This window comes from Helianthus annuus, chromosome 17 (assembly GCF_002127325.2).
Source record: "Helianthus annuus cultivar XRQ/B chromosome 17, HanXRQr2.0-SUNRISE, whole genome shotgun sequence".
NCBI classification, from domain to species: Eukaryota; Viridiplantae; Streptophyta; class Magnoliopsida; order Asterales; family Asteraceae; genus Helianthus; species Helianthus annuus.
In genome coordinates, this window is record NC_035449.2 from 16,068,446 (window position 1) to 16,129,393 (window position 60,948).

The following is a 60,948-nucleotide window of genomic DNA, read 5'->3' on the forward strand; positions in this document are numbered from 1 at the left end:
TAATATATATCACCTCCAACACTAGCATACTCTTAATACTAGTGTTTTAAAACCCGACTAGACCCGTAGGTCCGGACATCTAAACCAGCCACTGGCTTGATTGCAACCTAAGAAAAGAACACAAACGAACCAACATGTTTTGAATGAACTAGACAAACATACGGAATCGGTGATGGAAAACCACTATTTTATTGTCAACTTTTGAATTGCTAAGTGTTGAACCAGTAAGGGTTCTAAACAATTAAAAGCCAATATAATGCTAAACCGTTCAAAGACAAATGTCTAACCAATTTAGATTAGAGGTCTTAACCATTCAGACTCAGTATAATGTTTAACCATTCAGAGGCAAATGTGAAATGTCTGAACCATTTAAACATCTACTAGCGAAACAAATTAAGTGCTGAATCTGAACCATTAAGAAATAAACAGCCACTTAAACTAGTGAACCACTGGAGTTATTCGTTCGTGGTTTTTATCACTAATTAATATCTGTATGTTTTATATGAATTTCACGTACTATATATTTCTATTTTTCTGTTAAAGTATGCAATATTTATTTAATCATGTATATATTTTTTATTTATAAGGAAAAGTTTGGTTCACATATATTGGCGAATAATTGAACTCAGTCTGGTAGAGAAAATTAGGAATGATTTGGCAACGCCATATGTGTGATGCTCTTTTCATTATAGAGTCAACACTATCTTGACATTCCCCAAAATTTTCTAATTCACATATTTTTATACTTAAGTAGTTTTTTTTTTTTTTATCAACATATAAAACTTATAATTGAGATATAGTTGTTTCTTTCATAGACTTATTGTTGACGTACTTTTGTTTTGTACATATACTTTTATGACTTTCCCATAAAACGAGTATATTGACGTTATTTGAAGTTTTAACGTCTTATATGGTAATTGAGTTTAACATAAAACAATTGATAGATAGAAACATACGTTTTACGTTGTTTTTTTTTTTCAAAATATGAACTTCATTAACCAAAAAGCTGTGACAACCCGAAATCTTAAGGTCTTTCCTCTACGCATCACTGGTTTCACAATCCTGTTTTTACAAATTGTTTTACGTGATGTCATGTTATAACAACCCTCCTGAAATTTTTCTGGTACCCTAAAATATATTAAAATATCCCAATATGTCCTAAAATACACCCCCTATGTGAAAACCGAACCCAAAATACGATATAGCATTGAAAATAAAATAAAAATCAAATTTTTATTGTCGCTCGCGGGCCGCGTAGACCCCTTAGAGATCTTACGCGGGGCGCGACAGCTAAGAGATCAGGCGATCTCTGGTGCTGCCACGTGTCATCATCGTGGCGAGTCTAGGGGTGATGACCAATCAGAGCTAAGGCCTACACCCCTACTACGCGGGCCGCGTAGACCTTAGTCTCACCTTACGCAGGCCGCGAGGAAACCAAAATCAGGCCCTATATAAGGAGGACATCGGGCCTTCAGTCAGCTCGTTCATTTCTCAACTTTCTCTCTCAAATTTCTTATAGTAGGCACTATACTCGGGTATAATATCCCCCTAAATAACAAAGTTCTGCTCCGTTGTAAGTATCATAACCCCTGGATACGTATTAGATACGCTGCCCGATTGATTTAGGGTTCTGTAACGGCTGTCGTGGTTCTGCCCGACGTAGTCATTGGAATGCCGTCTCGGGGAGGGTATTACTAATGTTAAAATGGGTTATTATACTAACACGTGTGCATTTGTGTAATTTCTAGATAATCACCAGGAAACTCTTACAGAAAATCTAAGACAACAATGTGAGTAATCTCCTTTTTGCAAATTGTTTTTACAAAACCTCACACGATTAATTATATATTAAACAGTTATTGAGTATTTGTAAGGATACAATTACCGTCAGTATGTTGGGGTTTTGTATACAAAATTTGTTACTGCCTTGCGAGGAGTAACATTTCCACAAGTCGGGTTGACAGTACCGTGGGTGGTAATTGGTATGACTTGGAAACAAATGTAATTGCGTGAACGCCCTCAATACTGTACAATGGTCTTTATTAAACTTGATTAAACTGGGATTCACTCAACAGTATTTCCCACTGACAAAATGTTTTTAAATGCGTTTCAGGTAACAAAATGTGAAAGCCAAATAGAAAACCAGCTGCACAGCACTGAAGGCTTGGAAAAGTGGCAATAAAGTTACCTAAAATAAATAGATGTTTTATTAAATAAAATAGGATTTATTCCTATGAAAATGTGTGTATTTAAAAAACTTAGGTTTTAGCCCATGTGTTTAATATTATGAAAGTGTGGTATTTTACTCTGATAAAATATTTCATAACTACGGTCCTGATGTGAATTCCGCTGCCAAATTGGATAAAATAACGGATACCACCTAAACTGGCCGCGGCCGCCCGTTCCCGGGTTTGTTAGGGGACAGGGGTTGCGACACATGTGTAGTTTATTTGAATGATTAAAGTATCCTGATGCTTGCTTGTTAAATGTGACATGTTTAATGGTTAATGTGTAGTGGAAACCCAAGATGGCGAAGAAGAATGATTCTTCGCCACAACCTTTGCTAGACGAAGAATGACTCTTCGTCACCATCAACCTCGACGAAGAATGACTCTTCACCAAACAGGTCCTTCGCCGGAGAGGGCTCTCGGCCCAGATTGTTCTTCGGCCCAAACTCTACTAAGCCCAACTGAACCCAACCCTAACTATATACACGTGAGATATGTGCTAAACATAAAAACACAAAAACCCTAGCACTCTCCTTCTTTCCCCTTGGAGTCGACGGCAACCCTTCCCCCACGATCGGAGCTTTCTTCTCATCTCTAACACCCTTCTTATCGATCCATAATCAGGTTAGTACACATACTTTGTGATGATCGAATCCCTGTCAATCTTGTGTGAATATATTTCTGTTTGTAGTATTACTCTGTATGAACAAAAGTGAATATGTTTATGCATTGATGTGAATGGGTGAGTGTAGATTAAAACATGATTCTAAGTTTGGAACGTAAAACGAGTTGGAATGGATCGAGTATTGTAATGATGACAACCATTAGTAGGGATTAGGGAAGCCGTAGTGTGTGACCAACGATCTGTAATAACATATTGATAGTTATGAGTCTGATTATGCGTGTTATGTGATGTGGTACAGTGGTGTAATCTGTTGGGAATCAAGCTTAGTTGATTGTGATCAGGATCAGATTTAGCAGGGTTGTATATGGCGATTCTATTCGATGAACTGTTAGTTGTTTCAGAAACTTTCATGCATCTTAATCAGTGTTTTGATAATAATTGTTGTTGTATGCAATGGAAATAATTGATTGATTCGAATGGAAAGTGAAACTGTTGATGAATTGTGGTTGCGAGAAACTAGGGAGTAAAGGATAGAAACTTGTAACTGAATGAACAATTTAACTGTTTTGGAAACTGATGAAAGTAATGACATATGTGAGGGTACAGCGACGAAGGATCCCCGACGAAGAACCCAAGTCGACGAACTTGATCCTTCGTTGACTGATCCTTGACGAACCTTGTGGTTCTTCGCCAAACCCCAATCTCGACGAAGAAAAGGTACTTCGCCACACCTCATCTCGACGAAGGATAGACCTTCGCCATGAGAATATCCGTCGAAACCAATCTCGACGAAGGATAGTCCTTCGTCGCTAGGTTCTTCGCCGTGTAAATGGACTGAATAGTTTAACAGTAAGATGCATAAGATGATGAATGGTTCTGTTTAGACAACTACGTGTGTTGCATGTTAACAATATTTACTAGAAAAGAGGAACTTGACTTGACTCGTGTGGGTAATCAATTTGCCTGTTGAATGTTATTTATGAGATATTCACATGGGATGTGGACTAGTATGCGATGAAGTACTTGCTATGTGTGATGTGGTGATCTGTGAGATGAATGCAAACTGTGAAAACACGTGAATTACTTGATTACGAAACTGATTTCATTGGTAACTACGGTAGGGTTTGGGTTGACCAACGTGGACGGGTAACGTAACATACCGAGCAAAACTAAGGTGAGTTCACTTCTCTTGAGCATGCGTCCCGGTGGGTGGGACAATCAATTGGGTATTCCTGAGAGGAATAAGTTTTTTTTAGGTAAAACTGGGATGTTGGATAATACACTCATTTCCTATCACCTTAAGTCCCATCTTCTACCGAATACTTACCTGAGAGGTAACGGGGTATTAGTTGATTGCACTATTAGGCTTGGCAACCTCACACCGTACTTGAGAGGACGGACGTGAACTAATGATCTTAATCATGACCAATGCTTAGATAGGGGGCATTGGGGACGGGCAAAATAATCTGGAAGCCATCTTGTACGGTACTCGAGTTATTATCAACATTACTTTCGGAATTGTTATTAAACTGGATAAAACACTTGGTAACCAAACGTTTTCATAAAATTGTGAACTCACCAGCGTTGTCTGATACACTTGTGTGCATGCTCGCAGGTTATAGATATGTGGAACGTGGAACTTGCTGTCTGGGAAGCTGGAGTGGTCATGGGTCGAGACACATGGAAACACGAGACGAGTTTGATAACTTTCATGCGATTGAATTACGAAATACATGACTTATGTTTTATGCTTCCGCTGAAAACGTTGAGTTATACTTTATGTAATGTAACACTTTATCTTAATGAATGAAAGTTTTTATTTAAAATCTCGTATGAGTTCAATGTGATTGGTGGCTAGATCCTGGTACGTCACACGTCTTGCGGGGGTTTCCGCTTGGGGTATTTTTGGGGGTGTGAAAAAAGCCCCCCCCCCCTAACAACAGCTAGGGGTGGGAAAAAAAACAAACCCAACAAAATATTATGACATCTCCAATACAACAGCTACACAATTACATATATTGAATTGACACCAATCTGACCACTGAAGACTCTTGTGCTTAGATATGCTATTTAGCCACAAATATCCAAGTGGTTTGATAGCCTCTACTATATGCTCAATGCTTGCTTTCTTTTTCGAAAACATTGCTTCATTCTTTGCTTTCCATATGTTCCAACATCCAATTATGATGATACCATATATTACCTCCCTTTGATTGTCACTCTTTTAAATTATGCTATGTAACTCCAACAGCCACTTAGGCTATAGCCTAGTGGTTAAGAGGATTTATCTCTTGTGGGGAGACCAAGGTTCAACCCTTAGGAGATGTAAGTATTTAAGGGGAAAAATTAGGCGTTCAAAAAAAATGTAACTCCAACAAATATCTTACCGGAAAGGCGTATGATGACGGGGGTAGCTCAAGACCAAAAATAAATGACTTCAATACATAAATGCCCGAAAGGCAAAATGGTTCGAAGGTTAAAAACCTGGGGAATTGAGATAACGTAACACGAAACAGTAAAAAGTCATGTCTCTGGATTACTTCACCAACTCACCAGCCGCAAAAGCAATGCAGGTCCACAGAGCACACTTTTTTATCCGCGGGTCCACATTCAACACACACATTCCTTTTGCTCATTCATCCGAATCTGAACACACTTCAGAGGAGGATCTTTAGCAAACAATAAAAAATAAACTAGTGAACCTCTCTCCAACAGCCACTTAGGCTATAGCCTAGTGGTTAAGAGGATTTATCTCTTGTGGGGAGACCAAGGTTCAACCCTTAGGAGATGTAAGTATTTAAGGGGAAAAATTAGGCGTTCAAAAAAAAATGTAACTCCAACAAATATCTTACCGGAAAGGCGTATGATGACGGGGGTAGCTCAAGACCAAAAATAAATGACTTCAATACATAAATGCCCGAAAGGCAAAATGGTTCGAAGGTTAAAAACCTGGGGAATTGAGATAACGTAACACGAAACAGTAAAAAGTCATGTCTCTGGATTACTTCACCAACTCAAGCAATGCAGGTCCACAGAGCACACTTTTTTATCCGCGGGTCCACATTCAACACACACATTCCTTTTGCTCATTCATCCGAATCTGAACACACTTCAGAGGAGGATCTTTAGCAAACAATAAAAAATAAACTAGTGAACCTCTCTCCACGTCTTGCAAACGTGGGGGGACCCCACGACCTGCGTTAGGCAAAGTTGAACCCTTCAACCCTTTTGCCTAAGCAGCTCAGATACTATCCTTGGTCTATTATTTGTTGCATCAACAAGTTGGCGCCCACCGTGGGGCTACGTCACTATTTTCCTTCAACAGACCTAGTAGTGTAGCTCCATCCTCTTGAAATTACCATGTCAGAAAGTGGATCCCCTGGAGAAGTGAATCAGGTTCTTAACACTTCCACCCCGGGTACTAGCCAAGCTCGTGTGGCTATACCAACTTCCTTCTCTACACCAGTAGGCACTCCTGAGTTTCTAACTTTCAGCACGCTTACTTCATCCAGATCAGGGGCCCCTTCCCCTAATGTTGGTGTCTCTAGCACCCCATCACATGTCGAGCTTACCCCGGAGGGGGTCACCAACAACTTCCTCGAGTTGAGGTCTCTCCTCAACCAATATGTGAGTAGGGAAAGGGACAAGGGAATGAGGATTCGTTTAGATTATGATGAGCCTAAGCCGACATTATCTCCTGGACCTCCTATCCCTCCTTTTGCATCTAGGGATGAGTTTGGTCCCAGTAATCCTCCAAACCCCAACCCGTATCTGTCCGCAAGGCCAAATCCTACAGCATACCCTCTCTTCTCGTCCCAACCGGCTACAAGTGGCGTTCCACTAGGCCATGAGCTGACCCTTGACCAGCTCCTACAGTCCCCAGTGACAAGCATTCCACCCTCAACAACAACTTCATGGGAGCAGGCCTTGTCAGTGCTCCCCCTGGCACGAAGTGCCGTTATGAGCACTCTCTTGGGAATTAACTGCTCAGTTGCACCTGGAAGCCTTCAGGGCTTCAACCTTATGCTCCAGATGATAACCCAGATAATGGCCAGCTTCCCGTGGCAGCACTTCATTAATCAGGTGCTAGCCACTCAAGGGAATAACAACAACACAGGTGCAAGAGTTGAAGAAGATTTGGCCAAACCTTATGATTTTCAAACGAAGATTAAGATGCCATCCCACATCAAAACATATGATGGGACTGAAGACCCTGAAGACCATCTTTAGATCTTTACTGGTGCCGCAAGAATTGAGAAATGGGCAAATGCTGAATGTTGTTTAATGTTCATGCAAACCCTTGTCGGATCAGCCAGAATCTGGTTCAATGATTTACCTGCTCGAAGCGTTCGAAGCTTCGATGACCTCAGCAAAGGATTCCTGGCCAATTTCTCTCAACAGAGGCGATATGTTAAAGATGCTACAGTGATCTTTCAGATCAAACAAAGAGATGATGAAAGCCTTCGAGAATTCATAGAAAGATACAAGAAGGAAGGTCTAACTTATGTGGGGGCAGACGTAAAGATGAGGGTGGCCGATTTTATGAATGCCATTACATCCAAATACCTTACAAGAGATTTCAACAAATCCCTCCCCAAGACGTTGGAAGAAGCTCTCGAAAGGGCTGAGGCCCACATCCGGGGGGAGGAGGCAGTAGACATTAAAGAACAAAGGAAAAGAGAATCCAGCTGGCGAGGTAACAGCCCAGCTAGAAAAAGGGGAAACTTTAACTCCTATGACAGACGTCAAAAGGGTCCAGACCATCGAAGGTCTGAAGGTCGTAACCCTTCCAGCAGAGAGAAAGGCATAAGTTTCACACCCCTCACTAAAACTCCTAAAGAAATTCTCGCAACAGAAGAAGTTAAGCAAAACTTTCGGCCTCCTAGGCCTCTCCTCAAAAGCAGAAAGAACGAGAACTCCACACAATATTGTGAATTTCATGAAGAAAAGGATCACCATACCAATGATTGCTTCCAGCTTAAGAAAAGGATTGAAGAAGCTGTTAAGTTCGGAGAACTTGCTCACTTGGTGAAAGGAGTAAGGGACAAAATGGCTGAAGGAAAGGGTAAGGAAGTCAATATGGTGGATTTTGATGGAAGGGTCCCGTACAAGAGGCAACGGTTGGAAGCTTAGGAGCTTCAGTGTGTTTGCTTTCCTCCAACAGAGAAAGACCATCTTTCAAACCCTCTTGTGGTAGAAGCAACTGTGGGAACATTACAAACAAGCAGAGCGTACATAGACACTGGTGCCGCCACTGAAATCATGTTCGAAAAGTTCTTTAACCGTTTGAGCAATGAAGAACGTTCAAAGCTTCAACCCTCTGGGACCTCCATAAAAGGTATTGCCGACATACCCCTCAAGCCTTTGGGGCAACTGACACTTAATGTTCGTTTCAGTGAAGGTCAGAAGGAAAGAATCCAACCACTCACCTTTGTGGTTATCAACATACCTTCAAACTATGATGTGATCATTGGAAGGTCGGGGCAGTGTGCATTCTATATGGTCGTGTCTGTTGGCCATGGCACTGTCAAATTTCCCACCGAAAGAGTAATAGCAACCGTTCAACCTTTTCAGGAGGCCTACTTGGTTGAAGGTGAAAGTCCCAGAAGTGAAGAAGACAAGCAAAGGCTAATCATAAATCCTAAGTACCCTGAATAAAGGATAAGGGTCAACCCAAGCCTTTCACAAGAAACCCTCTCGTATCTTGAAAAGTTGCTAACACATTACAGTGATGTCTTCGCTTGGTGTCCGGAAGATATGACAGGGATCCCTCGAAGCATTGCTGAACATGAGTTGAGAATAGCACCTGATGTCAAGCCTGTTGTCCAAAAGAAACGAAGTCTAGCCCTGAAAGAAGCTTGACTGCATGCCAAGAGGTTGAGAAGCTTGTGTCAGCCGGCATTCTCCGAGAAGTCAAGTATCAATACTGGGTTGCAAACCCGGTCATAGTACGAAAGCCAGACAATTCTTGGAGAATGTGTATAGACTTCAAGGATCTCAACAAGGCTTGTCTCAAGGATTGCTACCCATTACCAGAAATTGATCTCAAGGTTGACTCTCTCTCCGGTTACCCTTTCAAATGTTTTCTTGATGCTTACAAGGGTTACCATCAAATCCTCATAAAGGAAGAAGATGAAGAAAAGACCGCATTCCACACCAACAAAGGGATCTTTTGTTATCAAAAGATGCCTTTTGGTCTCAAAAACGCTAGACCAACCTACCAACGTCTTGTCGACAAAGCCTTTGCAACTCAAATTGGTAGAAACATGGAGGCATATGTCGACGACTTGGTGATCAAAAGCAAGACGGAATATCAAATGCTCGATGATATCCAAGAAACCTTCAAGAACCTAAGGAAGGTCAACATGAAACTCAACCCTGAGAAATGCTCATTCGGGTTTGAGTAAGGAAAGTTCCTAAGGCACATCGTGGGAAAACAAAGCATTAAAGCTAATCCAAACAAGGTAAAGGATGTTCTGGAAACCAAACCACCAAGAAGCAAGAAGGAGGTGGAAAGTTAAACGGGAAGCTCGCAGCCTTGAAGCGTTTTACCTCAAAATTGGCTGAAAGGTCTTTACCCTTTTTCAAAACGCTCAAAGGTTGCTCCGATAAAAAAAGGACTTCAAATGGACTGAGTAGGCAGAGGAAGCCTTCAACCAGATGAAGCAACACCTAGCTTCCCTACCTGACATTGCAGCCTCAGAAACAGGAGAATTAATCTCAGTATATCTTTCAGTCGCTGAAGAAGCAATACGTGCGGTGCTCACCACTGAACGAGACAAGGTTCAGGTACCCGTTTATTTCTTCAGCAAAACTCTAAAATTGGCTGAAATCAAATATCCTCCTCTGGAAAAACTTGCCCTAGCCCTAGTTCAAACAGCTAGAAGGCTTCGAAGGTATTTCCAAGCACACCCTATACAAGTGGTCATCGACCAACCCATTAAGAGTGTGCTTGAAAAACCTAAAAACTCGGGACGATTAGCCAAATGGGCAGTGGAACTAGGTGAACATAACATCACCTATGTCCCAAGAAAAGCCATCAAAGTTCAGGTCTTGGCTGACTTCATTGTAGAAGTCCCAAAGCAAACAATCACTGAGGTGAACACAACTGCCACTGAACCCTCAAACCTTGAAGCCTGAAAGCTTTTTACCGATGGGGCTTCAAGCGTTGAAGGATCAGGAGCTGGACTCATTTTAATCAACGCAGAAGGGTTGGAATTCACGTATGCTCTCCGTTTTGATTTTCAGACCACCAACAACGAGGCTGAATACGAGGCAATGATCGCCGACTTAAGACTGGCTAAAGAAAAGAAGGTCCAAAAGCTTGAAGTGTTCACAGATTCGTTGCTGGTCTCAAGTCAAGTGAATGATAGCTACATTGCAAAAAAGCCCAACATGAAAAGATACAAAGAAAAATCCAAAGAGCTGATGAACACCTTCCAAACATGTAGTATCAAGCAAATTCTCAGGTCTCAAAACAAGAAGGCAGATGCCTTAAGCAAGCTCGCATCTCTCACTTTCGCTCACCTTACAAAGAAGGTATTGGTAGAAGTGTTAAAGGCTCCATCAATTGATGAGTTGAAAGTTCAGGATGTAATCACCGAAGAAGATCCAAATTGGATGACTACAATCAAGAAATTCCTTAAAAACGGTGAATTGCCTAGTGACCAAACAGAGGCTGAAAGGGTGAAGATCAAGGCAAGGCAGTATGTACTACAAGGAGAAACCCTCTACAAAAAGGGTTACCTGGTACCCTTGCTAAGATGTGTTGGTCCTGAGCAAAGTCAGTATTTGGTCAAAGAGGTTCATGAAGGAATATGCGGAGCTCATTTTGGAGCTAGATCGGTGGTTGCCAAACTCATGAACCTTGGGTATTTTTGGCCCTCAATGCACCGAGATGCCACTGAGCAGCTAAGGAAGTGTGATGCCTGCCAGATTCATGCACCTGTCCCAAAATGGTCTTATAGACGGGTTTGAACAGCCTACACCAAAACGTTCCTTAAGTCTTAGAAAAATAACCAACAAACAGGCTTACGAAATCAAAATAAAAGAAAATGATGAATATGATAGGTGATATGTCTTCTTGTTAAAAATACCAAGGTTAAGAGACTGCAGCACTAAACCCTTTAAGGTATAAAAACATAAAGACAACACAAACTTGACAAAGACAAACTATAAGAAAAAAGAAGTAACTTAAGGAACAATGCAACCACTTGAACAAAAAGTTATAAAAACCCAAAGATACAAACCAAGCAAAGTCACAAATCCAAGAAGCCTTGAAGGCTTCAAGCCACATACGCGACAACTCAAAACCTTAAAGGCTTAAACCCACAAACGGGATTGGCAAAAGCTTAAAGGCTTAAAGCCAACCAAGCTGCCTTAACAAAATAAGCACAGGTATAAAAAACACAACACAAGAAAATAGTTGAACATAGTAACATAGCAAAGAAAGCCTTGAAAGACTTTCAACCATCCAAACATAAGTTAAAACAAGTCCTAGTAACTTGTAAATTCAGAATTGTTCAAACGACCTTACAGGCCTAAAACACAACCACATAACAGGAACCTTAAGGGTTCCTGCAAAACCTAATATTGTTTAAAGTTAATATTACAAACCACAGATTGTTTTAAAAAGCGCTAAGAAAGCTACGAATATCATGCATCAGTAGAAGGCTTAGAAGCACCAGAGCTGTTACCTTAGGCATTCTTAGTCTTCTTGATCTTCTTAGCCTTCGAGCCCTCACCACCAACAGCTGAACCCTCCAAGCTGGCATCCTTAGGAGCATCAAGTTCTCCAGAAAATGTATCTTCGCTATCTCCTGAGTAGGAACGTTTCCTTGAAAGAGAGCTAAGCACTTCGACACATACCTTCTCATTAAGACCATCTGGCTTTAGTCCCTGCAAGACAGAGAGCGGCTTACCATAGCAAGAAGCAACCTGGCTCACATACGGGTATGTTAACCTCTCCATTTGCTCAACGGAACCCTTGAAGATATCGGAAGCCTCAGGACGATACAAATGAGATTTTTCCAAAGGATGGCCAGACTCATGAAGCTTATAACCTACAATGAGACCTTGATGTTTACCCAGATTGAGCAGCTTAGTGTAAACTTCACCAAGAGCATAATTGAACTCTTTAGAGTGAAGAAGATAGGTAACAACTTGATGAAAACTCTGCTCAATAAGCCACTATTTATCCCCAGTGGCTTGGGCAACCAAAGCCTTCAAGCCATCTTTTTCCTCATCAAAAGCCTTTTGTTGAACAACTAAGGCCCCCCTGTCAGATTTTAGCTTCAATCGATCGGTTTCAAAACTCTTTTTGAGATCACTCATCTCAATTTCATGTCTTCTTGTCAGCTCACCCACCTTCTTGACCCAAGCCAGCTCTTTTTCAGAAAAACTATCAATCTCCTTCTTCATAGCGACAATCGAAGCTTTCATCTTTTCCTTCTTCTTGGAGGCTTCCTCATATTCCTGCATGCCTTTGGCAAAACGAGTAACACCTTCAGCCAACAGGGCCGAAAGGTTGCAGGAACTCAGCATTATCCTAGAAATAAGATGATCAGCCTCCATCTCAGATATAGCGCTTCGAATACCAGGAGGAGCGAAATGAGCTAAGGCCTCAGCACAAACAGTCGGGTCTTTGAAACTATCACCAACTTTAACTCCCCAGTTAGGCACATAAACATCCTGACCCTCCGAACCTTCGAAGCTCTCAACGCTCTTGACTAACGAACCTTGAATAGTAGGAGTGCTACCTTTCTTAATTAACTTCTTCTTTTTGCTTGAAACAATTAACTTCTTCTCCTTACCCTTGCTGACATCCATAGCTTGATCTGCTGACGCTTCAATATCATCACTAACATCGACAGGCTCCGAACCAGAGAGCTGATCAACACCTTTCAGATGGCGTTGTGAACGACGAGTGGAACCCTTAGGAGCAGTAGCCTTGGTAAAACCTCTGACATTAGGAATATTTACATACCTAGAACCCTCGAACCTATAATCAGAACCCCTAACAACTGCATCCTCACCAAGAGTAGCAGCAACATCATCAAAGGCAACGTCGGAGGTATCATCACTTTTGATAAAGTCAAGTGCAGACATAACTGCAAAACAAACATAACAACACATAAGCAAACAAAGAAATAGGAACAAAAGAACACGAGAAGAATAAATGCATACCCTTCCCATCTCTAATGAGCACTGGATCCCGATTGGCCTTTTCCCATACTTTACTAAGACCCAATAACAACAACAAATGCTCAGGGAAGGGACGAAGCCTTGAAGGACACTCCCTAAGAGTTTCTAAAAAACGGGTATTTATATCAGAAGCAGAAGGCTTAGGTTCGTTCAAAACGGCATCCGGGTGTCTCCAAACAAGTTTAAAAGGAACAATCTCCTCTGACACCCAGAAAAAACGGTCTTTCCAGACCCCAAGTGTAGAAACCATGGACGAAATCAAACAGGTATCAACTTGAGTGGTCTCGAAGGTAAACCAATCATCATTCTTAGCAAGCCGGAAAAAACGGCGGAATGACAACAGAGATGGGTCATACCCGGAGGCCCGACACAAAATTTCAAAATGTAAAACCCTAGCCATTCCAAGGGGGTGAACTTGACCAAAAGATATGCGATAATATTCCAAGATATTCAAAACAAAGTTTGAAAACGGATGACGAAGATTTGAAAATTCAAAATGTCGACAATACAAAGCGATCGAACCAGGAGGACATTGATCGATAGACTTATCACAAGCCGGTGCAACCGGTTTAAACTTCGTCCCTATTCCCCACTCCATACAAAACAAATCGACTTCCTCTTGAGTCATTCGAGAAAACGATTTTACCAAGTCCTTACGAGCACCCATGATATGAGAAATTAAACAGAAAATAAGCAAAGGGAAACTAACCTGTTTTGAAAAAGGGGAAACTTGAGAAAAAAAGGAGCAAGTAATGTTCTTCTGATTAAATATATGAATTAATGAGATAACAAAGAAATATAATTAGGCAATGGAATTAAAACCGCCGCCTGACAAACTGCCACAAGTCATGTCAACTGTCTTGTCAAAATTCAAAATTAAAAAACCTCAACCGTTTCCAACCCTTCAAGCTTTGAACCCTTGAAGCCTCTAGACAGTAAAATACATGTATAAAAGTCAGAAGTCTTTGAGCTCATGTACCAAAAACCTCTGACTTGGGGGGCTGAGGACGGGGGTAGCCCAAGACCAAAAATAAATGACTTCAATACATAAATGCCCGAAAGGCAAAATGGTTCGAAGGTTAAAAACCTGGGTAACTGAGATAAAGTAACACGGAACAGTAAAAAGTCATGTCTCTGGATTACTTCACCAAATCACCAGCCGCAAAAGCAATGCAGGTCCACAGAGCACACTCTTTTATCCGCGGGTCAAAAGGCTTCAACCCCCGAAAGGGTAAGTCCCCCACTGCAAGCATGGTCACTAGTCAAATGCATTCCTCTTTGAGTGATGTCTTCTCCTATATATTAGACACTTCATTTACTAAGCAGGACATTCCTGGCCAGCCCTGATTCCCGAGATCTCTTGTCACACCCCAACCAATGGCGGAAACATCGGGATGAGACGAAGTGTGAAGATTGCTCGAGACATCATAACGCTATTTGTGACAATAATTTAATAATCCAAATTTCATTTCCATAGTAAATTGTCAACAATACAAGAAATACAAATAACAACATGTTCGAAGAAATACATAACAACATAATCAAAATTGATACAACATTTAAACCTAAACGTCTATATGTGTATCTAGGCATCAAGCCTACTTCATTTCATGGTCTCATCATCCTCAACCTGTAACATGTTTAAAATACAATTCAATGCAAAAGCAAAGGCGAGTATACAAGTTTGGTACATACATAGCATAAGATAAAAGTGTGAACAATTCCTCATAGCAAGCATGCGATTCAAGATAAACATTAAATATGGCATGTGTCTAACATATCAAACCAAGAAAACGCAACTTGCTCATGACATAACCAAAGTTTCAGTAGAGGCGGGTCGTTAATCCTATAGCGCTACATATGTCAAGGTTTGGCTCGTACGAAGTTAATGATAAGTTCAACACATAAGTTTCACCCAAGTTTAAAGTATCAAGCCATCACGTATACAAGCATGTCATAGGAATGTTCATGTGTTTAAGCAAAATGTTCATGTGTAAGTTTTGATAAGTAAACATGTTACACCCCAAAAGTGGTAAAAGTAAAAAGGGGGAAAATACGAGTATACTCACACTGGTTGCGTTTGGAGATTCCTCGTGAAATAACGTACGAGTAAAGATTGAGAATAAAAATCCAAGAGAACGAACGAGAGAGGTTATCCTAGATATTTAAAATAACACGTCACAAACTCGTTAAAAGTTGTAGGTTAAATATTATTCCTAACATTTAGAGTTTACAAATTAATAAATTTTATTTCATTCAAAAGTTCAAATAAATTGGTTGGTTATTTTTGTTATTATCAAATTATGAGTTTTTTTTTTTTTTTTTTTTTTTTGTCATGAAGGAGATAAAATCACTAAATAACTAATCATAAATAAAATATAAATAGAAACTTTTAAGGTTTCGTTTATGTAAAAAATAAAAGAAAACTCAAGGAATGATTGGATTTATTAGTAATTATATTATTTTTAAGGGGGTTTAATGATTTCATAAAAAGAATTGACCTTAAAAATAATACTCAAAATTCCAAACCATGTATTAAAATTCAAGGCATTTGACTCTAATTAACAAAATGTATACTTATCTACTGTGAAAATAATACATGCTAACAACCATTACGATGGACTTTTAGTAATATATTATAGAAAATAATAAAAAGCCATGTTCTTTTTTCACCCCCCTCCTCTCACATACTTACAGGTGGGGCCTGTGTGGGACCGACAGTTCTCCTCTCACAAAGGGGGGTGTAATCAGGAAGAGGGGGGGTGCGTATAGAATGAGCCTTTTAAAAATAAGAACATGGCTTTTTATTATTTTCTATAATATATTACTAAAAGGTAATGTGCAGCGAGTATGTCGGAATCGAGTATTTAACCCGTGACCCTTCGTTCAACAACAACCTCAGCCATTCTTCTTTGTTCTTTAAACCAAAACAGTGACCAACATCATACATATATATTTTTCTTTCTTTTTTAACTAACAGTTTAGTGTAAAAGATTGTTAACATCGGAAATTAATGTTATTGCAAGGGATTAAACAAACGGGTTGGATTTAAAACGAACAGAAAGTATACCGAATGAAATGAGAGGATTCCCGTGGTGATCTCCGTACGGCTCCGGTGACATCTCACCGGGTTGGCCCGACTCGTTGTCCGTCTCTATCCGAACCGAATATGAACCCAAACCGGAAGACATACTCCGTTGAACCGAACCTGACAAAACCCGAACCACTGCGAATCTGATGTCGTTGACCATAACCAACCGAGTCGTGACCATCTTTGACCCGAACGGAAAACTGAACCGAGACACGAATTAAGACCCGAACATTCTCACTCGAATCAAACAAACCCGAATAGAGACTCGAACCGGAACCGGACTGAAACAACATCGACTGGAGCTCGAACCAACTCTGAATCGCCGGAAAATGACGTCGTTCATCACCACCTCCGCTTGTTCCACGTCGCCGCCGCCAGCGACGGCGCTGCCTTCACCGTCGACCGCCAGTGTTCAGCGGAGAAGAACAGGGGGGTTGTATGTTGCCGGTGGGTGTCGTCGGAAAAGACAGGGGCGCCGGAGATCTTGATCGGAGCAGGAGCGAGAGAGAGATGAGGGACATGGGGGGATGTTTGTCTAGGGTTTGTAGAAGATGAATCAGTGCAATGTTGATATGCGGCTGCTTTATAATAAGGTATTAGGGCAAGAACTATTTATTATGTTGTAACAGATCTAATAGTTTAGAAATTGGCACAAACAGCCCCTGTGGTTTAATTAATCCAAGTTTATGTTATAATTTCAAAGAACCAACTTCATCGTTAAACTAACTAGGTTAGTTTACTAATTTTAAAATTTTAACGAGACTAGCTTAGTTTATTAAGAAAAATAAATAAACTTTTTGAATTGTAAAATTGTTTAATTTAATAATTAATTAAACAATGAAAAGTTAACCATGTTTATAACGAATTAAAAATAGAGATCAAAGATTTCCGACGATACGACGGATTATAATTTTGCAAGAGGCAAGCTTCTAAAATAGATTTTTTTTAAGACTCGATTTCTAAATTAGGAAAGTAATGAAAACGCGGAGCGTTACATCTCTGGTCATTCACTTCGAGTACTTGCTTCATGCGAGTTACTTTCTTTCACATTCAACACACACATTCCTTTTGCTCATTCATCCGAATCTGAACACACTTCAGAGAAGGATCTTTATCAAACAAAAAAAAATAAACTAGTGAACCTCTCTCCACGTCTTGCAAACGTGGGGGACCCCACGACCTGCGTTAGGCAAAGTTAACCCCTTCAACCCTTTTGACTAAGCAGCTCAGCTACTATCCTTGGTCTATTATTTGTTGCATCAACAGCGTATATGTTTGGGATTTTGCACCAACTGCTAATGGCTTGCCACCGTGGAAATATAGCATGATGTGAAAATGTGTTCAGTGGAATCCACCACGTCTTCACAAAGGGCACATACTTGATTGTGTACCTGGAAAACATCCATTTAACGTGAATGATCCAATAATAATAATGTTTTAGTTAACATGTAAATTGTATATTAACTAGAAAGGTACCCCGCCGCGATGCGGCGGGGGCTTGAAAATATTTCAACCATTGCATTAGGGTGTTAAAATATATTAACGGATCCTTTTTTCTGGCAAGTTAGATTAGGGTAATCTATAAAGTATATTTACTAATAACAAACACCAAATTTAGGGCTGGGCAAAGTCAAGAGACCGGAACGAACCGGGTAGAAAACAAATAAGTTAACAAAGAGACTCAGATCTAAGCGATCATCATTGTCTTAACGACTCAGTGCCACCACGGCTGCAACCAGAGTTGCTATGTCAAGAAGCAGGACACCATCAACGCCGGAATCAATAAACCTTCCAAAAATATAGAACAACAAACCGAAAGAAATTGCAAATTTGTTTATTAATTTTTCAGCAAACTAATTTTTTTATATAAATTAAATAGCTAAATACTATAAAAAAAATATATGTAACTCAACTTGATTTTGTATGGACTGGACATATGATCCAAGGCCTTTCCAGTTACCTACATATCAATCAATCCCACATGAAAATGTGAGATCATATATAGTTAATAGACTATTTTGATCATAGGTTGTTCGAATAAGTCGATATATTTTTTTAAATAGATAACAAAGACAGAAAGAAAGAAAACCAACTGACCTTGTCAAAACCTGGTACAATGGCTTGTAACAGCTTCATCCTTTCACTTATTTTCTCTCTTATCGCCTCGCCCATTTTACAACCTATCATCCAATGACCATCCGTTGTTAGCTAAAAGTATGATACACCATATTTTAAACAATGGGGTTCCAAACAGCTATACAACTGCTTGCTAAGATTCTTTCGCATTCCTAAATTTTCTGTTCTTGACTGAGAACAACTCCCAAGTCTGAAAATAAAACATACATGAGAATATAGATGTTGAAAAGATATATAGACAATATAAAAGCTTAGAATGCTAATTTCAAACTCCAAATACACAATTATACCGTATAAAAAAATAAACGTAAGGAAGAGAAGTGGGTAGTGTTTTCTAGCAGCTTTAATGATCCAGCATATAAAACTTATAGAACCCAACAGGACATGATATCAAATTACATGATGAAAGGAAGAACTTTCATGTGTACATATCGGCTTGTATTTTGAAAAGGGGATTCACACACTTTATAAATTCAAATTGTAAATTATTTTAGGTTTTATGAGATGACAATTTGCATGTTAAGTCATCAATAACATTTTTTGTAATGGGTCGTGTTCAGGTCAATCCACTAACAATTGTGTCGTGTTCGAGTCAACCCGCTAACATTTGTGTCGTGTTCGGTTCATGTGTCTTACATAGTTACACGACTTTTGGGATGGGTCGTGTAAAAATTTCAAAGGTTTGGGTTAGACCCACCAACCTGTGAACATCACCCATTTAGCACCCCTATATAAGTCGAGATATAAACCCATTTGTCTACCATTCCAATCTCTACTGCCCCTTCAAACCCCCAAAACAAATTAGTTAAGTTAATACTCCTACACTAATTTTGCAGATAAATCGCTAATTTGAGCATATCTCTAAAAGCAAAATAGGACATGGATATTATTATCCTTATTTGAGTACACATATTTTAACTCATCTTTATAAAGTATACAATAATTGATGTGTGTAAAATACAACATATAAATCACATCAATTAAGGCATAAAACTAACCCTTTTTTAAGTACTAATGTTGGAAAAAGAGTGTTTTTGTCTTTCTTTTGTATTTTCAGGATGAAATGAGCTCAAATTCACAAAAGAAGCAAAAAGACAACTAATTCTAGCATAAATACAAGAAAAGGAATAAAAGTAGACTGCCCGGACCCTCAACGGCATCCTCCAAGGCAAAGAAGAGAAAGCAGAAGTCTGAACACGCCCCGTGCTCAGCCAGCACGGGGTCGTGCCCAAGAAGCAGCATAAAAGACAAACTTATAGAAGCTTCCATTGCCCACCACGGGGCCGTGTCCAGCGGGCACGGGGGCGTGGTGAAAGTACACCAGGCGCATTAATTGTAATTGCGAATTACAATTAATGAGGAGAGAGAGTGTCAGACGGGCACGGGGGCGTGTCCAGCGGACACGGGGCCGTGCCCAGCCTTCTGTTCAGCCTATAAATAGGAGTGCTTGGTTTCATTCCATCTCATCCCTTGGCACACCACCTCTCTCATACTTCATCCACCACCCACCACCACCATAACACCATCATCCACCACCATCATCCATTGTCCATCGTAGAGTGTGTGAGTCGTCGCGGGATCCAAGATTGATCGTAAGAGTTCTTGACAATCAAGGCCATGTTTGCCTAAGTCTCTTACATCACTTGGTGAAGACAAGTGTTTAGTATAATACTTTTTATTTTTAATCTTTTGCACTTTTTATTTGGTTTTGTATTAATGACTTTAATAACTAGTTGCTTATGTTGAAGGTGATCTTTCCTTATCGTTTGTCCGTGGTGTCTTGGCATTATTTTACTGTCTATATAAAATAAAAGATTTTCACCATTCATATCTCCACGGTCTATATGGAGGTATGTTGGCTACCTGGTCGGGGGTTAAGGGAACAGTTTGGTAAGGGTCTTGCCCTTGTTCAGCGTATAGAGGTCCTGCAAGGGACCTGGGTCAAATTTAGTAGGATCTCCTTCAATGCCCATAGGTATTGGATGGCGGGGATCCAAACTCTTTGACCCCCTCATAAGTTAACTACTATTAATACTATAACCCGGCTATTTAGGACTGTATCCCTGCTGACTCAGACTACTTAGCCGAGGGTAACGTCACCGCCGAAAGCGGGGCCTACCACAATTTGCATTAATAACTTAATTCATTATCTTTCAATAATCCGACCCTTTAGGATTGTATCCTTGCTGACTCAAACTACTGGGTTGAGGGTAACGTCGCCTTCAAAGAGGGGCCTACTACAATAACTAAGATAATCTCTTAAACAAGTGCAAAAGTGCGAAAATAATCAAAGGTTATACTAATACACGTGTCGGATCCAAGTGATTCATCTTGTCTATCTGTTTTTATTTTATTTTTATTTTTCAGCATTTAGTTAGTTTTTATTTTCTTAGCTTAAAAAACATTTTTCTCACTTTTTGATTTGATTAGACGTTGAGGATAAACCGGTATTAAAAGCTCTTGTGTCCTTGGACGACCTCGGTATCTTACCAACACTATACTACGTCAACGATGGGTGCACTTGCCCATATGTGTGTTTAGTGTTAGTGAATATCGTGTTTTATAAATTTAAAACTTGGCTAAAAGTGTAAAAAGGGCTTAAATATATATTAAAAATATAACACACTTCACGCACATCAATAATCATAACACAAGAAAGCAATAATAAATAACTGACACTACAAGAAAAACTTACAGCTCTATTTTTGCTAAGCATGAGTCCCTTTGTAATACTAAAAAACTAAAACTTGGATGCTGAAAAAAACAAAAGCAAAAAAGCAAGGAAAGGAGACGAAATACACCCGGGTATGACCAATCACCGTTGTCAACACCCGCCGGATGGACGAATAAGCCACCGGAAAAGGCTGATTTTGCCTTGTCCATCTCATCTGACGTCCACACCACGCGGTTCGAAGAACCACTTTTGTGGAAGGAGAAAGAGGTGGGAGGCATTGGTGGTCACGACAATCTACTATACCCTAGGCCGCCGGGATAAATTCCCAGCCCTAAGCCGCCGCCGCCTAAGGACCACCGTGACGCCTGCCCATCTCTCCTTTGTCTCTCTCTTCACTCTCGGCCGATATATTTTTCGAGTTGGGATCAGCTAGGGTGGAGTTATCTAGAGAGAGAAAGAAGAGAGTAGAGAGAAGGAGGAGAGTGCAGATGATTGATAGAGAAAGAGGAGAGTACCACTTTGTAAGCGATGGTTCAAGTAACAAAAGCACATAACACAATTTAAGCATAAGTTACAACCATTATATGCACAGTTATGTTGTAAATTAGAGTATTATATAAAGCCATCCGTAGTCATAAAGTCCTTTGTGGGGCGTTATGCGACACGTGTCGTGCCACGTCACACGGAGGCTTTATGGGGCGTTATGTCACTAGAGCCCGTAGTCATAAAGCCCCTAACTCATCATTACTCAATTAATTAATTTTCAATTTTTTTAATTAATTTCTGACTTTTTTAAATTAAAATTAAATAAAAAATTGCCAGATTTTTAATGTTAAAAATAAGAGAAAAACAAGTTTAAAACCAATTTTAAATATTTGAGAAAATGCAGGGACCAAATGTGTAAAACATTAAAACTAAAATAGGCGCCTCTTCTTCTTCTTTGTCTTCTTCTCCGGCTGAAATTCCGGCTTCTTCACGGTCTTCTTCTCCGATTTGCAGGCCCAATACTGCTTCCTCTCCGATTTTGTAGGGACCAAACATGTATTAACCAAAAACTTTAACAATCACAACGCCGCTAAATTAATCGTGCCACACCCCCTTTTTCATTTGATAGCGCCCATCGTTATGGTGTGCCGGACGTTTTTCCGACGCCATGACCGGGCATACCGCCCCACTACGCAATTCCTAATGATAGGCTTAGCTGCTAGTTTAATATCTAGATCGAGTGCCTTTTTATTTGTTAATATAATCGCAAAACACTAAACTTATTAGGGGTAACATAATAACAAAATTGTTATGTGAGAAATATTAAATCTAATCTATAACTTAGAAAAAAATATTAACAAAAAATAAAGATTACGAGATAAACAAAATTTATCATAAATATAATTTCACTAACTTCAGTTTGAGTTTACTCTTGTTGAATGTATGTCACGTCTAAAATAATTACAACGGTGCGTCTAAGTTGTCATATTGTGAAAGTCCATTTAAACTAGCTACAAATACATTAAATCAATTACAATAATATGCCTAACGTACAACGATACGCCCAACTTGTTAAGATTCAACACATGAGAACTTTATGAATATAATGATGTGTCCAAACCATTTAAAAACGCGTGCAACATAACTTGTAAATTAACAAACATATGTCTCACTCTAAATACATTATTTCATACCTAATATTATGTATACGCACACACACCGGGCACATTATAGTAGGGGCGGGAGGGGCGGCCAATCCCTGATCTTTTCGCTCGGTAGTGGAGAGTATGTAGTTTTTGTATAGAAATTTTTGGGTATATTCGTTTTCAACCCCCCAGTCGGAAATCTCAAGCTTCGCCACTGCGCGAAAAAAAAATGAACACTTTTTAGAGTATCCCTTTTAACTTATTATATTATTATAGATTTGAACGTAATATTTTTGTTACGTTCACCATTTTGTTTATTGTTATCACATTTTAAAAATAAATTATAACCACAAATTTTATTATACATGGGCTCCTTCTAGTTTTACTAAATGACAGAATCCTACCATTATTATTCGCATTACATGCATTTCAATTTTCAACTATAACCACAAATATTTAGATATACACTTCCCCACATAAGATTCCTACCTATACACATCAGTTGGTTCTAGTTTTATATACCAAATACAATAGTTTTATGCATATTTTCTAGATCTATTCTAAAGCCGTAAGATCATATTATTATTCAAAACTAAAGATAAGTCTTCACTCTTTAAAATCTTCGTCTAATTGAGAAGTTCGACGCATAACACATTGCTGCCATTCCTTGGTCTCAGTATCGTGTTGCAACACACACCTCCAACTCCACCCCAAGTTATCGGTTGGCGGTTGCTAGACCCATTTACCATATTGGTTGTTTGCGTATGAACTTTCTTACTCTTGTTTCATGCATGTATTCTCTCTATTAACCATTTATCGTTGTTTTCCCGCAAGTTGAATGAAATACATTCCCTAAAACGCCATATAAACATTAGTAACAAGATATACACGCGTTAATCTAACAATATACTATATTCTTTTTAACAAATACAAGTTTTCAACTCTCAAAACAAGAATATGTTGTGGTTCCAACCGAGAATCGATTGGCCTAAGAAAATAGAAAGAATCAAGAAAGCAATTTAGAGAGAGTTTTTAGAATAATTCTTTTCAAAAGTGGAATAAAAAATGGAAGACATGGGAATGATGAAATTATGGAAAACATGCATAAACAATAGAGTTAAACTGCTAAACTAAATTTAGATCGTGGCCTTCAAAAGTGCATTTAATCGGTACATAACATTCCACCCCGCTCAAATTCACCTTGTCCTCAAGGTGAAATCGAAAAAGCACTTGGAGTTGTCCACGACGGTTGCCACTTGCTTTGTACCGTAGCATCTGGAGAAGTAGTAACGAGTCCCCACGGTGGACGCCACTCGCGTTTTGAGGCTGCCTCTTTATATATAGCATGGAAATCATTACCAGGAATAACCTCATGCCTATTAGCAACCTTAGCAAGAACCCAGGGGTAGATTGTTCCAAATGTGTTGTAATATTTTTTCAACAACTCCATCACTTCCCACATGGTGGGTACTTGGAGATTTTGGGAAGTGAGCACACCCACATGATCAGAGTATAACTCCGAAGACACATCATGTGCTTTTGAGAAACTGATCATGAGTTTAACTTCTTGACATGACTCCATAGAAACATGAGCTGGGGTTAGTATGGGTTTTAGGGCAGTGGAAGGAGGTGTAGGGGTTGGTGGAGACGGTGTTGTAGTTGTTGGCGGTGTGGCTGCGGGCACCCGTTTTAGGGCTGATACGTTTTCTGGGGATGGTTTCACGGCTGTTGTCGCGGAAGGTTGGACGGAATGGGTGGATTTTGCAACTGTTGATGCAGGTAATGGTTCGGAAATGAAAGAGGTTGGTGATTGGATATGGGTTTGGGGGGCTTCCCATGTGGTTCGAATCGATCGGAACTCGTTGAGAAGGGTTTGCAACTGAGACTCGAGCTTCGCAAGGGATTCGTTCATCCATTGGTAGAACTCGGTTTCGGATAGAGTGTGAGCAACCATGGTCGGGGGGATCACGACGGCTCTGATACCACTGTTGTGGTTCCAACAATTTAATTGTTGGCCAAAGAAATTAAGAAGGAAGCCAGATAGCAATTTAGAGAGAAACCAGACAATTTAATTCATAATCTTCATGACTTCATTCTCAAACAAACGTCCTTTTTAAAGGGATACAAAGAAATCAAATAACTAACAAATTGCAACCATTATCTCCTAAACTTACTGCACACTTGGGAACATGGGCCTCCCATTAAACACAAACTAATAAGAATATAACAAACTATTTCCAACTGTGAGGAACATATCAATCCACCCCACTTGAATTCACCTTGTCCTCAAGGTGAAATCGGAATAGACTTGGTCATGCGCCATGGCGGTTGCCGCTCGAACTCCTGGTCGCATTTAGAGAAGTATTAACTAATCGCCACGGTGGACGCCACTCGCGTTTCCCGATTACACGGATAATATTAAACAAGTCATCCCTTGATGGATCTTGTAAATCTGCTTCTTTAGAGGACATCAAATAGAAAGTTGAACATTGAATAGAAGGTTGATCATAAACAAAATTATTCAACACCCTTGATAAGATACATTGTCTTGTTGGCCTTAACAGATCATACTTCGCTGAGAATAACCCAAAAGAAGTTCCTAAACTATTTTTAGGATCATATTTTGTAGAACTTTTACAGATCATAGAGCTTGCAAGTGTAGAACTTCTAACCACGTATTTTGTTGATGGAGTGGGTGTGAGTTTTGGTGCCGACTTGGCGGTTAAGGGGACTTTTTTTGGTGGTGCTTGTTGTGGGGGTGATTTCAGCGCCGACACGGGTGACGGAATAGGTGGTGTGGTGGTTGGGTTTGGTGGTGCGTTGGCGGAAGCTAGTGGAAGAGATGATACCGTAACGGAAGTGGATGGTGGAGATGTATTGGTTTGGGGGGCTTCCCACGCAGTTCGAATTGATCGGAACTCGTTGCAAAGGGTTTGCAGCTGAGATTCGAGTCTCACAAGGGATTCATTCATCCATTGATACAACTCGATTTCGGATAGAGTTTGAGCAGCCATTGGTCCAGGGGGATCACGACAGCTCTGATACCACTGTTGTGGTTCCAACCGAGAATCGATTGGCCTAAGAAAATAGAAAGAATCAAGAAAGCAATTTAGAGAGAGTTTTTAGAATAATTCTTTTCATTCATATCTTTGTTAATTCAAAACAACGTACAAATACTGGATGAAGATAACTACTTGCTAAAAACTAGGAATAAAAAATGGAAGACATGGGAATGATGAAATTATGGAAAACATGCATAAACAATAGAGTTAAACTGCTAAACTAAATTTAGATCGTGGCCTTCAAAAGTGCATTTAATCGGTACATAACAGAATATACTATATCCGTTTAACGAATCAAAGTAAAGAGTGGGATATTGTAATATGTGGATGATTTGAATACACTTCCCAATAATCATTGTGTATTTATCTACTTCCCTCTTGAGTCTTGACTAACTCATAATAATCCAAAAAGGTTGACCTCTTAAAAACCAAGAGGTTGACTTTAAATCATTCCATGATTGTTAAAGGGGAATTTTTGTAGTTCTTTCAAACATAGAGGACCAGTGGTGGATAACGCATATAACACCGTTACGTGGGCGAAATTCTACACGCACAGGTCATATCTATGCCCGGTCAAATGGTCAATCAATCTCAATCCTCAAAACAACGCGTTTGCTAAACTTGGTTTTTAGTTTCCACATTTTTTTTTGTGTGACCTTTCTACCCATCACAAGGGTCTGTTTGGTATGGGGTAATGGAATGGACGAAGGAATGGAATGGACGAGGTAATGGAATGGACGGGGGAATGCAATGGATCATTACCATTCCATGTCTTGTTTGGTTACCATGTGAATGGAATGAATTATTATTGTGTATTGTTCGGTAGGAAGAAAAAACGGAGTAATAAAATTAGCGGTGAGTGGTGGTGGTGGTCGGTGGTAGTGATCGTGGGTGGTTATAGGTGGCGGTGGTGGGTGTCGGCGGCGGCGATGGGTGGTGGTGGCGGCGGCGAGTGGCGGTGCGGCGGTGACGACGAGTGGTGGTGGCGACAAGGTGGCCGTTGGTGGTGGGTGGCAGCAAAGGTGGTGGTTGGTGGCGGCGGCAGCGGTTGGTGGTGGCGGCGGTTGTTGCGTCGACGATGGTGGTGGGCAGCGACGGCGAGTGGCGTTGGCGGTTGGTCGTAGCTGTGGGTGATAACGGTGGCGAGTGGGTGGCGGCGGCGGCGGTGGCTGTCGGGGTGAAGTGGTGGCGGGTGGCGGCGATGACGTCGGTGGTGGGTGGTGGTGGTGGTGGGTTGTGGCGAAGGTCGTGGGTTGTGGTGTTGTTGATGAATGGAGTAAGAGGGGATGGAATGGAAAAAAAACATGGGGGGTGGAAGGAATGATTTTGAGGGAATGGAATGCCTTTTGGAATGGGTGATTCCATTCCATTGACCAACCAAACACTCTTTTCTTCATTCCCTCGTAATCACTCATTCCATTCCACCTCTCATTTCTGCATACCAAACACTATAGTCTCTCATATGTTTTCTTAATGAATTATTACACGTTCTAAGTCAAATATTAATTTTTTTGCAACTTGCTTAGCAATTAGCATGTAGTTGAAGGAGTATGTAATGCAAGGATTCTTTGATTACTTGTGTCATCATAAGTCTTTGTCTTCGTCTTCGACTGAATCAATAAAGGATGTATGATATTTTAAAGATAAATAGACGTAGTTTTGATGTAAATTTAAAAACCAAATGACGAGTCTGTATTCAAAGCTCGTTCAACTTGTTTCTACACGTGTTGTCATATTGATATGTGTGTAAGAAACATATATTGATTATAAATTATTATATGTAAATATTAGCTGATACACAAATGGGGTGGTGGTCCGTTATCAAAGACAAAACCTTTAAACACCTTGAGAGGGAGAGGTTTTAGGTTCAAGTCCTACAGATAGCAGAGAATAAAACAAATTTGCCATTCAAAAAATAAATAAAAAAATTAGCTGATACTAAATATATTATAAAAATTTCAATTAAACCAATAATAAACTAGGTAAATAAATGTAAATTAAGAAAACCATCAATACTAATCAACTCGTTTACAACTAAATACCATAAAAATCACCAAACTTGTGATGTGTGCTTTTAAACAAACCCACGAAATCCATGCAAGTTTCAACCACTTACACGTTTTCTTCTTTATTTGCAATTGCTATATTATATTATTTATGTTATTTCCATTTAGTTAGGTTAGTGGGTTAGTGGGTTAGTGATGACTCCATCTGTTAGTTTATTTTGGTTTATTCCACTTTGTTTTGTAAGCCTATAAAAGGCTATGTTATTTCAACATGAAAGGTATGAATGAAAATCTAGAGTTTATCTCAAGTCTTGCATCTTACTACTTTCTTTTGAGTTTGATCCACTCAACGGATTATCTATCAACCGATTGGTACATATCAATTGGTATCAGAGCCATCGTGATCCACCCGTGAATCATGGACGCTTGTGAATGGAATGCTTCGTTGGAACGAATCGAGGCAATGCTTGTTGAGATTATTGATTTTCTCAAGAACCGAACTCGGTTACCACCACCAGTTTCCGCCACCGCACTGCCAACCCCATCACCCGCCGCCACCACAACATCACCATCAGCCACTACCGCATCACCACCATCAACCATTGTCACCAAATCAAATACATCAACCGTTGCCGAACCACCGCCAAAATCTGCCACACCTCTACCGGAACAAGTCCTTTCAACAACCCTACTAGCACCAAAAACGGCAACAAAAACTAGCCCAAAATCTACACCATACTCGCACCTTAACTTTGAATCACCGATGAAACCGATTCCATTCGTCGCTAGAGTAATTGAATCACCATTCAAAGGTACCGACCGGATTTCGCCAGCAAACAACGGGACACTAGTAAGGGATGTAACTTTGGGGTACGCTTGGCGTCCACCGTCGCGTTTCGCTACAAATCGTTCGTATGCCATCCGAAGAACCGAGTGGCGTCCTCCATGGAATTTCACACATGTCGTGTCCAGAATTTCAACCTTGCGGACAAGGTTTATTCAAGCCGAGGGGATTGATGTGTGCTTTTAAACAAACCCACGAAATCCATGCAAGTTTCAACCACTTACACGTTTTCTTCTTTATTTGCAATTGCTATATTATATTATTTATGTTATTTCCATTTAGTTAGGTTAGTGGGTTAGTGGGTTAGTGGTGACTCCATCTGTTAGTTTATTTTGGTTTATTCCACTTTGTTTTGTAAGCCTATAAAAGGCTATGTTATTTCAACATGAAAGGTATGAATGAAAATCTAGAGTTTATCTCAAGTCTTGCATCTTACTACTTTCTTTTGAGTTTGATCCACTCAACGGATTATCTATCAACCGATTGGTACATATCAACTTGATTATTATATAACAAAATCTTTCACATATTAAAATCTTTGAACTTGTATCTACACGTATCTATGTAATCAACGATATAATGCGTTAGTTGCATTATAGCTTAGTGCATTTTAGGGATAAGATAAAGATTAGGGACCATTAGATTCTGGTTCGTTTCCCATAGGGGTGGAAATTTATCAAGTTTACTCATGAATTGGAATATAGGTGTTATTGTCTAATGAAGATGATCAGATGATTCCACTTATGACATGATGATAATTCAGTGGTATGTCAGTGATCCAAATTTGTCGTTCAAAAAAAATATGTTAGTTGCAAAATCATTACCTATATATAGAGACTACATATACAAGGTTTTGACATCATGTAGGTTTTTTGGTGATGTGAAACGTAATTTTATCAATCATGATACTTTAATTATAAACTCATATCAGATTATCATCTTATATCACAAGTGTATATCTTAAACATGTTCAAAGCGTTTATTACATTAAAATCATGTTTAGTGACTTTTTATGTAAAGTAAATTATTTTTAACAATAATTCCTAGATCTTATAGAATATATCTATACTTGTAATCTGCATGATTTGAACTCCTAGAGGGTCTCATTCGAGAAGTGTAGATTAGGGATAGAATTGGTACAGTACTTGTACCGATACTAGAAATACCGGTATTGAATTTGAACAAAACTGAGTACCAAATACCGTACCGAATATATCGGTACGAGTATTTCAGTACAATACACGTTTTCTTTCCATTTTGTTTTTTATTTTATTTTTTGAGTACTCGTACGGGTTCTAAATAGGTAAAATCGGCACGAATACCAACACAATACGAGTACCAATACGATACGGGTATCAAATAGGTAAAATCGATACGAGTACCATAAATACCATAATATGAAATAAAATGTAAGATAAAAAAATTTTAAAGTTCTATATAAATTTTGGTACAAGTATCCGTACCGATACCGAATACCAAAATCAATAAAATTGGGTACCAATACATGTACCAAATACATAAAATTGGTATGGATACAGATTCAGATACGATACAAGTATAGACATAATTTTTTTAATGACAACGCTTACTCCTACTTTATTAGACCAATAATTCTATATTATTTACCTTTGCCCAGGATTGAACCTGATTTTCTTTAAAAGGCATAAGTCTCTACTAATTGGCTAGCCCCAGTATAGGTATTTGAAAAAAAAAGGATCATCCCTAGTTGTAGATAGTTAATGGTAAGGCTGTAAATGAACCGAACGAACACAAACAAGACCTTGTTCATGTTCGTCCGTTAAGGAAATAAATGTGTTCGCGAACGGTTCATGAACACTTACCGAACGAGATTTTATGTTCGTGTTCGTTCATTAAGGAAATGAGCGTGTTCACGAACACAAACGAACGCAAATATATTTGGCGAACGCGACGAATGATAAAGGTGGATAGCCCAGAGAGTAGCATTGGAACATAAATCCCTTATTGTGGAATTGAGGTCGATCGCATTCGTAGATGTAAATAATGAGAAAGAAAAGAGAAATGATGCATAAACAATGTGAAATAGGGTTTCTTAATTTAATTGTTTGGATAATAAAATAAATAAAGTCTAATAATATAAAAAGTATAGATAAAATATATGAAAGTACAAAAATCTTTAATTAAAACCCAAACATACGAACATAAACGAACGCAACTGAACGAATGTTCCTGAACACGTTCACGAACACCTTACCGAACGTTCACGAACACAATTGAACGAACGAGACCTCTGTTCATGTTCGTTCATTTAACTAATCGAACGAAATTTTTTGTTCATGTTCGTTCGTTTGTTAAACGAACGAACATAAACGAACTTCTCGCAGAACGGTTCACGAACTGTTCGCTGAATGTTCAGTTTGTTTGCAGCCCTAGTTAATGGCATTACTTTTCTATAATTACGAGTAAGATACATAGACATTAACTTATGCCTAATTTAAATCCGCGTATATAAAACAAATAGTTTGTGACCAAGTCTTCTACTCATGCTAGGCTACTTATGCCAATTCAAAACTAGTTTATCATCTAATAAACCAAAAATATATAAACCCAAGAGTGTTTAACAAAATAGACAACCAAAACGGCTTCTTGTACAACTGCCACCCGTTGTTACCCAAAGAAGAAACTTACACACACACACACACACAGAGGGTTTTCTAGAGAGAGAAACCCATTCCTAGAGAGAGAAACAACACCTCACCACAGCTTTTTCCACATCCCCTATGCTCCTCTATCTCTAATCTCTCTCCCCCCATTTGGGTTTTTTTGTTTGTATCTAAAAACCAAATCTTTTTCATTTTATTTCTTTTGCGGCCAACGATCTAGGGTTATCATCTTTGAGATCTTGAGGTCAACAAGTTCCTTCATTTTTTCATTCATTCATTTGGGTGATCTGTTTGGTTATTAGATTGGGTGTTCAAGATTCGAATGACGTCTGCTTTGTTAAAAATTTCTGATAAAGTTTGTGCCATGGCTGAAGGGGGATCTCGTTATTGTTCTAAAAAGTCAGATGATATTTGTGGTGATATTTGCAATGAGGTAATTTTGATTCATTTGTTTTAGCTTAGTTTAATTTCTGGGTTTGATGAATGCATTGTGGGTTTTGATTTATTGATTTAGGTTTATTGTTATCCTTTTTTTTCCCTTTTTTTTAGGGATTTAATATCATATTTAAAGCCTTGATCTTTAGTTTCAAATTTTGCTTGCTTAAGGCTTGACTTTTTCAGCTTGATTGTGTCCCCTTTTTAATTGTTTATGATCAGGGGTTTTAGTTTTCATCACAAGTTTTGATCTTGTGCGTCATAGTTTCCTAATTAGTGCACTAATTTTCTTAAAAATTGGGTCTTTTTTAATTTTTATTTGGCTATTTGCATCTGTTTTTGTTGAAGAATCCCTTGACCAAAATACCCACCAAAAAATGTTATTTTTTTTCATCCAAACAGGACTTTAGATTTAAAAAAAAAACAAAGGCTTCCTAAAAAAGATGAAGCTAGTTTTCAATCAAAGGAATCCTTTAAATGTTATTTGGGGATTTTATAAAAAAAGGGGTTACTTTTGCTTGCAACTTCAAGTGATACATGTTCATGCTTTTGAATTACTCTTACCCATTTGTTGTTTATGTAAAGAAAAACTAAATGAAAAGATTTTTTTTTTTATTTGTAGGATTCAGGAAAACCATCCACTATGGCAAGAATACGGTGCATTCTACGCGGGCTAGAGTTAAAAACCATCATCTTTCTTCTAGTAATGGTTCCAACAATCGTACTTGGATTATACGTTCACGGTCAAAAAGTCTCCTACTTTTTACGACCGTTATGGGAAAAACCACCAAAACCGTTCAACGAAATCCCACATTATTACCACGAAAACGTGTCGATGGAAAATCTCTGCAAGCTTCACGGTTGGAGGACGCGTGAGTTCCCAAGACGCGTGTTTGACGCAGTTCTGTTCAGTAACGAAGTTGACCTTTTAACGATTAGATGGCACGAGTTGTACCCGTATGTTAACGAGTTTGTACTCCTTGAGTCAAACTCGACATTCACAGGGATACCGAAGCCCCTGGTGTTCGCTAGCCACCAAGATGAGTTCAAATTTGTCGAGCCCAGATTAACATACGGTCAAATTCCGGGTCGGTTTCGTAAAGGGGAAAACCCGTTTGTCGAAGAAGCTTATCAAAGACTTGCATTGGATTATTTATTAAAAAAAGCCGGAATTCAAGATGATGATTTGTTGATCATGTCGGATGTCGATGAGATACCAAGTAGACACACGATCAATCTATTAAGATGGTGTGACGACATACCGCCGGTTCTTCATCTCCGTTTAAAAAACTACTTATACTCTTTCGAATTTCTTTTGGATAACAACAGTTGGCGGGCTTCAGTACACCGATACCAGTCAGGAAAAACAACATACGCTCATTACCGACAGTCCGACACGATCTTGGCAGACGCAGGGTGGCATTGTAGCTTTTGTTTTCGCCACATCAGCGAGTTCATTTTCAAGATGAAAGCTTACAGCCATGTCGATAGAGTGCGGTTCAACAAATTTCTGAACCCTAACCGGGTTCAGAAAGTAATCTGCAAAGGAGCTGATCTTTTCGATATGTTACCAGAAGAATACACTTTCAAAGAAATCATCGGGAAAATGGGACCCATCCCGCATTCCTATTCAGCCGTTCATCTCCCTGCACATCTTATCGAAAACGCTGACAAATACAGATTTCTGTTACCCGGGAATTGCATAAGAGAGAGTGGGTAATCATTGTAATCTGCTAATCTTGTTTTCGCTGTAAAGATTGAAGCTTTAATGTTGAAAGATGAAATCCCGCAAGTTTGACCGAATATAATCGACTCTGGTATGTTTTCGTGATGGATTTTGTGGGGGGTGATAGTGTATATAGTCTTGGTTTTTTTCGCGTGTTCTTGGTAGAGGTGGCTTTCGTTCAGAATCTTGGTACATGGTCGTTTGCTGAGGTGGCGGGGGAAGCTGTGCTTCCATGGAGATGCGATTCATGGGTTTACGGCGGTTTATTACTCGGCCGGCATCATCATGACAGGCATTTTGAGGTCCCCCTGAGAGATGATCCGGACAGTTTCAGGCTTTTCTTTTACACTAGGAAATTTTGAATGTGAGACTGATCTGTTATAAATAATTTTATTCAAAATTCTCTTCATTTATTTTTATATAGTTTGTATCATGTCATGTTTGATCATCTCTTTATAGCTTGGTTGATCTTAAATAATATTTTTTTTTATTTTCTTTATGGCTTTAGATCTTGGGTGTGATATAGTTTCTAAACATTACATCTTAGTATTCACTTTGGATGATGAATAATTTGAACAAGAATAATTAGTTTTGAAATTCAATATCGAAAAAAGGGAAATAAGGTTGATGGTCTTTTCTTGAATTTGGATGATGAAAGGTAAACATGGACCATGTGTAATAGGGCATTATAGGGAAAAAAAAGCCCTCTTTCCCATTACATAGGGCATTATAATTGAAAAAAATTGGTGGGGCATTATATATAAAACGCCTAACATGGTTTGTGGAATGGTTGACTGGGTTTGACCCACCAATGAGAAAATAGTTTGCTTTTTTTTGTTTGTTTAATGATTGGAAGGGGCATTATCAGGCATTATTCCCACTACGTCACTTTTGCAATACCGCTCCATGCTGACTGGACTGCCACGTGTCAAATAATGCCCCATGGTGGGGGTATTATTTTGTTTAACCACTACACATAGTCTAAAGAAGAAAAAAAGGGTCACGTTAAAAACTATATAATGTTTATGCTTGTAAACGATTCGAACTGTTCAATATATGTGTATGACGCATACTCATGTGGCTTCTTTATAAGATCTAGAAAAGCCTAGAGTCCATTAATGTGAGCTAGCTAGCTTTTGGGCATTCTTGAATTTTATTTGTTTCAAAACTTTGGTGCTGGTCCATTGATCTTTCTCAACTTTCTTTCTATTTTCACCTGGTGGCTGGGGTGAAAAAGTCATGTGGGTGTATTTTAGTCATTTCCATATAAATAATAATATCTTTGTGTATTGCTCAGTGGCGGAACCAGTCTAAAAAGTTAGGGGTATCCTAATTTTTTTTTTTTAGGATCAGAGGTATCCTTTATATAACAGAAACGGAGTTGAGAGGTATTTTTACACTACGGAAATGGAGTTAAGGGGTATTTTTACACTACGAAGACGGGGTTGAGGGGTAGCCCGTGCTACCCCTATTTGTACTATAAGTCCGCCACTGGTATTGCTTCCTCCATCTTCAACATGTGCTGTGAATCAAACACGTATTTTATCGGGTAGGTACAACTTAACAACCCAAGGTACTGATAGCTAAGTTACTACTCATCATAGTTGCTACCGATAATCAGTTATACCTGCTATGTTATACGGTACAGATTGATACAAGCGGGTAAGCTGAAGGTAGCAAAGATGAGGATGCTAAAGTGGATGTGTAGGCGGACACACTGGGTTGGATATGATAAGAAATGAGGTTTTTAGGGATGGGAGATTGAGATGGTTTGGGCATATAAGTAGGAGGCAAGTGACAGCTACGATTAGATCAGTAGAAACTCACTGTGAGGGGAGTAGAGGCCGACCGAAACTAACTTGGGAAGAGCGAGTTAGAAATGATTTATTAGACTTACATCTCTCTATGGACATGGTCAAGGATAGGAGGTCGTGAGACCTAGGATTAAGGTTACAGATTTGTGTGTGTGGGTGGGGGGTTGTCTTAGGAGCTTTAGCTTTTATAGTTTTTTTTTTTTTGTGATTTTAAATCAAATATGTTTTTCTTCTTTGTTATTTATGTTTTGCGTAGATGCGTGCATATGTATACATACTTTTATAACTCTTATATCGTGTAATGTCTTTGGAGTCAGGGGTTTAGCAGAAAGCAACCTCTCTATCCCCTAATAGAAGTGTGGATACATCTCATCCTCCGTGACCTTTAGTTACTATTAACAAACCACGCAACAAGAGCATGTCGGAAGCTATTTTCAAAGGCTTTAACCTTTCTTACTAACTTTTAGACAAATCAACTTACATGCCAGCCTCAAATAAGTCATGGGCTTTTCTAAACTTGATGTAACCGAGATTAAATAGATAAACGGTTAACCATTAAAGTAGGTTTTGATGGAAATTATGTGCCAAACACTTAAATTTCATGGTATGGCTAATGCTACATGAATCATGATCATATAAGGTAATGCGTAGTGGGGCGTTTTGGTCCCTCATAGCGCCGGTATGGCGCCGTCTACACCACCACCATGGGCGCTATGCCCAAAAAAATTTTTGAAGCGCGATGTTTATCGCGGCGTGAAGAGGAGATGATTTTGAATTTTTGACCGTTACAAACGGTCACTTTAATAAAAAAAAATCAATTTATTTTTCAAACTTTCCTTTAAATCATTCCCCTCCCCTATTTTTTTACCACACACACTCAAACATTCTCATCTCTTCCATATTTTTTTAAAATTCTTGATATTTTATACAATGCATCCATTCAGCCGTGGCTTCATTCCTCCCCGATCTAGTGCGGACCCAAACCAAAGTGGTAATCCTACTCGCCCGTGGCGCCGGTTCCCACTAGACCCAACCCTTTCGGCTCCGGTTTTCTCGATTACAATCAACAAAGTCCCGGGTTCATGAATCTTTTGAACCAACCGCTATCATGGGACCCTAATCTCTACGGGTGGAACCCAAATCAAAACACGGATGGGATGGGGTCGTCTCAAGCGTTTGGGTCGGCTCAAGCTTTCGGGTCCCCACTACACGAACCCGATGTTGTTCCGGAGACGCAACCCGAGGTACCGGATACGCAACCGGAGACGCAAAAAGGAAAAGGAAAAGCAAAACGGGCACATAAAAAGAAAGTGGAAACCAACACCCGAGCGAAAAAAAATGTGATAACGTGGGAGCCCGAAGAGGAGTATGCGTTAACCCGCGCTTTCATCGATGTTTCGGAGAACCCGGTCATATGTATGTTTATTTTTTTTCTGTTTTTAAATTTATTTTCTGTTTTTTATTTATTTTCTGTTTTTTTTATTTTCTGTTTTATATTTATTTTCTGTTTTATATTTATTTTCTGTTTTTTATTTATTTTCTGTTTTTTTTTTATTTTCTGTTTTTTTTTTTATTTTCTGTTTTTTTATTTATTTTCTGTTTTTTTTTATTTTCTGTTTTGTTTTTTTTTCTGTTTTATATTTATTTTCTGTTTTTTATTTATTTTCTGTTTTGTTTTTATTTTCTGTTTTTTATTAATTTTCTGTTTTTTATTATTTTCTGTTTTTTATTATTTTCAGTTTTTATTTTTTTAAATTTTGAACTAACATTTTATTTTGTTTTTTTTTTAGCAAACAATCAAAGTAAAACCGTATTTTGGAACCGAATACGAGAACTCTTTTTCGAGCTCATGGGTAGAGGAGAGGAATACCGCCTACCGGACTCTATATCGGGGAAGTGGACCGATATAAACAGGAAATGCACAAACTTTCAAACCGTGTACCAACGCTTGTATTCCGGATGGAAAAGTGGAAGTAGCGATGAAGACATTACGCAAGAGGCATTGGTCGAGTATACGGAGGCTAATGGCCATTTCCCGTACATGAAGTTTTGGCAAATCCTTCGCCATAGCCCCAAATGGGCCATCGTATCTACTCCAAGTGGTCGTTCGGGAAATACACGGCCATCAAAGAGGTCCAAAACAAACGAGTCGGGTGAACCCGAAACGCCAACCTCCGACGCTCGAAACACCGACTTGAACGAGGATATTCCGGATGCCGAGCCGGTGGAGGAGCTACCAAGACCGCCCGGAAGAAAAAGCCGGGCGAAAAAACCCGAGTCGTCGTCGATGTCTATGGGAACGGATATGAGTAACGCATTTTCGGAGATAAACAAGCGACTTCAAGACATACACGAACTCGGTAATAAACGTTTGGAGGAGAACCGCGAAGTTAGGGAGATTATGCGGGATCGACAATGGACTCACGACTTTGAGTTCTACTCCAAACCGCATGACCACTTAACGGGAAAAGCTTTGAAAATGGCGTTGGCACAAAAGGAGCGGATTGAAAAAAAATATAATCTTTGATTGTGTAATTTTTTTTATGCTAGTTTAATGTTTTTTTTTTTCTAGTTTAATGTTTTTTTAATTTTATTGTACTTTTTTTTATTTAATGAAATGAATTTTATATTTAAAAAAGTTACAAATGAATTAAAAAAATAAAAATTAAAAAATGAGTAATGATTACACAGGGGCTTTATGACTACGGCCTCAAATTGCATAACGCCCCATAAAACCGCGGGGTGACGTGGCATGCCACATATCGCATAACGCCCCTAAAAGGGCTTTATGACTACACATGCCCTAAGATCACACGTCTAGAGTGAATTAAAACCGATAACATATAAGAATATGATTCCAATATGTACAACCCAACAAAGTATTGTACAAATCGAGTGGATGGTCAATCCGTGACTTGCCCATGGCATCGACCGCCAACTACATGTTTTACTATTGGCGAAATAATTTACGGTATTATTATTTAAGTTAAACCAAACTTTACTGTAAAACTTAGTTTTAAAGATTTAGTGCTTAAAGTGGCGAAAGGAAAGTTACATTTACATTAGTGGTGAAAGGTGATGGAAGATGAATCATCTCCTCTTTTCTTCTTGATGAAGAATCCGTTTTTAATTGAGAATGGAGGCACCACTCATTAAGATTGAACTATTTCAAATTTACAATCATTGTGAAAACTTCACTATTTGCTCATTATCTTTTTAGGTTATTTCACATCAAATTTCTTTAGAATATGAAATGTAACATGTTCATTAAAATAATGTTGATAATTTGTCTAATAGGTAGCATTTTATGACCAATCATAAAACATTGCAACATATGTTATGCACGTCACAACATTAAGGTTTGAAAGATAAAACTGATTATAGTTTCGAGTAAAGCTATTGTCAGGTAAAACCAATTCAACCCATTTTGACACGACACAACTCACACAACCTGTCGATTTGTGCTTCTAATCTTGTGATGCGTAGCAAATCCACGATCCGATACTAGACACCTTACAAGTTACAAGCCTTAACCACCATCATGGATTACACAAGAAATGCCATATTTAATCTATCTGCAATTACATATATAACAACAAATATCCAGCAAAACGCTATACTAAGTTGCAAAAAACTTAGCATTTCTAATGTACCTAACGGTAGATACCAACGTCAAAGTTATTCAACAAACCAAGGGTGCATTGGGCGCTTCCAGGACGGCGGCTCTTGGTCACAACAGGGCAGCACCGCTAATCTGGTTGGTCAACTGATGGTGTATTAGCAATCACAGCCACCGTGCTGGAAATTATGGACATAACACTGAAAGTTCGAAACCAATCATCTAATGACAAATGTGTAGTTACTAAATTCACTACTTTCATCCTTATTACATATGTATCAAATGATAGAGATCGGGTATGAAATAATTGTGATAAATTGAATATAGAGAAGATAATAGAAACAAAGGACAGAACTGATTATATTGCTGAATACGTGAAGGAACAATTACAGAGATAATCCAGGGCCTAGCCCTCTCTCACTGCACAAGCAGGAGCCCTAATGAACGAACAAACTCAATCCTACCTCCCTAAGGATTATTGATACCTATTTATAACAATATAAGTTGCACTTGACCCCCTATCAAAATAGATAAATGACATTTAAAACATGATTCCTATCATCAAATGCATAAGCAGTGAATAATAAACAATACATAATCAGGTAAGGCTAACATAATGATAAATGTAAACATATTATTCAGCTAAAATGGTTATTGTTATTACTATTGTTTCTATATATATGATCAAAGCATGCTCTAGTAAGAGTAGAAAATGAGTTCTAAAGAAACCTTTCTAACTAACTTTTTAACCGTTTCATAACAACCTTAAATAAGCCCTGAAAGTAACATTGACACCCATTCTTTCCTTTCTTCATTAGAAAGACTAAAAAAAAGATCAAGTTTAGCAGAGTCACCAACAATAACAGATGCCGCTCGAAGTCGTGCTTGTAGACTAAGATTTGGTATCTTTTTCAACTCTCCGTTCAATTTCGTTCTTTTATCAGCTGCCGCCTTATCTGTCGCGACGTCTATACCAACTATTCCTACCAAAACCGAAAACTGCTCATCTTGCTTTTTTATCAACGCCTCAATTATCTTCACTAACCCTTCTGTTCGTGAAGACCAATTACTACTGTGACCCTTCTTGTTAGCAGCATGTGTAGCATTATCTATCGACAGATCATCATCGTCGTCGTCGTTTGAATCATCGTCAGCGGCCATGTCATCCCCTTTATGACCGTTAGCCTCGTCATTTACCGACACTTTAAATTGCTTGTGTTTTGACATATGACCAGCATACTCACTAGTCTCGTATGTCTCTACGGCTCGATTAGCATCCGATGCATCTTCAATATTCCTATGATTCCCTCTGTGTTTTCCAAATATAAAACACAATTCATCATAATAAGGAAACGGTTTATTTCTCAACCCCTTCGCATCCGAATGATCCTACAACAAAATAACGTACACATTAACACACATATAAGTCTAATAAGGAAATAAACGAATATTAAGAACGTTCAATTCGTTTACCTTTACCCAATCATCCCATACATCATCATCATAACAGATTAACATGCAGTCTGCGCTTCTCCATTCTATGCCAAACGCATCTTTCATATCCGTTATCGCATCGCAATGCTTCTTTAACGTTTTAAGCCTCGACTCAATATGCGGACTTGCCTTGAGGTTACATCCAGGAAGCTTAGATTTCAACTCTTTCTCAAGCACAGTTGTGTATCCACTTCTGAAGATGTTATTGTCTCTTTTCCAACCAGATTGACATAACTCTGTGAGTGAAGAAATCAATGCCTCATCTTCTATTTTTGTCCACTTGTGTTTTTTAGTTGACAATCTACCCATTCCTAACAAAAAGTAATAAATAATAATAATAATAATAATAATAATAATAATAATAATAATAATAATAAATCACCATAATCACTTAATATCTATGCAGTTAATGCAGTAAAATATCGGATATCGGTCAAGGATCGATATTTGAGATATAGGTTATCTCGGTGGGATATCGGTAATTTTAATATCAAGTAGAATTTATATATAGGGTAGGGATAGTGTACATTAATTCAGAAGTGTGAGAAGCGTATTATAACACTATATATAACACTATATGACACCATATAAACGCTGTATAACACTATGTAACACGATATAACACTATGTAACACTATGTAACACTATATGACACTATATAACAATATATAACACTATACATCTATCATAGACATGCTATCAGACAAACTGTAGTGTTATATTTGTTATATAGTGTTACATAGTGTTATATGTTGTTACATATTGTTATACGGTGTTTATATGGTGTTATATAGTGATATATATAGTGTTATAATACACTTCTCACACTTCTGGATAATGTACAGGATCCTCTACCTTTATATATATAGTAATTTAACACTAAGGCTATAGGGTGTGGTCATGATCCTCATGACCATCATGACCCTCCACGTCAGTGACATGTAATCCACCTCTAATCCATCATCCAAAACCACTACTCTAAAGGTGTGGTCATGACCCAAACCACTAGCCTCTTATTTATTTTAATTTATCTTTGTTTAAAGAAAAAAGGAAATGATTTGTTTAAAAATGGAAAGGAGGACCATGGTTCCCATGGTTTAATCCATGCAAACCATGGTGGATCAAGCAAGGGGGTGGTATAGTCTTCCATTCATGTTCCTAGATAGCAAATCATGTTCCATTCATGACCCCCACACCCTTTAGCCTAATAATTCAGTGATATATCGGTCAAATATCAGTGATATATCGGTTAATATCCGATAATATTGGGTACCAATATTTGACACCGATATTTTATTAGGGGACCGATATATCACCTATATTTATTAACTGTATAGCTTAATATTGTAGCAGATAATCAACCAGATTATGCAACTAAATCTCTAAATTGCTAATTAGAGAATTGAAAGTCAATATCACTTATGAAATTGAAAAATCTAAAAAAGATGAATGAATAAAAGTAGAACAATACATCATCAATCAAATTAGGTTAAACTACAGAGCTTTGATTTTAAGCAATTATATGAATAGCTATAACTATACAAGTAAACGTAGGGTACCGGATAGAGAACTTTAGGGTTCTGCAGTGGCCGTTGGTGGAAATCGACTGATCAGGGATGGTGGAATTAGATTTGTAATTTAAATTAGAACCGGATTTGGTGATTGAATCGAATCGGGGAAATGGGGGATTCTATTCCCACGTGTGACAAACACCGGAATGGAATGGATGCTCTTATTCCGTGTGCCAACCAAACACCGGAGTGGAATGGATGCTCTTGTTCCGTGTGCCAGCCAAACACTGGAATGGAATGGAATGGATACGTTTAATTTTATTCCTCTTTTTTTCGCTTGAACTTTAATAAATAAAAAGTTAAAAATAGAGATAACTAATTCATGGTAAAGTTGCCAAACATCATGAAATTAAAAGGATAATCTTCTAATTCAAGGCCTTAGCTTTTATTCTTTTGAGGTTTAATAGTCAAAACAAGAATATACAGAATCGTATTCCATTTTAACTTCTATTTTTTTCGATTATGAATATGTGATACGAACTGAATCGTAATTAAATGATCCAAAGAAATTAGAAAGAGGCTAGAAGGAAACCAGATTTTTCACTAATTCATTTTTCATTCATAATCCAAATGACAAACTTACTACTACTTAAATAACCAAACAAACAACAAGTAACCGCTAAAGATCTACTACCACTACCCCACTACATGATAACGAACTTTTCGCTCAGTAGTATTATATATGTACGTTTCGTATAGAATTTTTTAGGTTTATAAGTTTTCGACCCCCCGGTTTTATAAAAAAAAATACTTATATAGAATTTTTAGGTCCAGTGACTTCTGACCCCCGGTGGAAATTTTCAAGCTTCGCCACTGTAGTCCAACAAAATGTAAATATTGTTACGGTACAAATAGTATAAGGGCCAAAATGTAATAGTGTAATAATGTAGGGGTCATATGTAAATGCAAACTAAACTAACAGGTAGGTTAGTTAGTTAGTTAGTTAATGCCATTATGTATTTATTATTATATGAGATGAGAAATGGCATCAATGATTGAGATAAACTTCTCTCTAAAACCAGTCATAACATATATAATATTATTTGCCTCTTAAATAATATGGCATGAAACTATGAACATCTAGCTCTATAACTGTTTACAACTAGATACCGACAATGAGGTAGGATCGTAGTAAAAGAATGTGTTAATGATCTGGCTAATGTGCCGTTATATTCAACAGGTCAACCCCAATCGACTTATAATAATCTTTATCTGCTTCTGATACACGGTCTTGAAACATTTTCCACTCGCTTTGACATCTTTCCCTCACCTGCCATCAAAATTTGCCATGTTAGTATATAAGAATCCTAACGACGACTATAATCGTATTTAATTTGTTATTTTTTTTTTTTTCTCATATTTTTTTTGTCAAATAGTATAAAACATACCCCTTGCCATGGTTGTTTCCCATTTTCTCCTTTACCCTACAAATAGACATACAGATTAGTCCAAAATAAAACCAAGAATCACCCGTGTTCAGAAGGGCAAATCTGGAAATTGTCTTTATACCTGATTCCCGAGTGAAGGTAGGCCTTGATGAACTATCCATTGTGCATCGACAACTCCAATCTTTTCGTATGCAGGCTATGTCCCCAAAAATAAATAATAAAAAAAGAAAGTGAATACACTGATCAACTTCATGAATTTACGAAGAAAAATAATGACATTGTACTAAACAAGAAGTGGTTAGTTACCTCAACGCATTTCTTAAGAGCAAAATCAAGGCCCCACCCGTGAACCAAGTCATTCTACATTTACAATTGTATAATTCAGGTTTAGTGATTATAATAAAGATATTAATTAATAATATAAAAAATAATTAATGTCTCTAATTATATGACCATTTTTAATGTCTCTAATTATATGCAATACCTGGATTAAATGCCACACGCAGCGCCAGGCGTCTCGAGAAAAAACTGGAGCCATGATCTCTATGAATCTGTGCATGTAAAATAACAAAGTCAAAACGATCCCTCAAGTAAACGGTGCAGCATTTCTTTATTTAGCAAATTTCAAGGTTTAAATCGTCTATTAACCTGTTATAATCATTACTATATAACTGATGCTATTAGTTTCGTTCCACACGATTCCCTTTTATCTTATTATCATTATTGGAGATCATTAAGGGGATGTTTGTTTACCTCTTAATGAGCCTCTTAATGGTTGAGACCTCTTACTGGTTCAGCAGTTAATGGTTCAGGCTGTTTGTTACTTTGTTTCGTGAGCAGATGTCTGAATGGTTAAGCATTATACTGAGTCTGAATGGTTAAGACCTCTAATCTGAATTGGTCAGATATTTGCCTCTGAACAGTTAAGCATTACACTGGCTCTTAAATGGTTCAGACCTCTTACTGGTTTAGCACTTAACGGTTCAGACCTCTTACTGGTTCAGCACTTATCCATTCAGAAGTTGCCAAACAACCCTTTAGACATTTGACTAATGGTCAAACAAACGTGAAGTGAAAATTGTCACCTTTAAATGTGTTAGAGGTGGCCATTCCGACCCATTTATACACGAATGGTCAAAAGGGTCAAATACATCAATTGTCACCTTTAAATGCATATTATATCCTAAACTGTTTTTATTCAAATATTTAGATTATTGGTGTAATAATATGATTTTCTAACATAATTAGCCCATTAATTATCCCAAAGAACAAATTTAGAAATGGACAAAAAACGTTTGTAAATGACAGTAGAATGTACGTACGCTGCACATGGAGGCAAATGCGGGTCACTACACCAACCTGGTTTCTCCTCTGTTTCTCTACCAATAAAATAAGAAAAATAACATTAAAAAATCACCATATGCGTAAAAAGATATTACCTTTAATAATCTTTACCTACTTATGTTAACAACAAACAAATTATCATACATAGGGCTGCAAACGAACCAAACGAACACGAACAAGTCCTTGTTCGTGTTCGTTTGTTAAGAAATATATAACGAGATTTTATGTTCGTGTTTGTTTGTTAAGGAAATGAACTTGTTCGTGTTCGTGTTCGTTTGTTAATTTTAGGCAACGAATGAAAATGAACGATAATAAACACAAATGAGCACAAACTAATGTTCATGAACACAAATGGTAACAAACGAACACAAACAAACGTTCATGAACAATATATATAATACGTTGACACTTATTAAATATTTTATTTCTCGGAATTTTGAATTATTTAAATAAAATATAAAAGCTAAAAACACTAATGAATTATCGAACACAAACAAACATGTTACCGAACGTTCACGAACATAAATGAACGAACACGCTCTCTGTTCATGTTTGTTCATTTAACTAAACGAACGGAATTTCTTGTTTGTGTTTGTTTGTTTAATAAACGAACACAAACGAACTTCCCGCCGAACAGTTCACAAACGCTTGGTTCGTTTGCAGCCCTAATCATACATACTGAGACGTAACAAAAAGCACTTATACTTACTTATGAACTTCATGATCTCCACGTCTCCTAGTCATTTGCCATGTTAAACCCCTACTGCTAGGGTCCAAACCGGGCTGTGATATTTCTAATCCATGCTTCCTCACAAGTTTAATATATCTATAAATTAAAAAAAAAAATCATCATTATTATAATATCTCCAAAAAATGTACAAAACTTTTGTCACCAATCACTTACTCTTCAGCATTGAAATGATCAACCCCAAGATCTTCATCCCAAATAAATATGTAATCATACGGTGCGACAATGTCAGGATGAAGGAATCTTTTTGCATACCACCTTTAAAACAGAGATAGCAACCGTTCACAAAGTCAAAGTCAAAGTCAAAGTCAAATATAACATAAATGAAGTAATGAACTAGATTAAACGGCTATAAAGAGTTTAATTCTGGTAAACCTACCATTTTGTTTGCTTTGCGACGCTTATATGAATAGCGCGCTTTGACCATTCAAATTCATCCCATTCTGTTGTTTTACCATCATAATGAAATAAAAGGATTGTAAAATTATCGGAAAAACTTTTGACCGCCTTATCAATGTTAGGCTTTTGATTTTGACCAACGGTGAAAGTTACTAGATACTTTGGTTCGATCGTTAGGTCCTGCAAAGGGGAAGAAACGATGTACGACGTTGTATCAGCAGAATATTATATCCAAAAAAAGTAAAAAAACTATTTATTTCTTTATTCCTAGTGTTCATACATTTTTTTCTTTAATGTCAAATCATTGCAATTTTGTTAAATAACAAGATGTTGTTAAATACAACAGTTACTTGCTAGATGAATGATATATTAACTTTATGTTAGTAATATTAACGCATAATAATCTTTCCTTTCATGATCGAAATTCATTAAATGCACTAAAAACTAAAAATCGTAATAAGAGATAGACAAACCTCACTAGGTTTACCAAACAATCTGCGAGGATATAAATCTGATTCAACAGCAAGAATAGCTGGAGGTAGTCTTTCGGCACCACGTGGATTAGACGAGACCCAAATCTGCATAAATGTTTTAAAAAATTATAAACATTTTTGGGTCACAAAAATCATCAAATTTCTATTTTTAGAAAAAGTTTGCAGTTATGTTTTACTTATTTGCTTACCGTCGTCATCAGGGAAAAAGTCAATCATATTAAATTAGGGTCACAATATTCTTTTATTTTGTCGTTTGTATCGTAAACCAGTGTCGACAAATTTACTATTGATTCTAAATTAATACAACATATAGACGCATTTTAGTCTAACAATAATGAAAGAATACCTTTGTAAAATAAATAGCAAACTTTATCAACAAAATGAAAAATTATAAGCAAATATGTATACCTTCGATGGATCATCATGGTTTTGTACTTCCTTTGAGACGTTGCTCTTTGAGGCAGAAATGACATTTAAGTGGCCTGGTTTTTTGTCCCACAGATACGTATCGACTGGAGAAATGAGTTTAATCTGTCAAATTTAATCACCAAAATCTTGTTATTAGAGTAAAGTATGTACATCCAAACATGACATTATAGTAGAAGAGCAACTATGAAGCAAAACACACACCATCATCATCATCATCATCATCATACTCAGTAAATTCCACCAATAGCAAAGCTAAGGTAGGGTCTGAGGAGGGTAAGATGTAGACAGCCTTACCTCTACACCGTAGGAATAGAGAGGCTGCTTCCAGTGAGACCCTCGGCTCAATAGTAGTTTTGCATCAAGCCTTGGACATAAGGCACATAACACTCAGCAATTGGGACAAAAGCCGGTTAGTGCATGTACCCCCTTGTCTTTCGGCTATCAACGCCACCACTTGATGCATGATTAACCGTCCCTCGCTTTTTAATGTTATTTTCACGAAATTAGTAAAATAACGTTAAAATTAGTGCACTTTCACTTTTGCCCCCCGAGGGCCCACACATATATACATTATATGCGCATATCGCAAGCGAGGCGTAAAATACCTAATTGAAAATAGAAAGTACTAATATTACTCCTCTGTCCAAAATACCTAATTTTAAAAAAATATTTGAATATTCTTTTGAAATGTCCAAAATACCCTTCAAGATCGAGAAAATAAGGGAATTTGTTGAATTGTTGGATCTAAATAAATGTCAGCATTGTTCCAGTAATGATGATAATGGGAAAATAATTGAATTCTTACCCGATATATAAAACACAAATGTGAGAAAAAGGAAGAAAACACAATAGAGGTTTTAGCTTTTATTACACTAGGGGTGGCAAAATGCCGGTCAGGTCGGGTCGGGTAATGGGTAAAACTCGATAGTACCTTTGACGGTGAGAAAGCTGGAAATGATGCCCCGATGCAGAAGCCAAAAATAATACCAGCTGTGATAGTTGCAATAAGCTTTGTACACTCGGTCGATTTCCTGAAACTCGCATCATTCCAAATTTATAAAAAAAAAACATAAAATAATTTTAATCTAATAATAAACCAATGCAGCAATCAAGAAGATATATCATATATACAAACCTTCGATCAGAGTTTCTCTTTCTTTTACTCTCTTCGAAATCCATTCTATTCAAAACAAGTTGTGCTGTAAGAGCAGCTTTGCATTCTTTTTATAAAACCTGAAAAAATAAATTACGACACATAAGCATCGAGAATTCACAATAACCATGCGATTTGATACTTTCACAGAATAAAATCTTGCAAACTAAAAGCGAAACCGATATAAAAGTACCAAGAAAATAAGATAAATAAAGCTAGTTCTTTGTTGCATATACTTTGTGTTAATCACTTGAATGGTACTTATAGAGAACAATATTCCACACAACAAAGACCAATTCAAATGCAAAAAAAAAAAAAAAAAAAAACACATGTGCTTCACCCCCAGTTTCCTTCACAAGTTACTTAAACTTCAGGCAATTAACACATGACATGAACCAATCATGTGCCTACTTTTGCCAAATTGACATGAAACTTCCTTATTAAAAAAATTTAAAAAGTATGTTTATGATCAAAACTAATAAAACCCCACTATAAATATTAAATCAATTAACTTAACCCACAATAAAGGTTTGGACTTTAGAACCTTAAACCCTAAAGTCAAATCAAAACATGCTTGTTTGCTTACATTCAAAGATTATAACATAAACCCAGAATCTTTACAAGATCATTTACTCTAAACCCTAAAGTCAAATCAAAACATGTTTGTTTGCTTACATTCAAAGATTATAACACAAACCCAGAATCTTTACAAGATCATTTACTTAAAACATAAAACTACAAACCTTTTATGTATGTTCCATTCACTCATTCACTGCCATACAGTCGTATTTTGGGTAAAACGAAAGAAAGATTAAATTTTTATTATAAAATTTACCTGGGAATTGTTATTGAGATTAAACCCACGAATATTTCGAGGTAGCCAACGTGGGTTTGTTGCGATTTGTGAAGCAGAAGCGAGGGTATAGAGAACGAGTGTTCTGTTAAAGATTTACGAATATTATTGCTTTAAGAAAATCTTGAGCTTTGTGCTATGAATGCTCGAATTGGGTTTGCTTTTTTGGTTATAAAGATGATTTCAAGTGTGCATTTAGAATCCCAGTAAACGTTGCAAGGACCCACTATAGTATGCACCAATATATTCTTCCTCTTTTGAAATTCAAGATTTTATGAGGTTGGCTTCTTACCCTATTCAAACTTGTGCAACTTGGAAATCACTTGCTTAACCTATTTAATCAGAGTGGGCATGTTGAAAGGTTAGGTGGGCCATCGTATAGGGCCACTCTTTCATTAGCCCAAAAAAGTTTTTTCTATAGAGTAAACTGTCAAAATGGTTCCGGTTTAGTCACTTTATTTCAAAACTCAAATCTTAGAAACCATTTTGGCAGTTTACTCTTTTTTATATGTTATATGTATATAACTAGTTGATGCCCCGCCTGCGTTGCGGGGCGATGGCCGAATAATTCTCAATCAATTAAAAAAACACAATTATAGTTTTGTTAGGAAAAAAAACTAAAACGATGACAAGACCATAGTTCTGAGCTCAGGCCAAAACTGTAGTTTGTCAGGATTAATGAGCGAGTGTTAGGCAGCTCATTGACATGGAAAAAAATTAAATCCAGTCAAAAAATTAAAAAAACACTTTTATAGTTTTGCTAAAAAAAACTAAAACAATAGTAATACTGTAATTTGAACTGAGGGCAAAGTTGTATTTGTTGACTTGGGTAAAATCGTAATTTGCCAAAAGTTAAAGTTGGCATGGCAATACTATAAATTTGAACCAGAGACAAAATCGTAATATAACTTTGCACTAAGGACAAAACCGAACTTTTAATATGGGGACAAAACTATATTTTTAATTTGAACTGTGGCGAAATCAAAATTTTGAACTGAGGGCAAAATCGTAATTTTGAATTGCGGGGCAAAAGCATACTTTTATTTTGAACCGGGCAAAAACATAATTTTAAACTGAAGGCGAAATCATAATTTTTGAAACAGGGCGAAAATGCAGAATCGTCATTTTTAGTTTGAGGCAAAAGCAAAAATTTATTTTGAACTGGGGCCAAAATTGTAATTGTAATCTGGGGATAAAATCATAATTTTGAACCGAGGACAAAATCGTAATTTTAAGCGAGGGATAAAAACATAATTTTATTTTGAAGAGGGGGCGAAAACATAATTTTATTTTAAATTAAGAATGAAACCGTAATTTTAGAACAAATAGAAAATAATAAAACGGGCGGTCTAATAGGAAAGTGCCACACAGTTGTGTGGCACTATTCCCCTAGCTTATTTTTGTATACGTAGGAAATATAATATGTTTTTTAACCGATCATATAATTAAATTTAAAAATTAAGGGTCTGTTTGGTATGGGGTAATGAAATAGATGAGAGAATGGAATGGACGAGGTAATGGAATGGACAACGGAATGAAATAGATCATTACATTCCATTGTGATGTTTGGTTACTCATATGCGAATAGAATGAATCATTACTTTGTACATTTTGATAAACAAAAAAAGATGAAGTAACAAAACACAACTGTATTAAAAACGACAAAAATATAATTGCCTCAATAATAATAATAATAATATATTAATGATAAAAAATTAATAATAGATTTTTGATATATATTAATATTAGTACGAATATTAATAGATATAAATATAAATATAAATATAAATACAAATAAAAGTATAATAATAATAATAATAATAATAATAATAATAATAATAATAATAATAATAATAATAATAATAAGGAGGAGGAGGAGGAGGAGGATGAAGAAGAAGAAGAAGAACATATTTCTTTCCATTCCTTGAAGGAATGGAAAAAAAAAACACCTACATACCAAGGAATGGAAATTATTATATTTGGAAGGATTTACATTCCTTTGGAATGCTCCATTCTATTACTACATTATAACTAAACATGTTTCTTTTCATTCCATTAGAATGATTCATTCCATTCCACCTTCCATTCCTTCATACCAAACGCTACCTAAAGTCGAATATGTTTTAAAACCCATTAACTTATCCTATTAAGTTTTGGCATGTATAAAGTATAAACAAATAAATCAATCCTTATTTAACCCAACTAAACCCATTAATGTTTTGAAATTTAGAAAAAGAAAGGTTGAAAGGTTAGGGGGGGGGGGAAATAGTGCACGGTCCTCCCAACCGCCGGAGTGATCTCACTCCGGGAGCCGCTACCCGACCAAGCTAGCTCCGCGGTGACTTCCCCATGCCGAGTTCTTACCCTGGGCGACATATGCCACTCCCAAGACTCGAACCCAGTACCTCTGGGAAGAGGTGGGTGTCGGTGGCCAACTGTTGAAAGGTTAAAGGGCGGAAAATGGCGAATGGGCGATAATTGCCTGAGGGCCCCGGTTTTCTACTCGTTTAGGGCCCCTGTGGTCTCCAGGAATCTTAGGGACGATCTTGTGTTTATCTAAACATGTTAAACAGGTTAACGATGTCACACCCCAACCAATGGCGGAAACATCGGGATGAGACGAAGTGTGAAGATTGCTAGAGACATCATAACGCTATTTGTGACAATATTTAATAAACCGATTTCATTTCATAATTCATTTGTCAACGTTACAAAGAAATCAAATAACGTCAAGTTCAAAGGAATTAGAATACAACATAATCAAAATTGATACAACGATTAAACCTAAACGTCTATATGTGTATCTAGGCATCAACGCTACTTCATTTCATAGCATCATCATCCTCAACCTGTAACATGTTTAAAATAAAGTTCAATGCAAAAGCAAAGGCGAGTATACAAGTTTAAGCATAAGTATAAGTATAAGTATAAAAGTTTAAAACGAATCCACATGGCAACTTAGTTTATACGAGATCAACCTATCGTGGCATGCAATATTTCTAGCCAACCTCTGTTTACGCAAGTAAGTTTAATTAATTCAACATGACCCAAGTTTAAGGGGGGCGGTGCGTTACTCCTATAGCTCTAAAATTGGCAAATGTTACAGTCTCCCCTACTTTAGGAGATTTCGTCCTCGAAATCTAAGATTAACGTATTTTCATAAAAATTTAGAACAATCCACATGCCATACTTAGTTAACAAGATTAACGTATCCCTGGCATGTGAATACATAGGTCAACCCATCGTGTATGTTAAGGTGTGGCTTCTTACGAAGTAAATGACAAGTTTATCACATAAAGTTTCACCCAAGTAACACGAATCCAGTATAACATATTAGCATGCACGTGAAATAAATTCCAAATTTTTTTTTGAAAAGGGACGTTCAATCATTTGAGAACGAAGAAAAGTTGGTAACTACCTCCGAGGTAAGGGAATCACCCCTAGCTCATTGGTGAAGTTGGAAAGTGAGCGGAGCTAATCATCAAGGGTAGCGGAGCTCATTGGTGAAGTTGGAAATAGTGCACGGTCCTCCCAACCGCCGGAGTGATCTCACTCCGGGAGCCGCTACCCGACCAAGCTAGCTCCGCGGTGACTTCCCCATGCCGAGTTCTTACCCTGGGCGACATATGCCACTCCCAAGACTCGAACCCAGTACCTCTGGGAAGAGGTGGGTGTCGGTGGCCAACTGTTGAAAGGTTAAAGGGCGGAAAATGGCGAATGGGCGATAATTGCCTGAGGGCCCCGGTTTTCTACTCGTTTAGGGCCCCTGTGGTCTCCAGGAATCTTAGGGACGATCTTGTGTTTATCTAAACATGTTAAACAGGTTAACGATGTCACACCCCAACCAATGGCGGAAACATCGGGATGAGACGAAGTGTGAAGATTGCTAGAGACATCATAACGCTATTTGTGACAATATTTAATAAACTGATTTTATTTCATAATTCATTTGTCAACGTTACAAAGAAATCAAATAACGTCAAGTTCAAAGGAATTAGAATACAACATAATCAAAATTGATACAACGATTAAACCTAAACGTCTATATGTGTATCTAGGCATCAACGCTACTTCATTTCATAGCATCATCATCCTCAACCTGTAACATGTTTAAAATAAAGTTCAATGCAAAAGCAAAGGCGAGTATACAAGTTTAAGCATAAGTATAAGTATAAGTATAAAAGTTTAAAACGAATCCACATGGCAACTTAGTTTATACGAGATCAACCTATCGTGGCATGCAATATTTCTAGCCAACCTCTGTTTACGCAAGTAAGTTTAATTAATTCAACATGACCCAAGTTTAAGGGGGGCGGTGCGTTACTCCTATAGCTCTAAAATTGGCAAATGTTACAGTCTCCCCTACTTTAGGAGATTTAGTCCTCGAAATCTAAGATTAACGTATTTTCATAAAAATTTAGAACAATCCACATGCCATACTTAGTTAACAAGATTAACGTATCCCTGGCATGTGAATACATAGGTCAACCCATCGTGTATGTTAAGGTGTGGCTTCTTACGAAGTAAATGACAAGTTTATCACATAAAGTTTCACCCAAATAACACGAATCCAGTATAACATATTAGCACGCACGTGAAATAAATTCCAAATTTTTTTTTTTGAAAAGGGACGTTCAATCATTTGAGAACGAAGAAAAGTTGGTAACTACCTCCGAGGTAAGGGAATCACCCCTAGCTCATTGGTGAAGTTGGAAAGTGAGCGGAGCTAATCATCAAGGTTAGGAAATCACCCCTATCTTGATGATAAGTTTCCATTTTTTTGGGAATATGAGTATTAACAAGCATCAAGATGTATCAAAGTATTCATATATAATGTATTATTTTGTGCATTGCATAAGAATATGTTCATGTGTAAGTTTTTGATAAGTAAACATGTTATACCCCAAAAGTGGTAAAAGTAAAAAGGGGGAAATACGAGTATACTCACAAATTTGCATATGCTTTCCGATTATCCAATGTGACGAAGTTGATGGGGTTAGAAAGTTGAATGTGTAGGGTTAAAGTTCTAGTATGCTTAGAGTCGAGATTCGGTATTTAAAACAACATAAAAGTAAGATATGAGAATAGCATGTGAAAATAATCATCTTCAACACTTAACCCTTGTATGACACTTGGTAACCACAAGGGTTATGATAATGTTTTCATGAGTTGAACACCCATAAGAATCACAACAAGGTTTAGGTCTTAGGTGATGTTCTACTACTTTAACATATAAACACAAGTTCAACATCAAAGGTTCGAATGAGTGTATATATATACTTAGGTTAGGTACTACATATTATTTAGTCCAATAATTCAAGTAGGAGGTAGAAGATTAGGATCTTCATTTAGGCACCTCGTATTATCATAGATGTCATGTATGGGGTAGGAAGGACATGCTTCCATTTAGGAACCCCTTGAATGTTCACCACTTCACTTGGTGTAACAACAACCAAGGAGGGTCACGAACTAGGATTTGCACAATAACATAAACAACCTAACTATAGAGAAATCATCAAATCATGTGAGGATTGTATGTAGGACAACCCAAGTCGTTCCATAATCACTCATGTATCAAAGGCTATGTTTGACATGATTTGTGGGTTGAAACCCTAAACAAAACACCAAGTTTATGAGGTTTAATCCTCTGATTTTAAATGTCTCAACCTTGTTTTTAAGCTTAACCAACCATGGGATAAGTTGTAAACATTAGGACATAGGTATGAGATGTGTTGAACACGAGTTACATAGGTTTAAACAAGTTTTTGATGAACATAAAAACAAACAGAAAGTTTATGGACGATTTCGGGGCATTTCCAGGTCTGATTTCTCCAAGGAGAAGTCTAGGAATCGAACCCCATGATTATCCAAATAAGTAGGAAAAAGAATCAAGTGATTTCGTTAAGAAATGAGTGAGTTATGCTCATTTTCGTGAAGGGGTGTCAATCTGCTCGAACCCTTGCTTTCAGCTACGGTTTGGAGGATATTTTGAGAGTTTTTAGTGTTGTAAAAGTGGTAGGGAGGCTGGTTATAAGTGGTATTTATAGGGGGAAGGATTAGGGTTTCAATGGGTTGGGCTTTGGAAGTGTTTAGAAGGGGTTACACCTTGAAACTAGCCCACAAAGCCCAACTATATGGGGCTGAATTTTGCTGAATTGGGGCTGCCATATTTCTTTATTTTTTGATTCTTTTAAAACATTATAATGAGTAATTTTGTTAATTAAGTTGTGTAATAATATGCAACAATGTTTCCCCTAACTTGTAACAAGGTGAAATATGAAATAAAACATGATTTAACTAGGTAAAAAGTGTAATGTACAAGTATATAACATGTTTGTAAGTGACAAGTATATGTCACATATTAGATGATTAACCGTTGTATAAATAAGCATATAATTAGGGGTTTTTAGGTAACAATTTGAGGACAAGCATGGACATGCATCGTGAATAAGTATCGTATAAGTATGAATTACAAATAAGGATTCGATGTACAATAAATTCCAACGTATGAACATGTATGAATATGTAGATGGCGAATTTAAAGAAATACGAATTTTATTTATGATCCAAGTCTCGGATTTTACAACGAAAAGACGACTACAATAATACAAGATTTCCAAAAATAGCATTACAAGGCGAGCTTTCTAATTATGGAAAGTATGAAAAAGCAGGGCGTTACAAACGAGCTGGTGAATAGTAGTTGACTCATAAATGTGTTAATTGGGTTGGTTTTTTGGTTGTATTGAATGGATTGTGTTGGTCGTAAGAGGGTTAACAAGTCGGCTTGTTTAGTTAAAAAGATAGATGGGTCAACTTTTTTAGTTAAATAGGTTGGCCGGTCTACATGTTTAGTTAAATGGTTTAAACACGTGAGTACAAAGGTAACATGTTTAATGATATAACAACTCAAAATGTATGCAATATATATATAACTAATAAATAAAAAAATGTGTAATTGTTAATGCTTAGATAAACATCTCATAGTTAAACTAACTATTTGCATGATTCTTGGAATTCAATTGTTTATACCTTTTAACATAAATAGTTGTTAAAAGCTTTTAAAATTATATATTTGTATTTAAAACAATTCCATAAATAGTTGTTAAAAGCTTTTAAAATTATATATCTATCTACTATACTAAAATAATTCATCTTTGCCACATGTCATGCTGATGTGGACATTCTCTTAGGCCATAGAATGGAACTTTGAGCGGCAATTTATTTTCCTCTATTCTCCTTTCTTACATTCTCATGTTCGCTTCTTCAACAAGTCATCTCTCTCTTCCTCCTATTTCCTTTCCTTTCTGTCGTACGATTCAGAAACCCTAAATCAATCTTTCATATATCTTCGTTCCTTTTTCTTCTTCTTCTCTGGTTGTCTTTCCCTTCTCACACCAACCTAACCATGGATTACTTCTATATTTGAGGGATTCACAGCCGATTCAACCAAATTTGGCGCTGATGGAGAAGAATCTCCCAAGACTGAAGCCGTATGCATTCCATCACTAGAAGGGGGAGTGCTCGAATGAAGTTCAGGTATTCTAGATTTTCGAATTAGGGCTCATAGATTATGTTCTTGATCAACCAAGTTTTTTTTATCAGTTTTCCATGTTTGTTGCAGGTGTTGTATTTTGCTCAAATGAGTGATTTTCAAATATTAGAATTTATGAGAATGGTATAGGAGCCTGTTTGTTCATAATGTTATGTAAGAAACTTTTATTTTATTTCTTTGTGCCTTTTGATACATATTATGGAGGTGTATTAATGTATGTTTAATCTTCTCATTGTTCATACACGTTTGTATTTTAGGGATTCAAAACATTCGATAGGTACCAAATTGTGTTCCCTCAAAAACAGAAAGAGAGGAATCGACACTTGATGTAAACCCTAACCCTACTTCTGGTCGTCAATGATGGTGGCTGGTTCAACAATTGCAGCCTGTTTGTTCGTAAAAAAACCATATCAATTCTACAACAGGTATTTTCATAGTTGTCATATACAATATACATAGTTGTTATGCTAAGAATTTTATGGTCATGATCTAATTTTGAAATTGGTTTTGTTTATGTTTCATATCATGTATGTGTATGTCCATTTTCTGTTGATGATTATTGCAAAAATATCTTAATAATGCATGATTAAGTTAAATATGTTGGGATCTTATTATTTGGGATTCGTTTGGAACATTTGCTTAAAAAAATAGTCCATGTACACTTGCACTTAACTATAAATAAGTTTACTGACTTCTATTTACTTTACTATTATATTGCACATAATACTAGACGCCGTCACCACCAGATTCGTTGGTTCCGGTATACCGCCGATCATGGGCGTAATCACCACGAGACTAACTTGCATCCATCAAATGTTCTAAGAGACCAACGTCTCTCTGTCCTCACCAGTGTCACTTTCAATCAAGCTCAATCACCTTCGGATTTAACCAAAGGTTTCGTTTTCGGTTGGGTCTCGATTGCCCAAAAACGAATTAGAAAGAAATTGAATGAAATGGACTGAATTAACTGAAAATGATCTGTCTTTAAAACTTTTTAACGGAAAATATTTGTAGCTTTTTCATTATAAATATATGACCATATCGTGTTTTTCGTAGATTTTCGTCTTCAGCGGACAAGTTGTAGCAACGTCTCCTCAGTGACAGAGACAACCATTGAGGTTTCACATGTAATGCGATCCAGGTATGTATTCGATGGTTGGTTTCTGTTCTTACTCTTTTACGATTGAATATTAGTTTGTGTAGGTTGACAGTGATTCATTTTGTGGTGTGATTTGTTTTATAGCCGTCTTTACCTAGCAAAGTTGTGTATGATTACGAGGGGTGTGGCGTCATTGTGAGTTTAAATTTCTTCGTTTGCAGGGTTACTCTCATCAGTATTCTTGAAGTTGGATGACGCTTTGAGAAAAGAATTTTGCCCAGAAAAAGTTACCATACACATCTCAAATTCAAATCACCAGTAATATTAAAAGTTAACTCCTTTTTTTACTATTTTCTTTTATACCAAGGGCTACTCTTGATTAATTTATGCATTAGGAACTTTTTTTTTGTCGTTTTAGTTAATATAATCCTACAAGTTGCAAATTGGGCGGGCTGCGTACTGGGTCAAAACAGATTTGGAAATGACTTTTGTTGTTTGAGATTTAGTTAAGCAATCGTTTTGTTCATACTTTAAGAATGTAGTATCTTTTTCCACTTTGAAAATAAAAAGAGTAAAGGAGTGAAAGTTGATCTAAATGTTAGTTAGAGAAAGCTTGAATTGCTCAATTTTAATAAACTGATAAATTTATTTTGGTTTTTATTTGAACCTATAACAATAGAGTTTGAAAAACAATGAACTAATTGCAAAGTAGATGGATAGAAGGATAAGGCTCAAGAAAATGAATATGTTCGTGAGCAAAATACACCAGTTTATCTAGACGATTATGGCAGAGTTGATGAATTGGTTGAACCTGGTACTAAATATCTAAATGAGGTTCACTCCTTTACTCCTTTTACTTTCATATGTCATGCTCTTTGCTATTTTAGATAATATATATGGTATATATGTTTGTCTGCAGGCATATGAACAACGTTAGAATTGAAATGTCATCTTGACCACATTCTTAGATATCCTTATGGAAGCTTTTTTTATTTTTCTCTATTATAATTCTTTTGATTTTGGCGGGTTGGGTTGAGTAACGGGTCAAAATGAGTTCGTATCATAATAGGCTAACTAATAATTGTTTCAATTTGGTTCGGGTAAAAAGGTTCGGGTCAAAATGGGTCTGGTTCAATATAAGTTCGATTCTAAACAAGTTGATTAAAAAAATGACCATATTTAATAACCATAAACTGTGAGAAATTTAACCACAGATTGTCACAAAAGTCTATTTCGTACAAATTGAGTTGGGTTGACTCAAAACGTTGTCCTTCAAGAATCTTTAATAGATAGACAGTTTTGATTAAATGATTAAGTTTGTATTCTATAAAACTACACTTTAGTATGTTATGACCTGTTTCGTTTTCAATTAAACTCTGACTTTTTACCATTGACTTGATAAGGATAAAGAGTCCAATGTCGATATCCCAAATTTCCGATTTCTTATATCATTTGATTATACTTATTATTCTGAAATTTATGTCAATCAATCATATGCAGATTTTGAGAGACTTAGGGGTTAGGACAATGAAGTTGATGACAAACAACCCTGCTAAGTATAGTGGGCTCAAGGGCTTGATTGACTCACATTCTTTACTTACCCTCATAAGCTTTTTTTAACTGATATTTATATAATACTTTTTTATTGGATGGCATATGATGTTTATGACCATTTTGGTGATAATTTTGATACGATAATGGATGTTATAACATAAATATTCAACGAGAAAAAAAAATAATTGATGTAAGTTTACAAAACTCATTTAGGCCATTGCTTCATCATATATCTTTTATTTGACTATTTATATTTTGCATTGTATATATATTTTTTAAACTGACATGATATGATAAGAAATGTTATATGTTAATTATAAAGCACTAAGAGATTCCTTGACTGGAATTTGTTCCGTATTAGTTCTGTTTGTTATTGTACTAGCACTTGCGATAGCAAATCGAGACGAAACAAAAAAAATAATAAGTAGTGATATGTCCAAAAGTAGGAATGAGCATTTGGTACCGGTACTGAACCGGTATATTCGGTACCGGTACCAATTTTCCCCATTTTTTGGTACCGATACTTTTGGTACCGGTTCGGTACAGAATGGGTATCACGCTTATCCCTGTCCAAAGATATTGATATGTGTTGACATTGTTAAATAATGTAATTTACTTTGAGACCAATCGTGTAACACAGGGGTACTTGAAACAACCCGTCTTCTCTCATGTTGTATGTTGCTTAATAAAGGGTAAAAACACGAGATGGAGTCAAACTACTAATACCTGACAACAACGGCAAACCTGCAGATAAAACAGCTAATGTGGTTTATAAGGAGATTTTCAACAAATTGTGATCGTTGCATATTCATGTATTTCAATTTGTCGTTGTTTTAACGTGTACAATGAATAAATTTTCTTTGCGGGTTCTTAAACTAGTTTGTATTTAAAACGATTCAATAAGCTGAAAATCACCTTTCTATTTATAAACTCAGTTTATCAAAGTAAAATAAATCATATATTTTGTATTGATTAAAGTAAATTAGGCTATAAGGTGTGGTCATGACCCTAATGGTCATCATGACCTTCCACATCAGCGCCATGTCACTCACTTCTAATCCATCATCCAAAATCACTACCCTAAGGGTGTGGTCATGACCCAAACCACTATTTTCTTATTTTAATTTATTTTTGTGAAAAGGAAAATGAAACATTAAAAAAGGAAAGGAGACTCATGGTTGCTATGGTTTAATCCATGTCAACCATGGTGGATGATGCAAGAGGATGATATAACAATCTAATAATGATCCTATGTGGCATAAATGTGTTATCTTCGGAAATGTCACATATACTTTAAAGTTTAAACATCACATTTAATTAACTTCTAAAAAGTACACATATCAACATATTTGGAAATTGAAGCTTTTGGCAGCTTAGTACAAATTTATAAATACGGATAAAATCATTTTCAAACAGTTATTATTATCAGCTAAAGGGTGTGTGGGTCATGGTTGGGATATGATTCATCACGTAGGAACATGAATGTAAGGCTACACAACCCTCGTGCATGATCTACCATGGTTTGCATGGATTAAATCTTGGCAACCAAGGTCCCCCTTTCCATTTTTCAAGAAATCATTTTTTTTCTCTAGACAAAGATAAATTAAAATAAATAAGGGGATAGTGATTTGGGTTATGACCACACCATTAGAGTACTGGTTTTGGATGGTGGATTAGAAGTGGGTGACATGACACTGACGTAGAAGGTCATGGTGGTCATAAGGATCATGACCACACACTATAGCCTAAGGTAGGTTAGTTAAGACCCGGCATAGATTTTACGAGTGACCTAATCAATCATGTGCGTCTCATATTAAGAAATCCAAATCCGTTTAATTTGAAATGAATTAATTTTACATCATTTTTATTTTAGATTCGAAAGCGTTATCAAATATGATTGATTCTTTTGTAAATCCGACATACAAATATATGTAAGCAACATAAAATTTATACATTGCGATATAAAACTTAATTTTTGTTAGAAGATGATAATTTATTTAAAATGGAATTTAAAAGATAATGATATGGAGAATAACTTTTGGTAGATGATACAAGAAAAATTAAGGGTGTAAGGGGCACTCTCCTAAGAGGGGAGTCCCCTCTCTTACGCTTAACCAATCCTCATGTGCCACGT

At 37.2% G+C, this 60,948-nt stretch overlaps 4 protein-coding genes and 2 long non-coding RNA genes across 9 annotated transcripts; 3 read left to right on the plus strand and 3 right to left on the minus strand.

Moving 5' to 3' along the window:
- Positions 1 to 14,492: 14,492 nt before the first annotated feature.
- Positions 14,493 to 16,719, minus strand: LOC110923438. The gene is made up of 3 exons (XR_002584089.2): positions 16,127 to 16,719; positions 15,126 to 15,213; positions 14,493 to 14,686 (listed from the first exon to the last, which is right to left on the minus strand). It is a non-coding gene; the product is annotated as an uncharacterized LOC110923438 (long non-coding RNA).
- Positions 16,720 to 31,112: 14,393 nt separating this feature from the next.
- On the plus strand, positions 31,113 to 33,798 carry LOC110926375 (beta-1,4-mannosyl-glycoprotein 4-beta-N-acetylglucosaminyltransferase). Its single transcript, XM_022170127.2, has 2 exons — positions 31,113 to 31,575; positions 32,200 to 33,798. Exons 1-2 carry the CDS (start codon positions 31,465 to 31,467, stop codon positions 33,295 to 33,297), a joined length of 1,209 nt encoding a protein of 402 aa, XP_022025819.1. The 5' UTR covers positions 31,113 to 31,464; the 3' UTR covers positions 33,298 to 33,798.
- Positions 33,799 to 36,199: 2,401 nt separating this feature from the next.
- LOC110923769 (glutathione S-transferase T3-like) lies at positions 36,200 to 37,644 on the plus strand. Its single transcript, XM_022167830.1, has 2 exons — positions 36,200 to 36,533; positions 36,908 to 37,644. Exons 1-2 carry the CDS (start codon positions 36,200 to 36,202, stop codon positions 37,642 to 37,644), a joined length of 1,071 nt encoding a protein of 356 aa, XP_022023522.1.
- Positions 37,645 to 39,353: 1,709 nt separating this feature from the next.
- Positions 39,354 to 42,107, minus strand: LOC110921810. 2 transcript variants are annotated; one of them, XM_022166154.2, is made up of 3 exons: positions 41,790 to 42,107; positions 40,210 to 40,541; positions 39,354 to 40,125 (listed from the first exon to the last, which is right to left on the minus strand). In XM_022166154.2, the coding sequence occupies exons 2-3, from the start codon at positions 40,537 to 40,539 to the stop codon at positions 39,502 to 39,504; spliced, it is 954 nt and encodes a 317-aa protein (XP_022021846.1). In that variant the 5' UTR covers positions 40,540 to 40,541; positions 41,790 to 42,107; the 3' UTR covers positions 39,354 to 39,501. The 2 variants fall into 2 exon arrangements, with proteins under 2 accessions (XP_022021846.1, XP_035842616.1); XM_035986723.1 differs by having other exon boundaries at positions 40,210 to 40,466; positions 41,790 to 42,093.
- A 689-nt stretch (positions 42,108 to 42,796) lies between these two features.
- On the minus strand, positions 42,797 to 48,918 carry LOC110922474. Of its 3 annotated transcripts, none has more exons than XM_022166768.2 (14): positions 48,592 to 48,918; positions 47,739 to 47,836; positions 47,535 to 47,634; positions 46,583 to 46,705; positions 46,154 to 46,258; positions 45,661 to 45,860; positions 45,438 to 45,539; positions 45,243 to 45,359; positions 44,512 to 44,568; positions 43,674 to 43,740; positions 43,496 to 43,549; positions 43,311 to 43,385; positions 43,190 to 43,225; positions 42,797 to 43,071 (listed from the first exon to the last, which is right to left on the minus strand). In XM_022166768.2, exons 2-14 carry the CDS (start codon positions 47,780 to 47,782, stop codon positions 42,958 to 42,960), a joined length of 1,194 nt encoding a protein of 397 aa, XP_022022460.1. In that variant the 5' UTR covers positions 47,783 to 47,836; positions 48,592 to 48,918; the 3' UTR covers positions 42,797 to 42,957. The 3 variants fall into 3 exon arrangements, with proteins under 3 accessions (XP_022022460.1, XP_022022457.1, XP_022022461.1); XM_022166765.2 differs by having other exon boundaries at positions 47,535 to 47,640; XM_022166769.2 differs by lacking the exon at positions 48,592 to 48,918 and adding an exon at positions 47,950 to 48,082.
- Positions 48,919 to 57,111: 8,193 nt separating this feature from the next.
- Positions 57,112 to 59,020, plus strand: LOC118489107. Its single transcript, XR_004886235.1, has 2 exons — positions 57,112 to 57,302; positions 57,482 to 59,020. It is a non-coding gene; the product is annotated as an uncharacterized LOC118489107 (long non-coding RNA).
- Positions 59,021 to 60,948: the final 1,928 nt, after the last annotated feature.

Bases quoted from the DNA above. Each gene is read 5' to 3' on its own strand.
- LOC110926375 (XM_022170127.2), top strand. From the start codon at position 31,465: ATGACGTCTGCTTTGTTAAAAATTTCTGATAAAGTTTGTGCCATGGCT. The intron at 31,576-32,199 runs GTAATTTTGATT...TTTTATTTGTAG, and splicing joins GTGGTGATATTTGCAATGAG to GATTCAGGAAAACCATCCAC.
- LOC110923769 (XM_022167830.1), top strand. From the start codon at position 36,200: ATGAATCTTTTGAACCAACCGCTATCATGGGACCCTAATCTCTACGGG. The intron at 36,534-36,907 runs GTATGTTTATTT...TTTTTTTTTTAG, and splicing joins TTCGGAGAACCCGGTCATAT to CAAACAATCAAAGTAAAACC.
- LOC110921810 (XM_022166154.2), bottom strand. From the start codon at position 40,539: ATGGGTAGATTGTCAACTAAAAAACACAAGTGGACAAAAATAGAAGAT. The intron at 40,126-40,209 runs GTAAACGAATTG...ATTTTGTTGTAG, and splicing joins TATGGGATGATTGGGTAAAG to GATCATTCGGATGCGAAGGG.
- LOC110922474 (XM_022166765.2), bottom strand. From the start codon at position 47,782: ATGGATTTCGAAGAGAGTAAAAGAAAGAGAAACTCTGATCGAAG. The intron at 45,861-46,153 runs GTTTGTCTATCT...TCCCCTTTGCAG, and splicing joins TGTTTGGTAAACCTAGTGAG to GACCTAACGATCGAACCAAA. The intron at 45,360-45,437 runs GTAAGTGATTGG...TTTAATTTATAG, and splicing joins GATCATTTCAATGCTGAAGA to ATATATTAAACTTGTGAGGA.